Source organism: Cygnus atratus, chromosome 9, assembly GCF_013377495.2.
Source record: "Cygnus atratus isolate AKBS03 ecotype Queensland, Australia chromosome 9, CAtr_DNAZoo_HiC_assembly, whole genome shotgun sequence".
Lineage (NCBI taxonomy): Eukaryota > Metazoa > Chordata > Aves > Anseriformes > Anatidae > Cygnus > Cygnus atratus.
This window is the reverse complement of record NC_066370.1, coordinates 14,922,910-14,987,026: the sequence shown is the minus strand read 5'-3', so window position 1 is coordinate 14,987,026 and position 64,117 is coordinate 14,922,910. Positions and strand designations below refer to the sequence as shown.

The 64,117-nt window shown below is 46.8% G+C and overlaps 1 protein-coding gene across 7 annotated transcripts; it reads left to right on the top strand.

The window, feature by feature from the left end:
* The first annotated feature begins 13,552 nt into the window (after positions 1–13,552).
* On the top strand, positions 13,553–59,451 carry IL1RAP (interleukin 1 receptor accessory protein). 7 transcript variants are annotated; one of them, XM_050712456.1, is made up of 11 exons: positions 13,553–13,831; positions 29,567–29,634; positions 39,337–39,622; positions 40,367–40,559; positions 42,242–42,407; positions 43,359–43,430; positions 44,540–44,669; positions 45,298–45,446; positions 47,795–47,944; positions 48,613–48,756; positions 51,933–55,235. In XM_050712456.1, exons 2-11 carry the CDS (start codon positions 29,568–29,570, stop codon positions 52,283–52,285), a joined length of 1,710 nt encoding a protein of 569 aa, XP_050568413.1. In that variant the 5' UTR covers positions 13,553–13,831; position 29,567; the 3' UTR covers positions 52,286–55,235. The 7 variants fall into 7 exon arrangements, with proteins under 7 accessions (XP_050568413.1, XP_035400400.1, XP_035400412.1 ...); XM_035544507.2 differs by lacking the exon at positions 51,933–55,235 and adding an exon at positions 58,144–59,451 and having other exon boundaries at positions 13,691–13,831; XM_035544515.2 differs by lacking the exon at positions 13,553–13,831 and adding an exon at positions 23,965–24,024.
* The last annotated feature ends 4,666 nt before the right edge of the window (positions 59,452–64,117 follow it).

Here is a 64,117-nt window from a genome sequence, read left to right as displayed (position 1 = left end):
TAAAATCAATGGGTCAGTTGGGCTTCATATACTTTGATTTCCCACAGTCTGGCCTTTTGCAGGCTGTTGAGCAAATAATGCTAGAAAGATAATGTTTTCAAACCAGAAGGAAGGTTTTGGCTGCACAGACTCCAAGGACATCTGTTACACCGCACAGATATCGGAAAATGTAAGTCATTGCCCATAGCAGGCAAAGATCAAAGGACTGTCACGAGAGGCATGAGGTGGCTATCAGGAGCAAATGACTTGTTCGTTAGCCTATGAGTTATGGTTGCAGGATAAGAAGGAATAAATCCTGCTATGAAACCTATTAAGAAGGGGATTGGAGAACATGTTATAAAGTTCAGTTCTGTCTTGTCAGGGAAAGCAGATGGACCAGGTAACCTGAGGATGGACTAGCTAACCTGGACATGGCTGCTTCCATCTCCAATGGTTTTTGGCTCTAGGAGAAAGGCTTACAGCATACCCAAGACTGTGTAGTCCCATGGGAATAGATGTATTGATTTGATGGATGTTGTTTCATTCTTTATCAAAGATGAAGAGCCTGAAGATAACCTTTTGAGAATCACTGCCACTCTCAAGGCAAAATGTTAAATATTCTGTGGCCAAGAATTTACTTTGATAGCAACAACACAAGGAAGAGAAGCTAGAAGGCACTGGCAGCCAACTGGCAGGTAGTTCATGGGTGTCAAATCCTTTAATCCAACATTTAAAAGCTCATCAAAAGATTTCACAGCTATTGTATAGATGTCCTATGAAATACGAGGCTGCTGGAAATTATTGAGAACAAGAGCCAAGCACAACTGTGAAAAGAATTGGACATCAATATGGAAAAGGAGAATTTGCAGAACGATGGAGTGTTATTTGGAAAGCCTGTCCATTTTGATGCATAACCTAGATTCAGATTAACAGAGGGAAAGAAGAAACATAACTTGTAATTTCTCCCTTCACTTTCCTCTAGCCATTGTGGGAGCCAGGACACCAGAACCGTGCTCAACAGAGCAGTCCCTATTTCCAATTTTAGGCTCTTGCTGTTTAGTCAGAGCTCATCCATTGACCCATATTCTTGTCACAAACTGATTAAGTGCACGTGTCAGAAGGACTGCCTGAAATATAAAGCAGTCAGTGAAAAGGAAAAGGGATCTGGAGGGTATGAAACAAGCAGCTTTGCACTAGCGAGTTCACAGTGGGGAGCTTAGCCCAGAGAAAGCACCTGCAGCTTTGCATTGTCCAGAGTACCCATCCTCTTCCCCAGGTATATAAAGAAAGGAGGCTCCCAGGGTGTGCTCCAGAAAAGTAGGCACAGCCCAACCCCATTGTGTGGGAAGGGTGAGCAGGGCTAACTACACTTCATCAGAAAACAGTTTTGCAAAGCTTGTGTATTCAGGTGCTGAAGAATTGCTCTTGGCAGATAGCAAATGCACATCACATCCTGTAAATCTTTTCTAAAAGGGCATCACAAATTAATCTCCCTGCTGGAATTCTTCATTTTTAGAGCATCATTTATCAATTTAATTTAACATTACTTCAGTTGCTAAGGAGCCATGATTGGGAACTTGCACCAAACAGGTTTGAACAGTAATGCCTGGTCACTAATGAGAAAATATTAAAAAAATCTAGCTAAAGTCTGTCCCTTCCAGCCACACTGTGCACAGACACGTAGAAATTCTCCCTGTTATATATAATAACATTTTTTTATTAGTCAAGACTTGTAGTTGTTGGAGAGAATAACAAAATCACAAAAGGTTCAATAAAAGTGACTTGCAAATTAATCTCATTAGGTTTGAAATTGAACTGCTTTCCATGCTCCTGGCAGAGAACTCAAGGATACCATAATTGCCTGTGCCTCTGTGTTGCATTTCATATCATGCTCCTTCTGCCGTACAATATAACGCAGTAAGTCTCCACCATGCCAGTGATGAGAAGGGGGATGTGTATGCAGTGATATGTGAAATGGTGACTAAAACTTCAGGAAGCTTTTTGGGGAAGGGACAGTGGGGAGAGCTTTGTTGCATTATTAGGTCATCACTGACACTAGAAACCTAGAAATTTTGTACATCTTTCAAATAGCGAGCATCAAATGGAGGGAAAAAAGGAACACTCAATGCCGGTTCAAGTTTCTGCACGTCTGAGAATGTATCTGTATTTGAATTAAATCTTGACCTATTTTCAATCAAAAGAGCCCTCTCTTCCTTGCTCCCTCAGAAGACTGGCACTTCCAGCAGGATGCTGAAGTCTCTGGTGCCGGCTCCCTGGGTCTCTCACGGCATTGCGGTGTGCCTCTCATCATGGCCATGGCTGCAGAGCGGAGCTAGAGCAGGCACAAGGGGCGAAACCACCTATCTGGTGTGGTAGAGCAGGTCTTAGAGGTATCAGCAGCTGGACCCTGGAGCAGGAATCAGGCCCTGCAGCTCCCTGTCCCCGCGCGACAGAGGCTGTGGCACTGTGCTGAAGCCCACCATGGGGTCACACACAGAGTCCTGAGCTGTCACTGAAAGGAACAAGGCAGAGACACAGGTCCATGATTTTTCTACATGAGTATTTTCCAAAGAAAAAGATAGAGGGATGTTTTGAATAGGCTCCCACAACATAAATAGTAAACAAAATAATATCAATACACAGACATGCACACATATACACATGCATTATGAAGAGCTCTTCTTTACTCATTAATTCCCTTGAGAGGTAGGATATCACAGCTGAAAACAATCACTTACACGTGGAAATACAGAATTTTCTGCTTTTAACTAAGGAGATACATTTTTGGCAAAAAAAAAGAAAAAAGTAAGTCATAATAGTGTAAAAAAGTGAAAAAAAAATTGAAAAAGGAAGGAATAAAAAAAGATCAATTTTTGTGTTTATAATTCATTTTTATAAATTTTATCTTTATAATGGCATTTATATTTAATCTTTATAATGGTACATTCAGTCCCACGTCTGCCCCAGCCCTTCCACTTGTCGGTTGGATCTTCAAACCACATCCCATGAATCTTCAAGCAATAGCATTTGATCTGATGTTGCATAATCTGCTGAACATATAGAAATCAGGGAGACCAGACTAATTTCTCTCTTGGACCAGCTGAACAAGTTTGATGTTACCTCCTGATAAAATAAAATAAAATAAAATAAATCAAATCAAATAAAATAATAAAATAAAATAAATAATAAAATAAAATAAAATAAAATAAAATAAAATAAAATAAAAAAATAAAATAAAATAGATAATTTCCCTGGGTCTGGGAAGACAATATGCTCCCTAACACTTGAAGTGATTTCCAGTCAATGTTTCCTGCAGCTTTCCTGGCCTTTTGCAGCATCCCACAACTTTATTTCTGATCTTAAACACTCAAGATTTAATCAATCATTAAATGCTCTTGGAAATTTAATTAATCATCCTGTGCTCTTGGAGTAAAGCAGTTCAAAGCACTTGCATTTACTGAATGTCATTAGGTCACGGTGATGAAGTGGCTCTGCTTGTATCCTCAATCCCCAGCTTATTACAGAGGAACACAAGATAGAGCTGTCTCTGCCCGATAGCACTTTACTAAGTTAAGCCACGGACTCCGTACCGAAGCACAGTGATGGGAGGAGGAAAGGACAGATCTTCTATGTTTCTTTAGGCTAATCTTAAAGGTTAATGGAAAGAGGACAACAGATTTCTTGTGAGTTATTGCCTTGCATATTAAACCTTCTTTCCCGTGTTGAATGCAGGGCTGGAGTGTTGTTTGTTTTGTTACAGAAACTCACAGTAGCTGATTTTATCCGTAGTGCCACCAAAATTTATCTACCTCTTGCCTGGAGAGCTGTTTCAGGAAGAGATGACAGATGCTACCAGCAATAAAGAAAGCACATGCCCTTTGGAAATATAAATGAAATGCAAAGGACTCAACGAGCTGCTTCCAGAAGTGCAAGCACACCTGGCTACGGGGAGAAAAACATTCAGAGCTGCTCCCTGGGGCTTTGCAACAGCTCCTTTCCTCTGCAGCCAGGTGGAGGAGGAGGCCTGCGGGATTCACCAGCTCTGTTGTGCTGGGTGCATGCACCGCTGCTTTGGGCACGTCTCTAGCAATCCACCTGGCTTGGCGTTTTACCATCTAAAGCACGATGCAGCAAGGACTTACGTGATGGTTGTTCCACAGACCCCGCACCACTGACCTGCAGAGCTTCAGGGGCCAAACGCTCCCTTCGTGGAGCTCACCAGGAGCTCAGCTAACTACAATATTTGTTATAAATGCTGTCAGGAATGACTAAACTTCACCCCGTGTTGCAGTTCAGTTGTTGGCTGTGCCATGCTGTTCATAAATACAAGCTGAATATTTTGAACAAATCAACCTTAAACTATAGATTCTTCCCTCCAGGATATTCCCCAGTGACAGTTTGTACTTTACATCGAAAGAAACTGCTTCCTCATCCAAAAAATGAAATGTTTTCCGGAACGGCCTAATAAAACCAAACTCTCTTCCCATCTGCCACCAGGCAGAAGCCACTTTTAGCAGCCTGCGAAGGGGACCATGCTGTTTTTTTTACCACCAGCGCATCCTTCAAGATTTCCCCAGAGCCCTCCTTGTGGTGCCCTCCTTGCCTGCACCTCTGGCAAACACCCCCGCAGCCAACGCATTGAAGGTCACCATGGCCCCCGGGGACTGCACAGAACAGAGATATCTGCCCAGAGACACTACTTGCTAAAGCCAAGTACACACAAATTCTTTCACAAGCATGTGCACCATCTCTGAGCTCTTTTGGTCCAAAGATCTGGAACATTTCTTTCCCTTGTACAAGTAATCAAATAGGTATTACCCTTGCAAAGGAGCATTCACGTTTGTGCTATACTTGAAGAATAATATTTAAGGTTAAGATCATGTTTAAGCAACAAGTATTTTTCTTTTAATTATGATTTATACAGGCTCCCATCTGCAGACTAAACGATGAAATCCTAATAAACAATGAGCCTAATTATGGTCATTCTGTAACTGAAATAATGATGTGCCTCAGAACAAGGCTATTACGTTGCCAGATAATGGACTAATGAGCTCCAAAGAAGGACTAACGAAGGTCTGTAAAAGACTTGCAGTTCTTATGAGGACGTGCCTACTTGCAAACACCTCATTGTAGTATTTAAACGTGTATAACGTGATATATAGTATGACATGTCCAAAGCTTTATATCAAGGTGTTGGTAATGGCTGCAGCCCAAGAGCATGCCTAAAAGCAAGGGAATCAATTATTAATGCAAGTCAGAAGAAAACACACCAGAGGAGATTGCATGATGTTATGTAGGAGGCGGATTAAATGTATAAAAAGGGAAGTCAGTGGGAGTCAACACCAGGAGACACAATCAACATCTGCCACAATATTGGCCCCATCAGCTGAAACCAGCTCCTTCCATGCTCTGATTGATGAAATATGCTTGACACCGATATTTTTTTCTTGCCTAAATGACCAGCTCTAATCATGAGCTCCACACATTGCTTCTCTCTTCATCATTCAGCTGGCCAGGAAAGAAAAGATAATTACAGAATGTTTGTTTAGTAATTGTCTGGTTCTATTTTGGAGTTTGCTTCTGGTGCTAACGAATGCGACTCCATTATGTCATTTATCATATGAACAGTCAGGTTGAGGAACATTTTAAATCAGGAACTATTTTGGTTTGCATGAGAAATAACCCCACAGAACGACAGACAGCATGTGTGAGCAGAAAAACTCCATGCCTGTAAATGATAGGTGAGGTGATTTCACAGGATAAAAAGCTTAAGAAGGTCTCTTTTTTTTTCACCAGCAGAACAGAGTGGTCATGGGGAAGGGAAGAGTTGCAGCGCGCCATATTTATCCACACAAGGAAATACAAATTACAAGTTGTTTAATTGGCTTGCTAGGAGACGTCTCCATAGAAAACTGTCACCCATTGCAAGGTAAAGCTTTTATTTAGAATGTGAGCTTGCTAAATATCCTCCAAACCTGACTTAAGTACAGGTGAAATAGGTTGTAATTATATCTCAGATGGGGCAAGAGCAAGAAACTGGAGCACTCATCCAGTAGGGTGGGATCTCAGGTGTATCCCCTGCACTATGGACAGGAGTCATTCGCCAAGCATGGTGACTTGGGCTCAGACCAAAAAAAGGCAGCTGGGAGCACAAGCTGTGTCAGAGCAAACTGAAAAATTACTCTAAGGGTATTTTTGACCTCAAAATAAATTGCTAACTGATTGCACAACTGTGGGTTGAGAAACCTGTTTCAAGTGACTGGTCAAAGCAAAAATATCCATTCAATAGGGTGTCTTCCCAGTAACAGTGGAACAGAAGTTGTTTGACAATACTCTTTGGATAATATCTTGAAGGCTGTAGGTGACTAATAATAGCAGCCTTTTTTTTTTTTTTTTCTAGAAATATGAAAGTCAAAAAATGATGGTTTAGAGGGACCAAAACTATTTATAAACTGAAGAAGAATTCAGTGAAGAGCTTTGACTAAAAAGAAGTGGAGGGGAGAATTTTAATGTGCTGGAAATAGAAGTCAAATCTTAAAGTAAAAAAAATGCAAATTTAAAGTATTTTAAATGGTTTTTAAAAGAGTTGAGTGGCTCATACATGAAAGGACATCTTTTGTTTCAGATTAGATTAAGATTTTATGTTTATTCGGATGAGCGACCTTGCTTTGAAACGTCCTCTAACTTCAGCCTTCTGAGGATGGGCAGAGGCCTTCATTTCACCCAGGACCTGTCATCTGTGCCATGCTCTCAGACATAATAAGACAGGGCAGTGTAACTGAAAAAAAAAATAATAGAAGTTCCCAGGAGTGTTAACTTCGATCATAGGCTTTATCGTTAATTCCATTTCGGACAATTACCCTCCTCAGAAGTTTCCCCAGCATATTATCAGGACTAAGCATTAAACCCACGAGGTCATTTAACCTGCAGCCTGTCGAGCACATCTTCACATCGCTGGTTAACGACTTGTGAACCTCAGTGTCGGAGGCTGCCTTGCGACTCTGCCTCTCCCAGCCGATGGCTTCGTGCCACCAACCGAGCAACTCAAGGTTTGAGGACGCCTCGCGCCCTTGTGAAATTCAAGTTCATTCTTCTTCTGCTCCCCTCGCTTTCTCCCTGCAAATTTATGACTTGCTAACAAATGCATTGCTCTTGATTCCCTCCTCTTCAGTGATCTTTAAGATCTCTCATTTCATAAGGAAGAGGCAGGTGGGTGATCTGCTTCCAAAAAAGAAGAGTTACCATAAGTATGGCTTGTGTCTTAAGGCTGCCTGTATTTCTATCAGTTTTCCCTTGACTTAATTCAGTCTTTTTTTGTCAAATTACATAGCAGTAATTAACTGCCCTAACCAAAGCGTTTTCCTCAAAGGTGCCCACATTCCTGTAAGAGCTGTAGGTTGCTGTACCCACACATGCAGGCAGCTTCCTTTCATCATTCTTCACACAAACTGAATACTTCCTCTGCTGATTTTTAAGGCTGCTCTCTGAATATCATCCACAATTAGTGAAATATTCCTGTGGCTCAGCCAGTCATTCAAAAAACTTTGTCCAACCTTGTTATGCCCTAGGAGGCTAATAATATTTATTGCACCTCGGCAAATTTTGGCTCAATTCCTCTTCATGCTACAGGAAAGAATATAGTATTAAGCACTGCTGATTTTCCCTTGAATACAGAAGAGGAAACCCTGTACTGGAAGTTACTGCAAGCATCCCTGAGTCCTGCCCTGTGTTTTCATGGAGCTCACAATGACATTTATAATCCCACTGATTTCCGTTTAGAAATTGATCGCTCTGTTAGGCTACTTTACTGCCTTTTACCAGGAGGCTGCTCCAGAAACTTTCCTCCCTGGTGCTTCAGGAGGTGAGGATAAATGTGGGGGGTTCAGGGTTCATCTGCACCCCTTGTCGAGCTGCACCAGCATGGTGCTGGCCCTCTGCAGATGCATGGGCTGCATTGCGCTGCTCCAGTGCCCGGGAAATCAATAGCATTTGGGCTGGGAGGAATTAGAGCACATTCCTGGTAATTGTGCAAATGCAAATTTATTACTCTGAAGTCCTGTCTAATGTAAATCCAGTGAAGTCAATGGAGTTAGAGCAAAACTAGCCATTTTGCTTTGTCTGTTATGCTCGTTTTTATAATGATGGATCACTGCTATTGAGAGAAAGGAACTTTCAAGTGCCTGGAAATACACTAACCTGGGAAAGGAGCTGCAAGAATGCCAGGAATCACTCTTTGTGCAGATGTTTATGCTGCCTAACCACAGCACTGGACATTGCCAAAAATCTCCACCAGCATGAGCCGCTACAGCTCCATTAGCAGAGGGTCCTGCCCTTTGTTTAAAACATGCCAGCCTGACGTGGAGGAATTCCCAGTTTTGGGACCTACTGCATCTGTACCTCAAAGCCTTGCTAACCTGCAGCTGCCCTCTCCAGGGACCCTGTAAGGTTTTCTGCAGTTTCTGAGTTTGCTTCGAAAATCTTCTGTTGCTTGTGTAACCTTTCGTAGAGTTACACAAAAGGATTGTTTTCCTTAAGAAATCCTTAACTTATGCACAGATAAACTGAAAGTCTAAAGGTTAATGTTGTTTCATCTGTGCTGAAGTGAAATCAAAGATTTAAAAGGCCATTCTGCAGGATGATCTTGCATTTTTAGGGGGAAAAATAAACTCTTATTGATTATAATAATAAGTCTGTGGAATGTGCTAATGGAATTTTTTTTCATTCCCCAGACATGACGTTCTCTTTCTTCCATAACCATTGCAGTTCATTATGGGACAGAAAAGTTTCTCAGAAAAGCTGGGTTGTGTTCAGAAAAAAAGACTATTGAAAGGACTATTAAAGCATCAAAACATCTACATAGGCATATATCAAAACAGGGGGAGGTTTTACAGTTAGATGAGATAAAACCATGATGTATTAAGGCCTTTCCTTCTTTTCTAAGATCTTTTCAGCGACTCCATTGACTCAGGAGAGACAGTGTGTTACTTCAGCACCTTTTCCCTTTGCAATGGTCAAGCACAGCACTGTCAGCGAACCGTCAGACAGAAGCACAGTGTCTGAAAACAACTCCAGAGACTGCTCTGTGTAGAAATACCCAGCGGTAGGGAATCGTCTAGACAGCTAAGGCTGTATCCAGACTATCTAGCTTTATTAATCTGCTGACAGCCTGCTGCTTCTCGCTGGCACCGGTGAGCAAGCGAGGTGAGCTGCAGCTAATTAATGCCCAGGTTAGAGGCTTTCTTCAAAGGCTGGTTGAGACAGACACTGCTCTTGCCCAATGAAACGCCAACCCAGTTGAAGGGTCCCTACAAACTCCACTGTCAGACAGTTTTTACAAATCATGTATGATTGAATGAGCTGTGCAGAAGGATGTTCAGGCATCCTAAACCCAAACTTTGTCCTATGTGCGTACTGGTGAGTCAGATACCTGCCAAAAGTTGAAACCTTTGGCAGGTTGAGAAGATATTTCTCTCCATCGCTGATTTGAAGTGGTTTTAGTTTGTGTTAAACACAGACTCACAGGACTGGAAAATCTCTCTGGCCTTAGGCAATATCAAACCATTTGTGACAGAGATTTGAATGGACTTAGGTGCAAGTCATGTAAGGTCAAGTTTCCTTTTGCGAACTGCTTGCATTAGCAGTGCTACCACCGTGGTAATGCAAAGGAAGAGACACTAACGATATTTAGCACATGAACATGGACAACAGCTATTTGCTACATCCCCAGGAATAAATGCAGGCAAACCCCTAATGATGCTGTGCTTCCAAGCTCTCCTCACTCGGCAGGGCTTTTTCAGGGGCTCACACAACATGCTTCACTGTGGGGAGAGGCGATTTGAGATCTGGTCTGGACAGTCAACGTGGCAAATAACACATGGTGTGTGTTAGTCAAGATCACCAGTTCTGGGTTCCTCACCAGAAAATGGTCTCAGCAGAAAATAGGCATCCCTACGTGTGTGTGTGGGTAACCTCAGCTTCCTTTACACAAGCAGATGGGAGGCGTGTGTACTGCTGTGTTAGCAATATCTGTCATTCTCTGGTTTCTCCTATGTCCTGTATCTTAGGTTATCAGGCATGCTCTTCTCAATGCCTTTTAAAACGTAGGTGTAAAACACAGAAGGCACGTTCATTTATAACTACACAGACTATAATTATATGTAGTCTAGGGCTTGTTTCCTGAGCTGGGAAGGAGGAAAAATGGGTTAGGTGGGTGTGAGTAAAGTAACAGGCATGAACATGTCTTTTAGAGGTTACAAAACCGCCTTTGTCTCCCAGTATCAGAAATACTGGCTAAGAACAAACAAACCAGAAAACCATGTGCGGGCTGGGAGCTGGGACAAATACAAGAGAATTGGGAACTGACAGGAGAATAGTAACAAGACTCTGATCTAGCCTGGAGACTTACCACTGGAAGTAAAAATGGAGGAGAAATGTGAGGCCACCAGTACGGCTTAGTTACAGAAAGATAAATGCAATTGTGGAATTAACAGGTGAGATATTTCAGTGAGAAATGGGGACCTTAATATCATTGTATAAAGCATCAGTGAGACCTCCTCCCACTTAATGCTATAACTGCTTTGGGTCATCCATATGCACTTTAAGATCAATTTAAATGAGAGCACATTCAGAGAAGAGGTCTGAGGTGAATGGAGAGTCATTTAGGAAAGAAGATTGAAAAGCCAGTCCTGTGGAGGTTGGGGGGAAAAGGAGGTAAGAATGAGCTCTGATCTCTGTAAAATCCCTGAGTAAGGAGCCATGAGCAAAACAGCTTCTGAAATGAGAGCCAGTGCTGGTGCCAGAACGTGAGGAAGCAAACTGGTGATGGAAATGACAAAAAGGTTTCTGTTCATCAGGGACATAGACAGTCAAATTTGCCCAGGAGGAGTAGCAGCCAGAAAACAAAACCTGGTTTTAAGTTGGAACATGGCCCTTTTGTAAAAACACCACACACCACGGTGCCTGATGTGACAGAGAAGTGGGCTTCATGATCCATGCTGCTTGTGTGCTTCTAGCTCTAAATCAGCGAACAGGAATAGCCGAACAGCAGCAAACCACGGCCCAATTTGGCCACTTGTTACCGAAGTTCTGTGGAATATTTTTGTTGCAGTTGCAATGCCAGCAGCTCCAGTGTCCTGGCTAAACACCAACACGTTCCTCTGCTATTTAAGTCCCCCCCTGTGGTTTCACTTAGTAATGCTACTTTTTGCTCTCTGCCCAAAAATTGTGGCATAATGCTGCTTTTTCGTGCTTAAAAAATGTTTTCTATTTACTGAATTGCTCTTCAAATTGTAGTACAATTCACTCTGGGGTGTAACTGTGTTGCATTTTAACCTGCACAGAAATAGCATTCACAAGCATAGAGGAAAGATGGGAGAAAAAATAGCAATACAAAAATAATCCTTATGAAAGCCCTGAGTCCAACTGAGCAATATTACCCTCATTTTACAGTAGGGAATTGCAGATTTTTTTTTTTTTCCCATCTATAAGCAAATAAGAATCTGAAACATTTCCTATGAAAACACAATAAGCAGGTGTGGCCCGGGGCTTTGCTATCAGCTGTCACCTTAAAACTCTGTGGAAACTTGGCCTTGAACCTGAATTCGTGAGCCTTTCAATGACGTCTAATGTTGAATTCTAGCTTTCTGTCAACATCAGGGAAAACTGATGACATTTAGGCAAAGACCCTAATTTGCACTGATGGAGCCAGGCTAGGATTTTGGAATGGAGGGAATTTCTCATGGTATTTGTGTAAATGACTGTTAACCTGCACTGCAACAGTGCATTGCAACAGTGCCTGGATCCTCCCAAAAGCGAATAATGACATGTCCTATCCAAGATCTGTATCTATGGATGGATTATATTGCACAGAACAAGGTAGCATTATTATTATTATTTAATTCTTCTAACAATCACCAGAGCAGCTGAGCTACTCCCACAGCTGCATTAAATATCTCAACTAAAATATGCAATCCTTTTGTTATTTCATCTTCTGTGAGAAAAGTGGACTGTCTTGTTTCAACAGAAGATTTTAAGCTTATATTTCTTCATAAAAATGCTGCAAAATGCAGCTCATGAAATGTGCCTGGCTATTCCAGTTTTGTCCATATTCAGTATTGCAGCTGAGTGTATGGATACCTAAAGTAGTTCCAGACAAGATAGCTTGGATCCTGGAGCACGGGTCAAAACAGATTAATCTGCACCAAGGCGGGTAGATAGTCCACACAGAGCCTTAACAAGTTGCTTGTGGTACTGGGATGGATTTGGGTTAGAGGTGGCTTGAGTAGAGCTGACTCTAAGCAAAAGCCAAGCAGGCAGTTTTTCAAGGGCATTCACTGCTGGGACAAGAAAGATGCTGAGACAAGAAGCTTTCTGCCTAATTTTGCTGTGCCAGAGCCCTGGGAAGGGAATGGGAGGAAGGTGCAAGAGGAAGAGCTGCTCCTGCCTCCCACCACAGCTCCTTCACACCCAGTGGCCCAACCTAGGGGTGGGGGAAATTGTGGTGACGTGCTGGGGTGGGCTGGCGAGGACAAGTCCCCCCTTTCACAGCAGCAGGGTGCGTGCAGTGGTGCCTCCCGTGGCCTGAGGGGGAAGGTGGGGATGGCTGTGCGAGGCTGCTGCAGGCTCCTGGCCAAGCCCTGCTCTCCAGGACAGGTAGGCTGCAGAGGAGCTTCAGCAGGTGGAATGATGTTTGGTCTCCTTGATCTCCTGGAGCCCCATCCTGGGGATACCAACAGAAATCTCGAACTCAGTCCAGGGTGAAAGCAGTGCCGTAGCCAACAGTGCCAAGAAGCGCTGCAGCGCTTTGAAATGATAAAAGTTTCCTCAGCTTTGTGTGCAGACACATCGCTTTGCTGTCTGTCTGCCAAGAGGTGACAAAAGCATGAATTAAGCCGGGCCATTCACTGGCAGGAAGTCTCCTGGTCACCCTGCGAGGGGGGAGAGCTCCGGACCCTGCCCGTGGTAAGGGCACTCCTGCGCTGCAGGCTGCGTTGGTCATCGCTGGCCCCGTTGTCCTGCAGAAGGTGCCAACCCCAATTTCTTCAAATTCTTCTTCCACTCATCAGCCTCGCCGTGCTTCCCCTAGGGGTCTGCTTCAGGCCTTCCCTCCTCACCCACGAGCAAACTCACGGTCATCACCAACCCAGCACCGTGCCTGGGGCAGGGCTGGGGCAAAAAGCGCCGGTGTTGCAGGCGGCGAGCTGGGGGCCAGGTGTGCGGGGCTGCCTCTGGGGATGTGGAAGGGGAGATGCAGGGATGGAAACTGGCGGAGCAGCACCCGCACCATCCCCTGCAAGTGTCCTGGCACAGCATGCGTGTTCCCTTAACACCCGCAGCACGGTGCCACGGCTCCCACCCACGCCCCCTTCCCTCCCCACGCTCTGCGGGGGGCAGAGGGGGCTCGGCACGGAGCCTCTTCGCCCCCAGCCCCTTTTCCTTTCCTCGGGGGCTGCCGCAGCGCTGTGGCCGCGCCTCCTCCTCCCCCCGGAGCAGCTCCAGGCTGGGAGCGCAGCTCGGGCCAGGAGGGGGAGCCCTGGTCCACGCGTGGCCGTGCCACCCGCCTCCTGCCGGCAGGACCCCGCCAGCTGCGGGAGGGACGCGGCGGGGACTTGGCCGGGAGCCCCCTGCCTCCCTCCCGGGGTCCCCCAGCCCGGCTGCTGCCGAGTGCCCCCCGCGGGCCGGGGGTGGGGGGGACCCGGAGCCTCCTCCTCGCCGGTGCAACGAGCGGAGGGGCGGGGCTGGAGAGCGCGGGCCGGGGAAGAGGAGGAGGAGGAGGAGAAGGAGGAGGAAGAGGGAGAAGAAGAAGAAGGAGGGAGCGCGGCGCGCGTGGGGCGCGCGTTCTTCGCGTGCCCAGGTGAGCCACGGTGATCGCGCGTGGGGCTGGGGACGGGGATGGGAATGGGACGGGGATGGGATGGGACGGGGATGGGAAAAGGGATGGGGATGGGAATGGGGACGGGAATGGGGATGGGAATGGGGATAGAGATGAGGATGGGGATAGGGAAGGGGATAGGAAAGTGAATAGGGATGGGGATGGGGATGGGACCCGAGGGTGCGGGCAGCGGGAGGGAGGCGCAGCCCTTCTGCGCGCCGGGACAGGAAGGGTGGCCCGGCACGGCTCGGCTCGGCTCGGCTCGGCTCGGCTCGGGCCGGCCGTGAACTTCCCGTACTCGAAGGGAAAGTTTTGGGCGGAGGAGGCGGCTTCCAGCGTGATGCGGGCGGTCGCGGCGCTCTGCCGGTAGCACCCCTGGCTCGGCCGGCCCGGCGGGGAAAATCACCCCTAAAAAAAAAATGAAAAAAGAAAGAAAAAGAAAAAAAAGAAAAAGGCGGAAACACTCGGCTGCGGTCGGGAAGGCGTCGGGGAGCCCGAGGTCCCCGCACCGTGGGAACCGCCGGGAGGGACCCGCAGCTCTGCGCCCCCGGGCCGGGCTGGGGGACGGGGGCACGGGGACAAGGGGACAAGGGGAAGGGGAAGGTCCCTGCGGCGTGTGCTGCTGCCGGATTTGCACCTCGGCAGAGGACGCAGCCGATGCTGAAGGAGGCGTAAAGCCGAGCTGCGGGAGCCCCGCTGCCCGAAATGCGGAGCGGGTCGCTGGTGGCCCTCCTCTGCGCCAGGGGCGCTTGGATTATCCAGCGATGAGCGCAACTTTAATTTTCGTCTGCATTGCAAACGCACCAGCCTGATACGCGCTCTCTCCGGTTAGAATGGAAGGGGGAGAGGAAAGGGGACAGATTCAAGCTGCGGCAGGAAAATAAAGTGGAAGGGACACGTCCGAGAAAGGCGCCTGCAAGTGACCAGGTGCTGGCGGCAGGTGTGTGCTGGGGTCGGTGTGCCCTTCTGCCAAGCGTTGTGGGAAGGGGTCTGGGTGGGAACAGGTCGGGTGGGGATGCTTTCCTGAAAGGGAAGGGGGGAAAGAAACCATCGGGGCTCCAGTTCTTCAGGTGGCCCTTTTCTGTGCCACTGTCACTTCCCCTCAGTGCAGCGGCAGTGCTTGTTCCTCAGGCTGTTTCCTCGGACTGTGTCTGCACGGTGTTCACGTACCGGGATCCTGTTCGCAGGGCCTTCGGATGCTGCTGAAAACCAGATTATAAATACACTTTCACAGGCACACTCTCTCTTTCCATCCCAGCCTCTGCTTTGTGAATAGCTGGTTATAATGCATGGAAAAAAATAAAATCTGTTTTACAGATCTTCTTTTCTTATTAAGTACGTTTAGTTTTGTTGTCATAGGAAAGGGTTTTTATTCCTGAATTTGGGAGATTGCAGCAAGGTTCTTATCTTTTTTTTTTTTTTTAAATATTTGCTATGTAATTAAAAAGTAGTATTTTCCTGACGCTCCATTTTTAACCGTGTCCTCCCTCGGATAAGCAGAGCTGTCACAGAACTTACAATTCCATACACAGAGAGATCGGAGTATTATTTATGAACCGTGCAGTGGAGAGTCCATATCTCATAACTTAGAGGGCCATTTATAACGGGTTGCTTTTGGCAGCTCCAGAAGATTTACGTGCTGTATTGTGTTCCGTGCAGGAAGAGTCTCTCCTGCTTGCATGGAGAGAGCATCACTCGAGCCCAAGGACTTTCTGGTGGGAGCGCTCGTTGCCCAGATTTCTGCCCCCATTGCCTGCCTGGCCCTGGTGAGCAGGGAAGGGCGAGCTGAGAGGGTTAAGCTCTAAGACCCGATGTCCTCCTTACCTGGATTAAGTGCAGAGTGGTTCAAGTCACTCACAGCACCCTCTCCACAGGAGCCTTCTTTCCGTTTCTGGACGGTTCAAGTTGGAGGATAATGATGGGCTTGGAGAATAAGGCTGTGAGGACCTGGGGTGGTGGAAGCAGTAAGCTGGGAAGGTAGGAGCTGCTGCATGGAGGTGGAGCAGGGAGCTATGGGATGAGAGGTTAAGCTGCTAACACAGTGCCAGTGTGCAAGCAGAGGGCAGGTTTACATACTTGCAGCCCTGTGACTTTCTTTCCGTGTTTCTGGGTATAGCTTGAGTTCAAAATGTCTACATATTGCATGGGAAGAGCTGTGCTTGCTCAAGTCTGTCCATGCCTGGTTCCTCTGAGTGTCGGTGAAGGAAAGTTTGTGTCTGAACGTGTCTGGGCTCTCTCCTTCCAGATCTTTGGGGCTCTGTGCAGGTATCGTGCATCTGAGTGCTGCTGGTGTGCAACGGGGATGAGTGCTGCCAGGTCTGGGCTAGAGCAGGCTCATACCCTGGGCCAGATCACCCTGATGAGCTTGGATCGTGTAGGTGGGAGAGACTTCAGGGGGGTGGGTGAACAGCATGGCAGGAGGTCAGATGATGCCTGGAAATGTGGAGGGATGGGGAATGCCTCCTCCGTGGCCCTGGCGCTGTAATGTTGTGCTCAGAAATATGCGTATGGGAAGGAGGAGGTGGAGGGAGAGCTTGTCCCAGCTCTGTTCCTCCAAGGCCAGCATGTGCCAGATGCCAGCACCAGAAGAAGCATTTTGCTCCTGCAGAATAAGAGGCAAGACCATGCCTTTTTTTTTTTTAAATTATTATTCTTTCTTCTTTCCTCTCACTTATTATGTTTAGATTTTTATGCTGGCTATTTTGGCAGGCACACGATTCATATGTCTTTTCCCATCTGTCCTGGGTTCCCCACTGTTGTCAAATGCCCTCCCTTTTCGGCAAGGCTCTGACTTACAAAAACTTGGCATGGAGATGGCCACTGCAGCTGGCAGCATGGCCAAGGAGTGTCCTGGCTTGTCTCTCAGAGCACAGGTAGCATCAGCAAGGTGCACAGTTAGGAATATTACAGCCAGGATGTGAACGTGTTCAGACAGCTGACAGCATCCATGCTGTCCGATCCTTCTTTTCATCATACAGCAACAGGGAATGCTTCGGGAATAAAAATAGATATATGGAAAAGCCTATATAAGCTGAAAGCTGTGAACAGCGCCACGTTATCTGGGAACTGAAACTCTTTCTACGGCAGAGCTCGCAGTTCAGACGTCGCCTGCTCTCCTCCTTCCTCCCCAGCCTCTCTCTTGCCACAGCGGATGGATTTTGGTGTCCCCACGAGCAGAGCCAGCATCGCTGTGCCCAGCAGGTGAGAGCCGGTGGCCCTCCAGCTGTGCAGGGTGGGCCAGCTGCGGTGCAGGAGGAAAGCAGAGCCCTCAGTTGTGTTTGCCACGCTTGAGCTGACTGCCTCGACGAAACCCTGCGGGTTGGGTGTAGCTCCGGGGCCGGTGGGTTTCCTTCCCCACGCTGTTTGTAACCGCTTCGTTCTGCTCTGCCGGCAGCAGAACGGATGGCTGAGATTTGGTCGCTGTAAAACTAGAACAAAAGAGCTTCGTGTTCTGGGAGGTGTTTTAGGGTTTCTCCTCCCTCCTCTCCAATGCGTTTGCAAAGCAGAAGACTCATCTCACGTTTCTCACTGAAGTTTCGTTACATGTGGGACTTTTGCGTGCGACTGAGCCACGTGTACACAGAGTGCAAAAAGGAAACGGACTTGGGGAAATTAGTTCCAGAGGTGCCTACACCGTTGGGATCTCTGAGGTAGTAAGTGCACAGGCTGAGGTCCAAATTCCCAATGTAAAGCATAGAGAAATCCTGATATTTGTAGATTTAGAGTCTTATTTGATAGAAAATAAAATACAGGAACATGAATGTACGAGCACACGTATTTTGTTATAGGGTTCCTTACTAATAGTTGCTGGTAAAACAGGATTTCTGCTACGAACAAAGAATCATTTCTTCAGTCAGCCCCTTGTTCGTTTATCAGCTCTCAGTTTTATCAAATGGGCTACCTCCCCAGGAATTCCTCTGACAAAGGGTTTCCCTGGGGTCTTGGAGATTATCCAATTACAGTTTTAACGAAATTGCAGCAAGGATAACTGGCTGAAGACAGAAGTCTGAGAGAGCATTAGGAAAAGAATAGGAAAGTGTAAGGGAGCCAGAGCTTCACTTTTGTGTATCAGTAAATTGGGGAGAATTATTCCCATCCTTACCTTTGGTGATGAGCAGAGCCAAGGCCCTGGTGTTGTGTGGACCTGCTTGCTTTCCTTCTTTCTTTCCTCCTGCTTCTTGCACTCCATATTTATAGGAAAACCTTACATTGATTCTCACTGAGTCCTTTTAGATTTACATGTGTTAAGAAAAAGGTGCTGCTAACCTAAAGGCTGTGTGTGTGGCAGTATGGGCAGACAATAAGAGATTGCTGTGGGTCCTGGGCTGAGTCAGAGGGTGGGAGGAGGCTTCTCCTGGGAGCAGAGACCCTTTACCCTGGAAATCCCACCTGGAGCAGGGTCTTCCAGAGCTACCAGCTCTTCTCAGCTCTCTCCAGGTGCTGGTAGGTGCAGAAGGAGAACTGCGTGGTCCTGCACTCCCACCCCACATCCATCATAGCTGTGGGGATCCCCGAGCTGTCACGGGAGGGTGCCCAGTTGGTGCAGAGCTATTTGAGACTGCCTGCCATCGAGCTCCTTTACTCTTCTTTACCACTAACATCTCGCTTACCACGGCTGGGCAAACCTTACTGTTTAACACTGTCAGCTTGGGGCTCTGCCTGGAGATAGCCCACTAAGAGGTGGGTAATTGCCTTGGCAGGCAGCTCCACGGACAGTTTTGTGGTGCAGCTGGGAGGCAGCGAATCACACCCTCGCACAAATAATTTAGAATAGAAGACTCTTCAGCTTGAGTAAGCAGAGGTGTTATCAGAATTAGAAGAGGACTTAAAAAAAAAAAAAAACAAAACTTTTAATGCTTCTGTCTCTAACTAGAACTCTAACTAGAAAAGATGCTGTGTTTTTTTTTTCTTCTTCCTCCCAGTTTTGCTTAATCCCTTTCATTACTGACATAAAAGTGTAATGGAATATCTTGGCTCTCTTAGGCCTGATCCTGTCCACTCATGTGGTATTTTCAGATCTTCAGAGAATGTTTCTTATATATTCAGTGAACTTGTGTGTAAAAGCTTGCAAAGCTGTGACCTAGATGTTTATCCTTAGTGCTGACAGGATGCTGTGGAGCTGTTTAACTCTATATTTATAACAATTATGTTGCTTGGTGAGAAAGACGTGACACTTTCTTCTTAGAGGGAGTTTTTACTTATTTTTTGCCTTTTTCTGCCTGTTATTTGTGGTCGCAATTGCCTTTCTTTATATTTTACCTTTTGTCCTACATGTAAATAATGAGCTAATTACAGTTGATCTCAGAGCAAAGGAATGGGACTTTTAAAGAGTGAAAAATAATTCCCATCTGTTAGATCTGCAGTAGCATTTTGGGGTTTGCCTTCTACTCGGAAGGAAGCCAGAACTTATCTTGCTCAATTTCAAGTTTTCCTTGCAATATTTAAACTGGATTTTTAATCATTTAAAAAACAAACAGAAATGGAAATAGCTTTTCAAATTATGTTTGGCCATGTTCTTAACACATTGGCTGATAAACCTGAACAGCTCTGTTGTACTCCTACTGAAATGAGTTGAAATCTCACTACCAAATTCTATAGAAACAGGTTTGAGGCTTTATTCTGGAAAGGCATTTATTTTTTATAGTCATGTATTGCATTTCTGTGTTTCCTGCCTGCTGGGGCTTCCAGTGCCCAGCCAAAGAGGACTTGTTCCAAGGGAACTGCTGCTTAAGTATTTACTATTTAAGACAGGCTCAAACCCAAGTTTTCTCTGGCGGGTATGTGGTACATTTATCCCCATCAGCTCCAGTGGCTGCTGAGCCTGGGAAATTAATCTATACTTTGCACTCATATGTCATCTTTCATCTCAGCATCTCTAAGCATTTTAGAGACGTTAAGATGCACAGCTGTGGTGCGAGGTGGGGAGAGGCTGTTATAAATGTGGCTAGGGAAACAGAGGCACAGATTTCAGGAGCCTCGACTAATGTCTTCAGTTCAGGGGACAGCCATTTGTACGCTGTTTGGTGCCTGATAATCAGGGAGGCACTACATCTTTTCATACACTACATGTGGTGATGGATGGCTCAGTAGTTTTCATGTAGATTAACCAGATACTCATACTGGTATGCTAAACTAGTGGACTGTTTAAAAACTTCGGCATTAGGAACTAACAGGAGCACAGCACAGGGGTGGGAGCCCAAAATTCTAGTCCCTTTCCTTTTTTCCTCAAGCAAGCCTTACTGCAAAAAGGCAAACTTCACCAAAAACCAGAATTAAAATAACCTCACCTCCATCCCACTGTGGTAACATCCAAGGCCCCCCCTACGCACGTTGATCAGCAGTTTGTTATTTCAAAGCTCCAGGATCTGTAGAAAATACTTATTCCGAACAAGAAGGCTGTACAAATTCACTCTAATACAAGTAATTGGATTTGTTCTGCTGAGATATAGCTGCCTACCCCTCCCCGCCCCTAAGTACAACTGTCTTCCAGCCCATGTTTACAAGGGGGATCCTGATAATGGGAGGAAGAGATACGTGTTGCCACCTAACACGATAATGGTGGCAGGCTGTGAGGGGCTAGTAGGGCACACAACCTTTTCAAACAAGCACAGGTGTGCTGCACAATCCCAGAATGTGTCGCTCTAGCAAATCGTGCCCAGTACAGCTGAGGCCCCATGGGTTGTCTTCCCTCCTCTTCCATCAAGCAAAACCAGTCACAGCCTCAGTGCATTTCTCTTTCACCACCTCCCTGGTTCTGTCTAGCACTGCAGTGGGGACTTTAGGGAGACTCTGGATAATCTGGCTCCCTGGTAGGCTGCGCGCACACAGACACCCTGACCTGATGCTGCAGAGAAGGGAATGCTTTTCTCCAGGCTTGCAGTGCCCTCTTCTTCCATTACACAGAAGAGCTGCACCTTGACAGCAGCCTGGCATGCCAGTCCTATTGAATGGCCCAGACTGTGGCTACCCAGGTGGGCAACGTTTCCCCTCTATGAGCCTTTTTTCCTTGCCTACCAGGTGTGATGACTTTGTAGTTGTTGACAAGAAGTGTCAAAGAGTGAGGGGGAAGCTCAACCCAGCTTTCCAAGGGCACTCAGCAATTGCTTCCTTGTGGCGACAGACCAACCCAGGGCAGGGATCAGTGCAGCTTTGAGAATATTAAAGTACCCATTTCCTGGCATTAAGAGAGCTCAGAAAAGACAGTTTTGGAGGCTTTTCAGTGTTTTAGCCCTTTGCAGCAGGGTTTTTAACACGTAGTGGTATTTCCTCGTGTCGCTGCTCCTTTAGAAATGTCAGCAGTGCTTATATTGCCTTTTGTTTGTCATTCAGCTGGAGAAATGAATTAATTGCCCTCGAGATCAATCATATTCTCCCCAAATAATTAATATTGATGACAATCACAGCTTACTGCTGCCTGCAGCTCCCTCTCGGCCTTCCCACCGTGTAGGTGCTGAGCTCACAGAGCAGACAGGAGAGCCTTGCAAGAGGTTGCTGGACTCGAACATTCAGGGTGCCATGGTTTGAAGGTTGGATGGTTTGAAGGCTGGGGTTGTTAAAGACAGAGCCCAAGCAAGTTCTCTGTGGGGATCGGCCCATCATAAGGCTAAATGCGATTAAATTAACCTGATTAAAAGAAGTGCCAGGTGTGGAAACCCCGTGTGGCCCAAATTTGAGAATGAAAATCTCAGTTGGCTTGCTTTTACCCTTGAATATCTTGCTCATCCCAGATAAATGGAGTCACCTGAGGAAAATCTTTCCTTATGCTGTAGGTAGAGTTAGAGACCAGCTCTTTACCCCTTAGCAGCAGTGTGGGTAAGCCTGTCTGTAGCGTTGGAAATGTTGTAGTCAGCGTTGGGGGGGGCAGGTTGTGGTAATTGCATAGTAAGAAGGTTGCTTAGAAGGGGAAGTGAGATATTGTGTTGTGCCTTGGGGTGCTGGGTGCTTGGGGTTTTTTGCCTGCTGTGGGAAACAAAAGGGGAAAGAGGCTGGAGCTGAGTAGCCATCCTGGGAACGTGGTCTGCAAGCACCTAGGGGTATAAAGGGAAGGAGGCAAAGTGAAAGAGCAGGTATGTACCTGGCAGTAAATGCTTGAACTTAATGAGAGTGTTTTTTTTTTTTTTTTTTTTTTTTGCTGTTGAGCGCTTTTTACAGCTAGTGCTTAGCAGAGCTTGTGCAGTCCCTGTTGTGACGGGTGGGCTGTGCAAAGACACTGCTGTTCCCTGGCATTTGGTGCCAAGCACTTGCTGTTCTTAGAGGGAGACGCTGTTGAGAAAGCTGCTCTGGGTCTGAGAGCCCCAAGCTGCTCCTGTGAAAGACGGTAAGCCCAGCTGAGAGACCTGCCTGGGTCTGCATTGCGTTCTGGGTTTAGAGCCTTGGGCTGAGCAAGCTGGGTGTGCTGCTGGGTGCTCTACTGTGCAGTGTGGATGTGCTGCTGTATCCACGTGGAGCATGGAATAACCTCTCAGGGAAGGCAGTGGCATTGCCTACATCTAAAAGCTATTAAAAAGGTTAAGGGGAAGAATATATAAACTAAATGCTCATTTTCAGTTGTCTGTAGATGTTCCACAGGAGCTCACCAGTGCTCTTGAAGAGAGAGGGGAATCTCTTTCTGGATTCCTTAAGTTTCCCTAGGCCACATTGGTTGCAGATTTTTTTTTTATTTTTATTTTTCCTGTGCAAAGACTAGTTTGTCAGTTTATTTTCTGCTGGGGCAGCACATGGGTGTTTCTTGGAGCTCTTCTCTCACTATAACATTGCCATCCAAAATAGAAGCATTGTCTGGCTTCGCGGAAGGTCTCAGCTCTCTTTGAAGCTCTGTTGGAAGCTTTTCATTCCCTGGCTATTCAGACTTAAAAAATAGAAAATCTTGGCTGGATACCTTTTGCCTGAGCACAGAAGTGCTCTTGTAGATTGGTGTTTGAACTGTTTGGTGGCCAGCATGTATGCATTAATAATCTGTGCCGTTTGATTTCATAGCCATGGCTCAGCCTGTCCCTCTTCAGCCCACTCCACAGATCTCTCTGTAACAGTCACAGCTGTTTATTTGTCCTGTCCAGGTGTGCATACATTTCTGAGAGATGCTGGATTATTGAACTAGTTTATTTTAAATGTATGAAATGCAATGTGCTCTGCCTGCTAAGCAGCTGCTGGAGTATAATCAGTGGCACCCTGGGCTCCAGCAGAGCAGTGTGTAGGATCTGTAGCACTTTTGCTTTGCCAAGCCCTGGGAGGACCCCACAAAAACTGAAAAGGAAAAGTGGCAATGCTGGCTTTCTCCAGATGTATCTTCAAGACCTCTGTTCTCCTCTCTGCCTGTCTGGGTCATTTTCCCTTTTTTTTTTTCTTTGTGTGTGTATAAATGGCCACTTCCTCTGAATTCTGCTTATTAGCTTTAAATATTTTGAGCTGAAAGGACTCCAGGAGATGCTATCTGAATGTCAATAATATATCACAAATTTCCTGCTTGGAAGTCACCTGTGTGACCCAAGCAGATGAGCATTGGTGGGGCCAAACCTTGCACCACCAGAAAGCTCCCAGAAATGACTTGCTATCAGGGAACCTCTTCCCACTTTCCGCTGAGCCTCTGAGCTCAAGGCTGCTCTCTGGAGCTTTTGGCCAGCCTTCGACAGGCACCTCGCTGCTGCAGTTTGCTTTGCTGTGTTGAAGCAGAAATAGCCTGGGAGTTGTTCTGTCCCCACTTCCCTGTGTGACCCCTAGGGTGATGCACCTGTGCATCTTGTTCATCCACAGGATGGTACGTTTACTGTCAAAAAAAAAGCAGAAGAAAAAAATGTTTCTTGAGGTCAATATGTCTTGCCTCAAAGGATGTCCTTAAAACCAAGGTGATGAAAGGATCGTGTCCTTTCAGGACAGCAGGGTTTTAGGATGACGTGCAGGAGGAAATGAAATCCTTCCTTCCTCCTGCTCTGACGCCCTTTGTGTAGGCAGGCTGGCTTTGGGCAGGGCAGTGAGCTCCAGCTTTCCCTTGGGTTGGCTGCCAAACACTGGAGGCAGGCGCGTGGGACTCCTGTGAGGGCTCCCATGGGTCCGGCTTTCCCTTGGTATCTCAGGGGTGGCGTAGGATGCTGATGCCTAGCAGGCTGCAACTCTGCTAGCCTGGGACTGGGAGCTGGCAAGGAGCTTGTTGAGCTACTGACCAAGAAGATCGCTTCCAGGTCAGGTTTCGTTGGCTTGTTTCATTATTATTATTATTATTTTTGGTTGGGTGGGGAGCAGTTGCTCAGTAGACCTGGATGTAAAGCTGAGTGTGAGTGCTGTAGCTCCCAGTGCTTCCAGCGCTGGTGTAACGGAGACCAGCTCTGGCCAGAGAAGACAGAAGATGTTTTGTGCTAGCAGCAGGGGAGCTGTCTCACCAGGGCAGCTTTCCATCTGACTCCTACTAGTTTCCTTTGCTTCCCCTCTCTGCAAAAGCAAGTGTTTAATAGTTGCTATGATTTTAGCTGGTAGAGAAAGTTTGTCCGCCCAAATCTGTTTCCTTTGTTTTTGATGGCATATATTGCCTTTGTAATGGAAATGCTTTCAGCCTGCTCTGCTGTCAGGTGCGTAATTGTCTGGTGAGTTTCTGTGGATGGGAAAACTGGGGGGTGCAAGGGCTACGGGGACAACCACGGGTAATATGCAAAGCTTGTGGCAGAAGTGGGATTTCCGTGTCGGTCTCACAGTCTCCGCACTGGATGCGTCACCCTAGATGTGCTGACTGGGTCACACTTGCTGCTCTCGTGCTCCTCCCTGACTGAGGGATGGGGCACAGCCTGCCAAAATGTGCCTGGCTTATGGAGCTGCTGCAAAACGGGCTCCCTGCACTTAGCAGAGATGCAAATATTTTTTTGAAGGAGAGTGTTTGGGACCCTTTGTTGGTCAGTGGGCCTGTGTTTGAAGTGATGTGACAAGGCTTGTCAGAGAGCAGGGAAAATGTGCTCGGCTGCTTGTGGTGGTCATTATCAAACCACTGTTGGTTTAATGTTGATGAATGTGCTGCTTCATCCTGGAGAGGGAAGGCTGGACTTTCAAAACCTGTCATCTGTCCTTCAACTCATGTCTCCAGGGGCTTCAGTGTAATGTTACATTGCTTGGGAGGGCTTTCTAAAGGGCTGGCAAACTCACTGCAGGAGTGGCTTTGCTTTGGGCAGGGACAAGAGTGGAAACCCTGACTCTATAGCAGAGGCTGGTGCTGCTCAGCACCCCAATGGCCTCGGGAGGAGAGGCAGGGGCAGCATGAGCTGTGCAAGTCCCAGCTAAGTGGCACTAAGGTTTATGCTGCAATAATCCCCCCTATTGTCTGACTTGGTCCTAAACGTACTGAAAAGCAAAAATGTTCCCTGGAGGGCTGAAAAGCCTTTTCCCACTCAGTGTTTTTCTCTTTCCATTACTTGTCTGCAGCTGCCTTTGCAGCCTACCCTTTGTCTACCTTTTAGGTTCTCTAAATTTGTTTTGATTGTACACGTAAGAAACACAGTAAATGTATCGAGCAGCCTTCTCCAGCACTGTGTGAGGATGCAGGGACCCTGGGCTCATGTGCACACAGTGACATGGGAGCAGAGGAGCCCTGCCCCTCTCCTGCATGCTGGCCCCACTATGCAGCACGGCACTGCGCAGCCAACTTAACTGCCAGCAAAGGGAGTGGGGCTCTTGCTGATGCATGCTTTGAAGCCCTGGCAGCATCAGCCCAGAAGTTCGTTCCCTTACTGGTGCCCCAAAGAGCCACAAACCTATTTAGTTTAGAAGCAAAGCAACTCTGAAGCCGGCCTACTCTGTTTTTAGTTTGTCTTCCTTTGTTTTCCTATGTCAGTATCCCACTTCTTAGAGCCAGTTCTGTACTCTCAAATCCTTTTGACTCAGAGGGGCTTGGGACAGAATTACATAATGAAAAATATGTAACACCATTCAAATGACCAGAGCAGTTTTATTTTTTCCCCTCTTCCCAACAACTGTTTTATTTTAAATGCCCTTTCAGCCAAAGCACTTAGTGACGATGTTTTGAAGGGTGCTTTTGTTCTGCGTACAGTAGTGTGACTTCAGTGAAAAGGAAAAAGGCTGTCAGATCTCCCTAGGTGCCTGTAGTTAGAAGGGACAAAGGCAGTTTCTTAAAATGTGGCATTGTTCTTTAGAATTAGCATGGTTGTCTTTAAGAATAAGTGTACAGTAGCTACTTTGAGAGCAGCTCTCTTCATTAATTGTTTGATATGTCTTCGTTTTTACAGTTGTTGGGAAAACGCAAGAGGCTTTGTGGGGTCCGTGCTGCTAAAGGCAATAGTGAACAATCCCTCACTTACGTCTGTTTGGGAAAGGTGTTTTAACAAAATATGTTTTGTATGAAAATACCACGTGTTTTGGTGACATTGTCTGCTTTTAGTGAGTATCAAATACAAAACCAACCCTCTCCACCATCCTGGTTTTGAGAACAGGAGACCCCACCATGACCATGCTCCCCCTGCTCCTTTTCTTTCTTGCCCAGTGAAAGTTTGAAGAAGAAAGCACTCAGAAATGAAAAGAAAATAAATTCCTTAATAGAATTCTTAACGGCGATGATGAATTGTTTTCCCCAACTGCTCTATGAATTATTATTAACATGTTAATTTATGGAGGCATTAAGAACACTTCAGAGTATATTGGTCTCATGAGAAGTTCCTGGAGCGCCGAGGATGTATCTGAGCTCTCCAGCCTTCTTCTGGTTGCTTTGATTACCTGCTATCTAGCTGCTGTGTGATTTCTGAGCTGGTATGCTCCTCTGCTCACTGATTTATTCCTGGCTCCCGTTAGGGTTTGCTTTTTGTGCAATTTGCCTGTGTGCCGGAGGTGAGGTCTGTGACCTCTTTGGGTGAATGCAGCTGGGGGAGCCCCACCAGTGCAGTTTGGGGTTTGCACTCCTTGACCTTTGGCTCCTCGGTTGCAGCCAGTGGTGCTGGTCTTGCAGGCAGTGATGCCAAATTGTGCAAGAAGTTACCCAGTCACTGCTGCAGTTGTCACGTACTGGTAAAATTACAACATGCTTTCTGGTGTCACAAAACAAAGAAGCAGGTTGCTGGAAAAGGCTGAGGAAAAATCCTTCTGTTCTTGGTAAGAGCGGGTGGGTTTTAGCGCTATGGCATTATGTTCTTACAGCATTACAAAACCCATCTTTTCTGTCTGCATGAAAGTGGGTGCAATGCTCTTTTCCCAATGTCATGGGCAGAATCATGTTGTGCTTCTGGGGATAAATGACCACACTGCGTGACCACAGGGCTGTTCTGTGAACACCTTTCTCTTTGGAGTACATCACAGCTTTTTGGGCCATGTAAATAAAGCATCACAGTTCTAGCAGCATTGGGGGGGTGTCTTTCAGCTTTTAAATGCTGGGGTGGTCAGGCCATGGAGGAGCTTGTCTGCTCTCCTCAGACAGCCTGTGGTTCAGTGCCCTGTGGATTTCATAAAGTGTCAGAGCAGCCAGGGCTGAGGCGAAATGATTCCCATTCCAGTAATGGAGAAATTGCTGTAATCTGACAAGCTCTGTGTCTGTCTCCACTGATAAAATCTCTGGAGAGCCTGGAATGAACCAGAGGTAAATCAAGCTGTGCAGAGCTTCTGACTTCATAGCTAGGTAGAAAAAGAAATGAGAATTTCCATCCTAGTAGGCAGGACCTGGGAATTCTAGATACCTTGCTCATGGGAACAGAGACCTAGTGGCTCTGAGACCGCTGAAAGGAGTGTGTTCTTACAGGCAGTTAATGGATGTAAATATTAGCTCACTGCAGAGTTTATGTATCACTGAGCGAAATGTAGTAGTTTATTTTGGCCTTGGGCCACATGAATGGCCTTGCTGTAAAGGAGAGAAACTCATCCAAAGTCAGTAGTTGCTTCTGTTTGCCTGGTCAGGACTGAATTCAGTCTGATTTGTGCAAAACACAGGAGAGAATCAGAGGAAAATAAGGGTGAATTGGGACATGCTGTGCACTTATCTAATGGCAAATGGAGAGGGAGTTGTGGGGAATCTTTATTATGGAAATGATCCCCTGCTGTTTATATGCCCTCTGTTCCAGCATCTGAATCCCCAGAAGCTCTTAAATTCCTGCCAAAGGTGCAACACACTGGTTCTTTCTCATCAAGCTGATGGTGCGAAGATGTTTCAACTGTTCTTGATCATTTCCAAAGGGTGGATGTACTTAATCGTGTTTCTTCCCCATGGAGGCTTCCTGTGGGACATTAGAGGTAGTTATAGATGGTCATAGTGGAGGGTTTGGGTAGTGGCTGCCCTGTCAATTTGGGTGACAGAGGTAGGGGATGACCAGCTGCCTCAGCTGGACCTCAGGGAATAAAACTGAGCAGCTGCCCGCAGGTTTCTGAAGGGCTCCTGGCTTCCAGGGCAGCCAGGTGCATGGGCTGTGCGGGGAAGAGCAGGCTTGCTCCAGATTCCCTTTGTCTCTTAGAGATGAGCCTGATGTAGGGAAAGCATTGTACAAAGGCATTTCAAATCCAAGCATTGAAAAAGAAGGATTAAATATCTGCTGCTGGATTTCAAGTAGTTCACACATCCCATTCTTGTTAATACCTGCAATGTGTGCAATCTTAGCTGCTCTCTGCTTGTGCCTGAAGACCTTCAGCATAATGTGTGTATTATGGAGAGGCTTCTGAGGGACGTGTCGAAGGGAGCCCTGCGGCTTCTCTCCCTGCCCTTGCAGCGCACTCTGATGGAACAGGCTACCGTGTCACCTCAGGAGCATGCTCCTGGCAGTGTCACCATGTTCATTACTGCGTCTGCCTGGCAGGGCTGAGCTGCTTTGAGGTTCATCCTTTTTAACAATCTCTTCTCCCTCTGTGCTCCGATGGCACCCAGGAATCTCATGTGCAACCTTTGCTCCATTAACGAGAGTGCCTGGTAAATGTCAGCTTTCGTGACTAGCAGCTCCTAAGTTGTGTCCTGGAAAACCTAGAAACACAGGGAAATTAAATCTAGTGAGTGAGCAGCTCTCAGAGCAAGCCAAACACCAGAGCACGTGGCAAGTGAAACTGGCAGCATTTGTTCATCTCAAATTACAGGAAACTGTGCTCCGTAGCAGGAGCTGAGAAGCCTGGGATTGTTTTCTGCCTGCCTTAGGAAGTACAAAGGTTTGTTTGGATCACTTCTGAAGTGTGCACGAGTCTGGGACTTGTTGTCCTGTGTGGGGAGGGCTTGGCGGTGTGGCTGGCCTGTAGGGCCACAGCAGTGTGCAGGCCCTGTGGAGTTGCTCTGCATGGGCCTTTGTTGTTCTCAGCTGTCAGGCTTGTGTTTGGTGCAAATGTGCTTCAGCACTCTTTTTTTCTGAAAAACAAGCATGTGCGCTGGCAGAATGACTCCTGAAATATTGAGGTCCTTTGCTGAAACCTCAAAGTTCGGGATTTCTCCCCTGCTGTATGTGACAGGCAAGTAGCTTCCTTATTCCTTGTGCGCATGGATATCGTCTGTTCCAGTGATTGAGTCAGTAAGCTTGGCTGTCCTCTTCTGAGCTGTCACCTCCTAGGCTGGGAGAGCTCCTGCAGGCAGGACAACACTGTCGTGCAGATAGATGCTCTTCTTAGAGTATGTTAATGAAAAACATATATATACAAGAACTAAAGGATCTGTGGGTGGGCAAAGGATCTGTGGGAATAAACACATGCTCAGTTTTCTTAAAAAGTAAAAAATGCCTGCAGCAATGAAATGTTATGGAATAACCAGAACCCCTTGGTGTACTGTGTTGGCAGGATGAAGATGGTCTGTGCCCTGCTGGTGACGCTGTGGCTGTGCATGGTCCCCTTCTGCAGCAGCTCTGGTAAGTGCCTGCTTATCGCAGGAATTACTCAGCTGAGGGTGGCAGAAGAAAACTGACTTTCAGTCATTTTAGGTGTTTGCATGTATCCTGGATGAAATGGACATGTGTAAAATGCTTTGTGCGTTTTGCCAATGCTGGTTGTCTGTAGGGGTTGTGTAGTGCTCACACACAGTGGCTACGAGCATGTTGTGAACGGGTACGTAAGCAACCTGATAGTGGAAACCACCGTCTCTGACTAAAAGCATTTTGCAAATTCAAGCCCCCTGCTTGGTCAGCATTGTTATTCCCCTTCTGCAAGGGATGAAACCAGGGCTCAGCATGTGGCAGCAACTTGTCGTGGAGTTGCAGGCAGGACATGGGCTTGAAATCTATTTCTGCTTGGTTCCGGAAGGGACTGAAATTCTGGCTCTCGGCTTCTGACTCATGCCTCAGCACCGCAAGGGGAGAGGGGAACTTCTCGGGTAAGAGGAGCTCTTGTAGCCATTTCACTGAGTCACTTTCCTGACAGGAAATATGCTGTCATGCTCGCGGCTCCCCTGGCACGCAGTCAGCCAGGCTCTGGTGAAGAGGCAGATTGTGTGCATCTCGGCTCTGGACTTCCTATTTGGGGGTGGAAGGAGACAGCACGATTTGCAGAAGGCAAGGGGGAGGGAGGAAAGAACAGGCAGTGGCTTTGAGGGGACAGCATTCAGAAATGAACCCTGGAGATTTAGCAAGCTTCCCGCCCCCCCCCCCCCCCCAAAGCGCTTGCCTCTCTGCAATGCTGGCAAATAAACAGCAAAGGAGAAGGAATACACGGCCCAGGTCTCTTCTGCTACTTCCCACGTGTTAGGAGTGCCTGGAGAAGAGGGACCCAGCCGTGCAGATCCACTGCTCTCAGGGAAAATCCCTGCTTGCGTGGATTTCTGGACCTGCCATTCTGTTGCCACTGACATGACGTCCTTCTGCTGTCACAGCAGCATGGTGACCTCCCTGGGCAGTCACTGCAGGGTGTTGGGAGCTGGGTTTGACATGGTGGGGACTGCCCAGGAAATGTGGCAGCAGCTCTGAAGGCCCAGAGAGTGAGTCTGGCATTTGGGTTACACAGGCTTGTGCCAAGTGGTCTGACAGGGCCCTCCCTGCTTTTCTGTGAGGTGTTCAGTGCTTTTTAAATATTCCTCCTAAGGTTTTCTGTACAGTATAGTTAGAGCCATTGTAGAGTGTTACAGGAAGATAAATGTCAAAGGGTGATGTATGGGACATATGATCACTTGAAACATTCCTTCAGCAAAGCTGCTATAGTGTATGCATTTAATATTCTGGATGTCTGTGGATGGCAGACCCACTGTTCAGTGCAGAACTCCTTTTTGTTTTGTGTATGCCGTAAGCCAGTTTGGCTGTCAGAACATCTACTGTCCTTGCTAATGGGCTTTCATGGCTGTTTGTATTTGGATGGAGGGGCAGCCGCCTGTGCAACCCTCTGCTATGCTGTGTGGTTTCCTGTGGCTGGCACCGAAAGGCAGCTAAAGCCCGTTTCACCCCAGCAAAGCCATAAATAGTCTAGTGTGGGAGACCGGAAACACTCTGGTAATGGTACAGTGTTTGGGCTGTCTAATTTCTTCCCAAACTGCAGAAGTTGGGGAGGGAACTTGGAAAGGTTGAATGTGGCCTGCAGCTGCCCCAGTGCTCTCCTGACACCAAGCAGGTCCATGCAGGTGTGGGCCTTGCACCATGGCACCCGGCTCCTGGGATATTTAAGGTGCATTCAGCTGAAGGTTTTTCAGATGCCTTGGAGCTCAGTTTCACAGGACATTGTGTGGATGAGAGCTGGCTCTATGTGTGGGTATGAACTGTTTGCCTGGGCACCTCTGCTGGCTCAATTAGCATGGAGATGAGCCCCAGCTAACAAGGTGGATTGGGTTTGTGTCAGGGCATGGTCTGCTGGGGGAGGACAGAAGGGGAGGTGATGAGTGGAAGGAGCAGGCTGGTGAAGGTAGCTACACAGTGTGGGGTAGAAATGGGCCTGGGGAAGGGAAAGGATTTGTCATTTCAGCTGGATGCCTGAGTCTATTACTTGTTCATGCTGTGCACATGGGCGAATATCTTCTGGTCTTGAAAGTATCTATAATCTGCAGTGCCTGGGTTTGAATTCCTAACATGTGACCTCAGGGACATTGTTTGCAATGGTATTCAGGGTCTTCTGCTTTCCCTTGTCTCAGCTAAGCTATCCTTAAGATGGAAATAAGGCTTAGGTCTCTACTAGTGTTGTAGGATGCTTAATGAACCCAAACATTTTGATAGTCAGAAAAAAGACAGCAAAAACCAATCAATCTAGTTTCAGTCTTCTAATGACTTCGTTGACAACACTGGGGTGATGTAGATACGCAGTGGTTTAAGAGATGAAAAACCAGTCTAAGACCATAACAGTCAGTATGAATACAAAATAATGTTATCCCTTTGTCTCCAAACAAAGCTGGCCTATGTTAGATACCGACTTAACAGGTAGCAGCAGTCCATAGATAATCCTTCGGTGCCAGGAGGCACTGTGCTTGTGTAAGAAACTCCTGGAGAGCTGCTCTGGGGGTATTGGACAGGCTGTGTGGTAGGGTGAGCCCAGCATGGGCTCATATCCTGCATGGATTTACGCCTGCAGCTGTGGCTGTAGGGCAGCCAGGAGCCCTGGTCTGGCCTGGGAGGTCAGAGCTGCCTCCTGCACTACCTCTTGAGTGCCAGTCTGCACCCTGTGTCTCCCTGCTCTCTGCAGAGATACAGAGTAGTTGCTTGTGGCCAGGGGAAATCTGCGGATTAATAAATTAGTCTGTAAAACAGTTTGAAGATGGAAAGCCCTGCACAGCTCCTCAGGATTATTACTGTATTGCTCTTATTCTACTGATGGGGTTCCAGTGGCCTTATTTTCCTTATGATTTGTGACAGCCCCGGAAGCTGAGAAGCTTATTTTAGTGTGTAAAGTCAAAAGAAAAATAGATTAAACTGCATTATTGTCTTCTAAAGAGACTAAATCCCTCCCCTACCATCTTCTCCTGGGATTTCCTGACTTCCTCCTACTCTTCCCATCTCAGCTTCTTGCTGTCCTAATTTAGGACATAATTTTATAACCACCCATACCAGTCTGAGTTACTGCAGTTGTAGAAGTTTATGGCACTTGGAGGGCATGAAGTTGAGGGTGTTGAGGGTGTGGCCCTGAAGTAGAGACAAAACCTGCAGGATGGAGCTACCCAGAGTGTCTGCATGTAACTGCAGCCTTCAGCCTCGCTCCATGTCAGCCAGAATCATGCCTGGCAAGGAGAGAGGAACAGTGTTTGCTTCTTCTTGGCCACAGAGGCGCCGAGAGGGGTGAACTTTGTACAGATGTGAATGCAAGGTGACCCTTCTGCACAGAAATGCAGAAACACGTGGAAGAAAGCTCGTTTTGGGAATGTCACTGTTACAGTATTAGATAGTCACTTCTGCAGTCGCAGTGCAGAATCTTTTGCTGTATTTTAAGAAGGATGGGATACAACCAAGATCCTGGCTCAGTGCAGTAATGAGGCTGCACAGGTTTAATTCTGCAAGACCACAGCAGGGCCAGGAGTTCAGCCTGGACCTTGATCTGACCAGATGTCCCGGGTGTGTGGAAGAGTCCCTGCCAGCTTGAGCATGGTTTTATCACGGCATGAATCAGGCAAACCACCTCTGCCTTTCGTACAGATAATATTGCAACAGGCTGTTCTGTTCTCTCCCTCTCTCTCTCTCCCTCTCTCTCTCTCCCTCTCTCTCTCTCCCTCTCTCTCTCTCCCTCTCTCTCTCTCCCTCTCTCTCTCTCCCTCTCTCTCTCTCCCTCTCTCTCTCTCCCTCTCTCTCTCTCCCTCTCTCTCTCTCCCTCTCTCTCTCTGTCCCCCTCCTGTGTTGCTCTACTTTGCTTCATGCGGCAATTTCCTCAATGAAGTGGGATGGAAAGTAGCTATTTGCTCCTTTTCTCCTTCAGGGGCTTTGAAGCAGTTCATACCCCTACCTTTATCATTTTGATCTCATGGTGGTTTTTTAACCTTAAGGAAAACATGTCAAGCTTGCTAGAGAAAACTGAACACTTTTTTGGTGCCTGGTTGCTGGAGGTAACCAAAACACTGTGTCACATTCAGTAAATACAGCTTTAATCACAGATAGCGATTGAAGGCACAGAGCTCACTGTGGAGGAGTCTTAAGACGAACAACAACCACCCCTCTCCTCGTTACAGACTGTGCCTGATCAGTAAGGAGGCTCCGAGCCGAGAGCTATGGGCTCCATTACAGATTGATCATTTTTGGATGTCATGCTCTGGCTGCTTCCTCTGAAGTCCTGGCTTGTGCTGAAGTCAACAGAAGTTCACACAGCTTGTTTTTCATGAAGCTGTTTGAACTAGACTTGCAGGACCTAAGGTTTATCAACTGCATTGTATAAGTGCTTCTGGAAACACTGAATCTCTTTCCGCCTTCCTTTCTTGTCCGTTCCATGTATTGAAATGATAATCATTCAGAGGGAGATGCTGCTCCGTCAGCAGCGTCCCGTGGAGATGCTTTCACAGCAGCACTGCAGCTCAGCGGTGTGGCAGAAGGAGCCCTGGGAGAAGCGTGAAGCCCCATTGCTGGTGCCATCGCAGCAGGATCGCACGCACGGGGCTGGGCTGCACGCTGTGCCTCGCAGCTGATCGCAGGGAGGTTTGTGCCAGCACCACTTTCGCTTATGTTGGAGAGGCTGGGGGAAGGAGGCAGTGAGGTTATAACAAGCTCTTTTTGATGTGTTCACACTGGAAATCAGATTATAAACTCCTGCGGAGTTCATGCAGCTTCTAGGCTGAGCCTCCAAGGTGGTGCTGAGCTCGTTCCAATTTTCAGTCCCTCTGACCAACATCTCTGCTTTGGAGATGGTGGGAACGAATGCTAAAAGCTATCTGATCTTGGCTGGGGCTACCCGAGTCCTCTAATACCCACTGATTTCAGCACGTTTGGATCTGCTGCTTCTCCCAGCACAGGGAGATACTCTCACTCACTCTGCTCGGTGCCACCCTTCCTCTGTTGTGTGCGTGGTCAGATGGGGCACAAGCCAAGTGGGAGATGCTCTCCTGCTATGCTGCCTCATTTCTCAGCTGCTGAACAAAACATGCTGTAGTGGAGCATGCTGTGCCACACTCCTATGCAGGATGCACGTGTGAAAGCAAAACCCCAGACCTAGTGGAAGTGTGGGCGCTCCTGGCATCCGTGTGAATAGAAAGCGCACCCACGTGTGGCAGCTGACCGCAGCTGGTGCCTCCTTTACTCCGAGAGCAGCTCCGCCATTCAGCCTGGCTTCCTCTGCTTCCCACTCGCTGGCAAACTGCTGTGCGCTTGAAAGAGGGTAGGGGGAATTTTTTTAAAGGTGGTAGTGATTAATTCAGTCTTAATTGCTTTCCTGGACCAGCTTTCTGCCTTATTGATGCCTGTATCAAGCTAACCATTGGTTTGACTGCCCTCCACGCAGGGAGATGGACTCAGCTCAGCTTTGCCTTAAGATAATGCAGAAGAAGAAAGTAGGAAGACGGTGCAGCCCCATTTGGTACTACAGGTGGCACGGAGTGGGGAAGAGCATCACCCAAATGTCAGCACAGCCCCTCTCTGCATGTGGGTTGGGCCCCCTCCTAAGGATTAGAGACGACTACGAAGGACACATCAATTTGGCAAGTGGCAGGATGATTTGTGCCGGTGTGATGGATGGCCTGTCACAAGAGTGGCTCTATATTTCTTCGCAGAAATTTTAGCTAGTGGAAGGCTTTTGTTTGTAGTCCCAGGGGAGAGACAGAGAGATGGGGTGGAAGCAGGGTGGAGCTGGTGGTTTAGTGGTGGAGATTTTTTTCTTTAAATTTTCTTTAAATGGAGGTACCATGAGTATACTTAAAATGACTGCATAGAACTGCCAAACAGGAGGGAGAAAAAAGGGCATTGCACTTCTTGATGTGGCCTTGCTCTCTTATTTTTAATCTGTGGGTTCTGCAGTTTGTCTCCCCTTGAAAATCCAAATAATTGCACCAATTTTATCTCATTTTGACTGTGTGGGTGCTTCTAATAGGTGCCGCAGATGCATCTTGAAGGGAGCGTTTCAGTTGGGTGTACTCAGTGTTCAGTTCCCTAGGGGGTAAATCAGTGCGGTAAATTAAAGGTTGGGAAGGGTTTCCAGAAACGTCTGTTTTCACCTCTGCAGCTAAGCAACATCACTATTTTTCTCTCCTTTCATTTTCTGCTTTGCGTCTGGAGAAGCCACTTTCTTCAGCTTTGGCTTCTGAGGAGCAGTCTGCTTTGGGATGCCTGATGTTGAAGGGTGTTGCAGCACCAGATTTTGAAATGGGGCAGATCAGGCTGTTTCTGTAACAGAAGAGCTTGCTGTCCCTAGTACACCAGTAGATATTCCCATGAACGGGGACTGCAACATACAGGCCAAGCAAGGAAAACACTTGGAATTAACTTTGCTGGTTCACCTACGTGTGCAAGCTACTTCTCAGTGTGTTTCAGGGCAGAGCTGTAGTGCAGCAGCCTGCTCATGTATTTATCTCAAGGCACGTGAAGCATCTGTACCACGGCCTTTCTGCCTGCACTTTCTTTCCCTGTGCTGGAGGTGTGTTTTTCTACCATGCAGCCTCCCTCCATTCTACTTCTGGTGCTCTCTGGGACCTGTGAAGCTCTGGGGCCTTTAGGTGGATCAACCCCTGCTGGCAGAGTTTGGTGTCAATGCAGCGAATATATTTAAAAATATACGTCTTCCTTACCTCTTTATCTGTGTTGTCTGTCAGGGAAGGCGTTATGGGTCATAGATTGCTTTGCTGCATGGTTGCAGAGTACTCAGCATAAGGGGGTCAGTTGAACCATGAGTAGTAATAAGAAAAGGGGGGCTGCTTTCATATGTTCTGCAGAGGCATTTCTGGGAAGATGCATTTGTGAGATAGTGGATTTTTCATAGAATTTTCTCTCCATCTGTTACGGGTATAGTGCTGTTTGCTGCAGTGTGGAAGGGACTGTGGTGTTGCATATAGCTCCCCTAGCTTCACTGGGTTTCCATTTGTCAAGGGAAGCCCCAAATTCAGAGTATGAATTCTGATCCCACTTGTCACTGCAGTGGCAAGCACAACCTGCAGGCTCAAGCCACACATCTGCTGCTGTGATCTGTGTAGCAGCTTGCTATTGGCTTGGTTACGTGCTGCACTTGGGGTTGAGCTTGGAGTGTGCAGGACACCTGAACATGACCTGACACGGGCAGCCTTAGGGGTGTGTTGGCATTCCTGAAGTCATGTGAACTGGCCAGCTCCACGACAATCTCCAGGTGCTGCTCTTACAGTGCAGAACAACAGCCTCTCTTCCTCCCCCAGCTAAGAAAGCAAGGCCCATACAATGATGTATTTTTTTCCCCCTCTGGATTACTCAAAAGCAATATATTTATTTTCAATTACCCATTCAGGTAGAACGGGTAAGTAGCTTTACAATGCTAATTTATGAGCTCTTGCAAAATGCAAGACCTGCTCATGATTGCAAAATTCATTGATCTTGACTCCAAGAATTTCAATACAGTAATTTTTTATATAGTTTTCTTCCTCTCCAGTCCTGCTATTTGAAGTAATAAGGATGATTTTCCTTTTCGCAGCCCAAGAGGACACTGCAAAGTCAGGTGCAGGGAAGAGAACCTGGGTGTCCTGATGTACAGGCACAGGTCTGCTTTGAGACCTCGCCCCTTTCAGAGGGGAAGGCTTTCTTTATGAAAACAAATGCCCCTCACGTGAATGGTAATGAGATCTTCATCATGCAATTAGAGCCAGGCACTGGCAGGCTCATTTGTCTTGTTTTTGACTACATGGAAACTTGACCTAATGCAGTAGCCTGACCAGCATGAACCAGCATACTGGTTCCAGTTGGCCTCCACCATGGTGGTGCTGGGTGACTCTGCACCTTCTCATGGTGTGAGGTGCCTGGTAGTGATTTTGGTCTTTCAGAATGAGCCTTGCCACTGGCTGCAATAGCAGTGGTACAGGCTGATGCTGAGTAGTTCTGCAAGAAGTATCTGTATGTCTGAGATGATGAGCTATGGCATTCCCCATGGTTCGGGTTTTGTTTTCCTAAAACTTGGACTCTTGTTAGCCTCACCACCTCCTCCCAGCCCATTTCACTCTGTCCAGAAGTAGCGCTCCATCGCATGGGAGTTTGCCATGCTGTAGCAGCTGTGCAGTTTGTATTTACAGTTACGTATAAAACAGCCAGAAAGCATTTCTATTATTATTGGCCCCAATTCTGCCTCCCCATGACTAAACACTGCTGAGCCACATGAGTTAGCATTGCTGCCTTAAAGCACTGTGGGCCTGTCTTCTCAAAGGTTTCTCTTTGCTTTTTTTAATTAAGTATGAATTTGGGGCCAAGCTACATTCTACTGTCTATTTAAGGAAGACAAAATGCCAGAAAGCCTGCTTTGGGCCTGTGAAGTCAGTTCAGAAGAATTGGGCTCAAAGAGCATATTGTATTCTGTTTTTCCTTTCTGTCCAAGTTCTTCTAATATCTGCAAACTAGAGAAGCTTTGCAGTGCTCTCTCTGGGGTGGCTGTGATGCCTCTCCTGGGGCAGCTGCAGACAGCAACCCCTTTTCTGTAGGACTCATTTAGGGCTCTGAGACATCAGGCTGCCCTAGCTAATGCCTCGCAGCAGCTGCAGGGGTGTGCTGGGAAGTGTGCTGTGCCACCTCTGCCCTGTCAGCATGGGGACTTGGGAAGTGCAGGTTGTTCCCAGGTTAGCTGGCACCCTGCTTTGCTTGCACCCCATCCCTTTGTGATGGGGCATCCTTGTGGGTGGGAGGAGTAGGGTGGGAAGGAGCTCTTAGAAGATAAATGGGTGCTGAGCATGCTGTTTGTCTTGATCCTGTTCACTAGAAGCAATTTTAAAAAAAATAAAAAATCATTGAACAGCTTTTTCTCTTGCTGCCCAGTGTCTGCCAGCCTGAGTCTGCCGTGAGGCGCGCTGATCCTGTTGGACGGTACTTGGGGAAAGCACCAGGGGGCCACTTGTGATCCACAAGCGAACCTGCTGCTGTCTCCTCCATAACGTCTCTCCTGCTACTCAGCCTCCCTTCCCTAATTTTGCTGTAAACAGTTTGCTACGTGTCACTTGTTAGTGTTTGTAGTGTTAGCATGGCTTGCACAGGAGCCTCACAAATGCAGTGCTTGCTCCCAGCTCCACCAGCCCAGCTTCCTCTGGCAGGGGCAATGGCCCAGAGCTCTAAGGGATGGTTGATATTTGCGGTGCTCATTTTTTTCTCTTCTCAAGACACCTCTATTTCCATCTTTCCTGTCACTCTGTGTGGATGGACACACCTCTGGCATTGTTTTCATGCAAATCATATATTCCCACAGCAGTTATTTTTTAGGGTTGAATTATCTTGGAGCTCTCTAGGAAGCCTGGTGTTAGGCAGGAATATCCTATCATATTTACCTCCCATCGTGATGGTACCTTGGAAGAAATATAGCGGGTCTACAAATGAAGGTAGAGGTTTTCAGGTTCTCTGGAGCTCGTCACACTGTTCTGGTTGTGTTTTGTGAAAGCCAAGTTTGTTTTCACTCAAAATGCTAGATTATTGCCTCTGACTTCAATGGAGACGGGACCAAGGGTTGTAGGGAAGAGGGGGCAGAATTGGTTTCCTCCTGCAGATGTGCAAGCTCAGGCACCTTGTTCTTCCTGCTTGCAGAACGCTGTGATGACTGGGGCGTGGACACCATGAAACAGATCCAGATTTATGATGGGGAACCTGCCAAGATCAAATGCCCGCTTTTTGAGACCTTCTTGAAGTATAACTACAGTACAGCCCATTCTGCTGGCTTAACCCTGATCTGGTACAGGATCGGGCAGGACCGGGATCTGGAGGAGCCCATTAACTTCCGTCTCCCGGATAATCGCATCAGTAAGGAGAAAGACACCCTTTGGTTCTGGCCTGCTCTTCTCAATGACACAGGGAATTATACGTGCATGCTCAGGTAGGTTGTGTGGTACGGCTTCTGTAATCAAAGGACCTTCATGGAAGCAGGAAAACAATGCTGTTAACATCATATCTTTCTGTAGGGAGAAGAGCATTTACATAAGCATTAATGGGAAAAGAATGTTACAATTATAAGACCACTCAGCACTGAGCCAATTTACATCGTAATAGTGCTTGGAGCCTTGCAAACATTAATGAACATGACCCTCCTTGCTAACTGCATGTGTCCCTGAAAATATTATTGCTGAGCCCATGGCAAAACCTACAGGCGCTCACCATAAAGAAGTGATCTGTATGTCTAGAGTAAAAATAGCTTCAGATGCAGGGGTGATGTTTTGACTGCATGCTAATTTGGCAAAGATTCATGAGTTTCAGACTTCTAGGAAATTAAGTGTCTCTAAGTGTGGTACAAAATGAGCATAGCATCTGCTATGCACTGAGCACAAGAGCTCTTTCTGATCTTCCTCGTGTTGTCTCTTGCTCATAGTGCCTTTGGCCCTATTATCTGCTTTACCAGCAGGAGAGTGGATGTTGCTTGTTAATCGTGTTTATGGCCTTTTCTGAGCTGGTGCAGCCATCTCTGATGGCGCTTCGTTTCACAAATGTAAATGAGTCAACTAAGGCTGTATATACCACATCAGAGCTACGATGCTCATTATTGCATATGTGATTCCTATTTCATTCCCCTGATACAGAAGTAAGCCACTCTCATTTAATCAACACTATCCTCCTCTGTCCTTAGAAATACAACCTACTGTAGCAAAGTTGCCTTTCCCTTGGAGGTTGTTCCAAAAGACCAAGACTCTTGTGTGAGCCATTCAATAAAACCCACTGAGCAGATGTTCTACCTGGAGCATGCTAATGAGAAGATCATATGTCCAGATATTGATGGGTTTTACCCTGCTAGTGTGACACCAACTGTCAAGTGGTACCAGGTAAGAAGCACTTTTTGTCTTTACCTGGGCAGTGGTGGGATGCAGTATTGTATCTGAAAAGGAATGTGTGGCATGAGAATCATGGAGCTGTATTTCAATCTGCCCAGCAATTAAAGTGTTAAGATGAATAAAGCTACAATAAAAGCTTTGTTTCCATTGAGTTTGAGAGTAAAACTGTCCTTGGATAAGAGAACTAACACTGATTATTTTGGCTGGTGTGCTTAAGTGGAGAGGGCTCAAGTAAGGGGTTTGTATGCTTGACCTATAAGGCAAGCAAATCTCTATCCCTGTGGAGAAAACACTTTTCCATTTTTAGTTAAACAAACAACAACAAAAGAAATCTCTTAAGCAAAGGAAAATAACCCCCTTTCCAAATCCCATGAGATCAGGGAATGAAGCCGTACAACAGGGCTCTGCAAGGACCATGGATGCCCTGTTTGCCATAATTTGGCAAACTTCTTTTCTGAAGATGGAGACATTCCTACTGCACTCTGCTCTGATAATTAGGCTGTTTCCGGCTATCCTCAGGCACTTGCCTACACAACTACTGCTTAATTTTATTAGATTTTGACCTCCAGTGCTTTTTTGTAGATGGATGCCTTTAGTCAAGAGAGAATAAGAAATTCTCAGGGGGTGCACAACCAGAGGGTATGGGAGTGAATTCTCTGGCAGCTTTGTAAAGCACTTTCAGATTTCAAGGTAGAAGGTGCTGTATGAGCAAATTTAATAGTAAAAAAAAAAAAAAAAAGTTGGCAACAAATATCTGCTATTGAAAAGAAAAAAATAAAAAGTTAAAGAATATCAAACTCAAAACCCTTCAGGAAGAACTTAGGTTTGTAGCCAAGAGGAGCAGTTTCACTCTTGTACTTGAAATGCTTTACTTGTACTGTTCATTGAAATTCACATCTCAACCATCAATTAGCAGAATGAAACAAAAAGCCCCATGGAAGTCATTTTTTAGGTAGCAAGTCATCCTATGCCTAATAAAAACCATTAAGAATGGTATATGACCCCTGTCTTAAGCTGCCCCATTAGGATATATCTGATTTGGAAATGTACCATTCAGAAATAATCTTAGAAAATGTGCATATCTTTGAGTTTTATGACAATCAAGATGTCATCTGCATAACCCCTTCCTGAAAAGGGATCTCTAGCTTGGTAGTTGGCCAAGGTTTCCTGCCTTCTCTGACAGAAAGAGAAGAGTTACTAAGGTTTCTGTACTATATATTCTCATTTGCCGGTTGCCAATGCAGGGGCCTCATCCTCAGCTGATGTCAGTCAGGGTAGCGTGATTAGTCCCGAAAGAGTTAGAGATGCTGACATCAACTGGGGCATGTCCTTTAGTGTGAGTATCAATTCGTGAGTACATCATTTTCTTGTCTCTTCCTGCTTTCTCTCTTCACTCTGCTGAGGTGTTCACCTTGATTGCAAATGCACTTCTAGATCAGAGCTACATTTGTCTTTGAAATCCTCTATATTTTGAGGTGGGATAAAACCATTAGGGCCATCTGTTTCATCACCTCATTTTCAAGGTGAATGTACTAGTTTGTGTTCCAGGGTTCATGGCATTTAGGTCTGACCTGTATTATATCAGTAGTCCCAAAACAAATATTCTTAGTGGGATATAAACCGGTATCTCTTTGAATCCCAAAGCACAAATGTTGTTTTCTGCTTGACTCTAGACCTGCAAGTTGGTGGATGGCTTCAACAACCGATACCCCCAAGGGCCGAAGCTTGTCATTAGCATTGTCCGCAGTGCGTATGAAGGGAATTACACTTGCATTGTGACGTTCAAGGACCATGGAAGAACGTATAATCTCACCAGAACTGTAATGATGAAGGTGGTGGGTAAGAATGACTTTTAGAAGTGTAAGCTGCAGGTGGATAACACCAGAAGCGGTGAAAGTGGCTAGAAAAGCCTGTCACTGGATTTGTTTGTGGCTGTGTTCAGTCGGCATTACCCAACTGACCTATTTTTGCTCGCTGGGCTCAGCCTCCTGTGACTGTCCAGGGCATGTCACGCTGGACGTCCTACCTACCATCATGTCCCATGCCCTGAAAAACAGAGGGACAGAGGGTGGCCGGGCTTAGGCTGGTGAGGTACAGCCCATGAGATGGTCAGGGGTACCCTCTGCTGGCGTGTGAGTGCATTGCCCTGGCACTGTTGCTCATTTTTGTCTCCAGTGCCCTCTGTCCATCATTATTCGATGTCCCAAAATAGCTAACTTGCCCCAGTCTTCTTGCAACCTCAAAGCCTTGTGTGCTGAGGTTGAGTGCCAGTCAGTCAGACACGATTCCAGCTACCCAGCCTAGTGCTTGGACAAGTCTGTGCCAGGGTCAAGGGCTCAGCCTGCCTGCAAGTGAATTGTCAATGGAGCTTAACAACCTTGTGAACAGTAGAGCACGTGCTGAATTCCATGCCAACTACTGCTTTAAGAGCAGAACTGAATGCTTAGGACAAGAAATTATGTTTATTTTTTAGGAGCAGAAATAAAAAGAATTTCTGGGATAGGTTGTAATTTATGTGAGATGCTGAGTATTCAGAGGAGCATGGGCTCTTCTGATTTGGGAAGTCCAAACCTTGTGTCTAGACTTACTTGAACTTTGAAGGAAGCCTCAAAATCTGGGTCCGTTTGGGAACTAGGATTAGATCTCTTTTTGTGCAAAACTCTGCAGCAGGATGGTGTTATCATCAAACTTGTGAAGTGCACCAGAGCAGGAGGGCTTCACAAGCAAGGCTGCAAGGACCACACTTCTCACGAAGCTTCTGATGGGGGGCCTATCTGTTCTCTCCCACAGGATCTCCGAACAAGGCCTTGCCACCACAATTCGCATCCCCAAATGAGAAAGTCATCTATGAACTGGAAGCAGGTAAATTGCAACGCCTGCAGGGATGGGAAGGCACGGCCAGCTGGGCACAGAGGCTCTCCTCTTCAGCTGCTTTCCCAGTGCTTCCCCTCGCCAAGCACTCAAGCTGCCACAAGCTGTCTGGCAGATGGTGTGGGATGCCAGTTCTCCATGACTGAATAGGAGAGCACAGCTTTAAAGTTTTTGTGCACACAGATTTTATTTTTTTAAATAATCAGGCATGGAGATAGAGGACTCCAGCAAACTGGTGCAGCTGCAGAAGCAGATGAAATGGAGGACACTCAGTTGCATAGAGAAATTCCTGTAGGACTTTCTGTCAGCCCTGTCTGGGCTGATGGTTTGCTCCAACCCTCCTTTATTCAGCACATAGTGGTTTCAGCCTTCTGGCCACTTCTTTGCTCATCTCTTCTCCCTTTTGGCTGGTTACTTCCTAATTAATGACAGCTCTCTATTTGCTGGCCTTACAGCGTTGTGTAATGGGGTATTACACCACTTCCCCCACCCCATCTGTTTAGACTGACAGCTCTTTGGAGCAATTCCCTACACTGAATGGATCATGTCCTGTTACACTGCTGTAATAAATGCCATGCCGATGATGATTAGCAGTGGAGTCTTCACTTCAAAGCAGTGCTTTTTGGCTGAGAAGATCAGACTCTTCCCACTGTCTCTCTGAGACAAAGCCATGTATGGGCTGATCACAACGATATTCAGGCTCCCAGGCCTGATCTTGGGGGAAAGTGAAGTGCCTGAACAAGTGTTTCCACACCAAAATGCTTCTCTTCAAGGTCTCTGACCCTGTGCGGGGGGGACGATTAGCACTGCCAAGCTTTCCAAGAAGTGGTTGGTGTGGAGCACCTCTCATTGGGTGGATCACTTGATGCAGTCAAGAAGTTCCTGAAGTATTTAGGAAAGCAGAATAATTTTTCCTGTTTGTCTGTCACAAGTCAATGTGTCCAGGATTTTCAACAGTTAGAAGTCTGAAGGGGTGTGCTGGCCTCAATGCCTCCTGAAAGGGAGGCAGAGCTCAAGTTGGTAGGGTCACTGGGAAGCTCAGAAGTCACTGTGGTGCTGTTCCTGCTTTGCAATACTTCACTGTGGTCCTTTCTTCCCAGGAGATGAGCTTGTTCTGTCCTGTGAGGTTTTCTTCACCTTTCTGAAGGACTCCCGGACTGAGGTGTGGTGGACCATAGATGGGAAGAACACAGATGACATCATGGACCCCAAGATAAAAGTCACACAAAGGTAACACTCAGTAACGTCAGCCTTGGTTTGTATCTAACCCCCTCCTGCGTCCCACAGAGGAGTGTGGGTGCAGGTGTGTGACACTACCATACCCCTGCTAGAGCTGCCTTTGTCTACTGGTTCACATCACTTATTCAGGTCCTGGTAGCAGTACAAACAGCTGATGGTACTGTCGGATTTGTAAAACAGGGGCAGACACAATTCTGTTTAGAGGAATACTCTGTAATAGCATAAACGATAATGTTTCAAGAGACAGATGCTGAAAACAAATATATAGTATTATGCGTAGTATTGATTAGGGGGAATAGAGAGAAATGCAATTATGTGAAAAACCCAAATGAGCTTCAGAAACCCATTTGCTGGGTGCTGAATTAGATATGGAAGGCAATCACTGCCTGATCAGCTTGCAAACCTATGCAGAAAAAAAAGCAAAGGGGAAAAACTGTTATCAGGTTAAAAAAAAATCAGATAAAGGAATAGCTGCAGCTGCATTAAAATCTGAAGTATTTTTCAATTTATAAATATCAGTTTAGGTGCCTTTCAAATAAGTTACATCGGGAAAGGAGTATTTGTCAGTAAGAACTCACTGCAGTTTCATGTGTGTAATACTCTAGTTTCTCTCTTGCAGTGAAATTATTGGACGTTTTGAAGACAAAACTATCATAAGGACTCTAACAGTTGCAAAAGCCACACCAGAAGACTTGAAACGAAACTACACTTGTTATGCCAGAAATGCCAGAGGGGAGACCTATAGCCAGGCCATAGTGCGCATGAAAGGTAAAGTACTTGCAGAGTATAGTTGTGAAATGAGGTGTGCTCAGGCTGGGTTGTTGGTCCAGCCTTGAACCTTACCTTGCAAAACAGTAGGGGAACAAATAATTTGCTCAGGCCTTTTTTCCCCAACACACGCTACTCTTTATGCATAAAAGTATTGTTGCTGCTCATGGTGCATTTCTTCTCAGAGGTGGGGAGCAAAGTCTACATGTCACTCCTATGCCATGGTCAAGTGTCTGGGGGGAAAAGGGAGGGGCAGAACTGTTCTCATCCCGTCTGTGTACCTCAAATGATGCAGACCCAAGGGGACAGGCTGTTTGAAATGATTTTAGATTACTTTGTTGTGTGAGGGCTTTGTCTGATGCAACAGCTACCTGTTGACAACCTGCAGAAGGCAAGCTGCACTCTGTGGTATTGCACAGGGATTGAGGTGTTCTGAGCATGATGCTCTGAGGTTTTATTTCTTACTGTGATGATGCTCCAGTCTAGATACAACCATCTCTGCGTGACTGGTATGGATTGATCCAGCTCTGCTCAAGCTTTGTTCAGTGTGTTTTTTTTTCCTACATCTTTCGTCAAAGGCATTTTTCCTGTTTCACAGACCCATCTCTGAGTAATAAGAACCATGCCTTCATCACAGGTATATGAAGTTTCCTGAGTAAGGCGGATATTTGTCTACTTATCAACCTCATCTAGAGATTCAACACCTGCTTGCTGTGGGTCAGACCTCCCCTTTCCCATGAGAGATGCTACTCTGCCTTGTGTAGATCATGCTAAATACCACCTTCCTCCCACTCTTCCCTGTTAGCATGGAAAGGCTCACAGACATGTTTACTCAGGGTTCTTTCTCTTCCTTCTTAGTCCTTGTCCTCTTTACTTTTTAGTCCTCTTTGAGACAGACCTTTTCTGAACCGTTAGGAGGGAACAGTAGTCCCAACACAGAACTGAAAGACTGAAGCAGTCTGCTAGTGCATTCACCCTACATCCCTAATTCTTCTGGGATGAGGATATTGGTACATGTAGTAGAAATGATTCTAGAGCCTTCAAATTCTTTTTCTATACAGCAGTGCCTAAATGCTGTTTCTAGTGGACTGATCTGCACTATCTTCTCTCTTCGTCTTCCATATGCTTCTCCTGCTCCTGCAGCAGTTGAGTGGGTTTGTTCTGAGCAGACCTTGTTACTCACCACACCTCCTTTCTTCTTTGTTCCATAGCAAATTGCGAGGACCAGCTGTGACCATTGTTGGCAGAACAATCTTAAGCTAAGCTCACTGCAGACCATCCACCCCACTGTACATAGGAATGCTGCCAAGCAGGCTAGAACCTAACCCCTCACCACTTGCCTTCCAGTTTCTAGCAAGTTGCTATATATTTTGGCTCCAGCTATTTCATTACATTAGGTTATATATGTTTCCTGATTTTTCTGGATGCTTTCCCTCTCATCTTCATGCACTTTTGCTCATCACCTAACGAAACTTGTTAAATTCCTTGTGTAAATTCCTTGTTGGTAATTAAGTTTCTAATAAAACTTAATCGATCTTGGAATGTGGTGATGTTTGTACTCACTGCTGTTCTTCTATCATCCAGTTTGTCAGTGTGCATGTGAGCTGCCACCTGAAACACCATATAAACCTGAGTTGCCCAGGGATACAGTTTTATTTTATGCCCTTAATACAAAGAAGCAGCAGTGGCATGACAGATGCTGTATGAGTTGGGGGTGGGCGGGGAGGGCTGTGATCATGTGGCTTGATGCCCACAGGTTGTCCTGTTTGTTTGCAAATGTTTAATCTTTTTTGGTGTGAACTCTGATTCTCCTTTTCTGATTGGAAACAATCATTTGTGGCTAGTTATATCCTTGCTATCAGTCAGGGACAAGACACAAGAACTGTGTACGTGTGATGGGGAGGGAAAGTGATGGCCACTGCCTTTATTTTGCTGCAGATAAGCTTTAGCTGGCTCTCCTAGAAGTAAGTGCAGTTCTGTTGCCCTTAGAAGTTGCATATCCTCACGCTCAGAGGATCATGTGCATGAGCTGTATGAGCTGTCTTTGGACTGTACAGGTGATGTCCATGTACAGGTCATTCTACCATCCAGCTGCTTCCAGGGTTGTGCTCAGAGGCAGAAGCTCAGCCTGTGCTTCGACTTGCCCTGCTAGCCCAACCAGACCTGGTAACCCAGAGTGGAGACACCTGGGTGGCCAGCCACCACGTGTCCTGCCAGAAAAGCCTTGGCTTGGCCGTATTCCTCTGAAGGGCCAGTGTTTTGGCTACATGTGATACAAGCTTGTCCCTACTTAGCTGAGGGCCCAGACTGCCTGGTAAATCAGACCTGCTCTTTTGTTTTGAACCCAGTTATAGCACCGAAGTACACCGTGGAGCTGGCCTGTGGACTGGGAGCAACCATCCTGCTCGTTGTTGTGCTGATCGTTGTCTATCACGTCTACTGGCTGGAAATGGTCCTCTTCTATCGGGCTCATTTTGGAACAGATGAAACAGTTCTAGGTAAGAAGTTAAGGGCTTACAAAATAAGTAATTTCCTGATTTTTCTGGTGACCCTTATGTAGGGATTCATGAATCGGGAGCAAATTGCTTTAAAATGTAGGAAGGTATCCAAAAGGATGAGATAATTAAACACCTGAAGTACAGGGTCTGGAAATCACTCATCTGCCTTCAGTTTTTCCACAGCTTCCTTGTGCTACCAGGAATCCATCTTAAGAGACTGAGTTGAGATTCCTTCCCATGTAGGATGAGTAGGGTGTTTGAGGATCCACTGCTTGCTGTGTGAACCTGCCAAGGGGGTGCTGTGGCTCTCAGAGCATAGGCAGGGTGCAAGCCTGCCTGGTGGGATGCCCATATAAGTAGACAGCAACGGGAGGAAGCAGTGTCAGAGGTGAAAGACAAGGATGCTGGACGGAATGGGGTAGTCAGATTGCTGCAGTCTGGTGCCTACAGCAACCCAATGGTGTCTGGATGCCTACGTGCTCAGGGTGAGCAGTCAAAGGCAGCACTGCTGTCTCATAGCTATGGAAATTGATGTGTACCTGCAGTACCTCGGCTCAAAGTGAGCCTTTGCATTTACTTTTCCTCTAAAGCAAGTCAAAGGCTCAGCGTGCACAGTATCACAAGTGTCTCTTCTGCTGTTTGTTTCTCTCTGCATTCCCAATGCTTAGATGGGAAGGAGTATGATGTGTATGTGTCCTATGCACGCAACGCAGAGGAGGAGGAATTTGTGCTGCTGACGCTGCGGGGAGTCTTGGAGAACGAGTTTGGGTACAAGCTGTGTATCTTCGACAGAGACAGCCTCCCTGGGGGAAGTGAGTATTTCACAGGGGGCTGTGCTCCATGCACATCCTCTCTTCCTTATTGGTCTTTGAGGTACTGAAAATTGATAGGAATAGGTCTTTCCATACTAACTTCTATATTTTTTCCCCATCTCCGAGAACAATCTCTTGTTGGTGTCTTCTAATGTTTTTGCTTCACATTACAACATCAGGTGCTCCAAGCCACCAGAAAGGCTTCTGTGTGAAAGTGGTGTATGTTGATTGTTTCAGTTGCTCTCTCCAGAAGTGATGTGCAGGAGCTGTCAGTCTATCAACATGAAGGAACCAGTCCACTGACCTTCACAGAAAACCTCTGAGTTGCCTTAAGAAAGGGGGAACAAAGTCAAGGCTAGAAAGAAAAGAGAGGGGAATGTGATCCTGGGCCAGACTGGTAGCTCACATAGGGTGTTGGTGAGTGCCTGTAAAAACCAGGAGTGTCCGCTTCAGGGAGGCATGGGGAGCACTGTTCCAGCATCAGTGAGAAGATAATGTGCCTTCCCAGGAGGCCTCCCACTCACCCTCGTTAATTAGAAAGTCTGTGTCTAACATAGCGTAAAATTAGTTGCTATGGTTAAGAATACTTTGCATGTAGTGACACTCATCTCTTCATTAAGATAGAGTGTTTTATTTTGTTGTCTCAAGCTAAATCATGCACCAAGGTTTTAGACAGTGTATGCTAAAGGGATACAGGAGTCACCAGGAATGGAAGTTTGTGAAGCTCTCCAGATAAGCATACCGTTAAAACCCCCCAGAGCAAGGGGTTGGATGCCTACTAAGCCCTGATGCCTACTAAGATTTCAAAGACTGAGCTATTGCCAGTGCAGAACCTTTGAATTCATGGGCCTTGGGTTTGGACCCCAATGGTCAGAACCTGTGCAGACCGAGTCTGTTAGAGCCTCTTCTGAAAAGGGCAGGGTGGATTGGCAGAGTCCTAGCCCAGCTGTGAGACAGGGAGCAGAAGCAGTTTGAGGTCCTTTCTTCTTTCTCCTAGATCACTGCCAGGGCACAGCACCTCTAAGTTTGAGGGCAGTTAAGTACAGGTGCCTCAAGGGTAAGAGAGGCAGCTGTAATCCTGAGGGTGCTCACTCTAGAGAGCACCTGGATGAGGTGGCAGGTCACCCCCCAGGCTCTCGATGCTTGTTCCAGGCTCAGAGCAGGTTTGCAAGCTCTCACACCCAAGGCTGGTTAATCTGGCACTGACAGAGCTTATTCTACCTCTCTGCTATGTAAGATTGCTGTATGCCAGAAGTGTATTCACCAGCTGCACAAAGAAACTGTTTAGTTCGCAAGTCTTCTGCGAGTGTTGCAAATGTTGCCTGTTAGCTGTGCTGTCTGTAGCCCTGCTGCCCGCAGCATTGCCCACCAAACTGTGCTCCTTGCTGCTGGCTGCTCACAGCAGAGGCCTGGGGAGCAGCAGTTCTGGCATGACAAAACCCCAGAGCAGGGCTGCTGAAGGGGGGATTGCAAGAAGGACACTTTACCTCATACTGTAAATGATCAATAGTTGAGTAAATGCTGGACGCTACTTGATGTGAAAGGCTTGCCAGATCATTAGGAAGGCAGAATGGACAGATGCTAGTCTGGTGCTTCTTCCCTTGTGCACAGACATGGGATTGTGAAAGGGAGAGACGCTGTACCGGGCAGCCTGATGGTTTCTCTGGGTTTTGCAGATCCACTGCTGGCTGAGCAGACAGACTTATTCCCACTAGTTGTTCCTCAAGACATCCACATCCTTTCTGTTCCACTCTGCCACTTCTTTCCATCCTTTCCCTTTGGACAGTCTCGTTTTCCTCCCAGCACAGCTCTTCTGGGCCACCTTGCCTTCACCATCACCCAGAGGGTGCTGCTGGCCTCAATTCAGTGAGCTCCACGAACCAGCACTCCCCAGCTCGGCAGTGGTGGCTCGTCCTTGCTCTGTTTGCAACACTGCTGGGGCTTCCCTGTTGCTTCTGAGCTGGGATTTGACTAATCTTCTTGAAGAAGCACGGCAGGCCAGGAAATAGTTCTTGGCAGCTGGTGTCATGCCTCTGGAGTGTACATCTGTGTCATAGGTAGAGTTATGTTGTCCTTGATGGAGAAACAGTGGGAGATGGATTATCCTCTGAGTTTGCTGACAGGAATTAATCAAATGTGCTTGACAGCTAAATGAAGTTGCCTGTCAGTATTGTTTTATTCTCCGTTGTATTTTCTGACCAGTCAAGAGCATTCCCTTGTCAATGAAGTGTGGGAGATCCTGCAGCAGAGAGTGTGAGCACCGGAATTCACACTTGCAAAGGATTTTTACATTAATTACAGAAAGGTGTCTAAGGACAATTTACCTGCAGGTTTTAGAAAATCAAAGAGGATACAGTTACCAAGACATGCTCTGAGGCTGTCTTTTTTTTTTTTTTTGGACACTTCATTAAAACTTCATTAAAACTTCATTAAAAGTCCTCTGAATATTTTATTTGTCACTCTTAGAAACACTCAAATCTGGTCTCATCAATGACAACAGCAGGAACAGCTGGATATCACTAGTTGGGATGACAATATTGCCAAAGTAAAGTAACCCTTGAGGCTGCTCAGGGTGAGCGTAGGTACTTATTGTTTGTTTTTTCGGTGTGGGAAACTGAGGCAAGAGGAGCAAAGGGATTACCCCATTACCCTGAGTCATTCTGGATATCTTCCTGATAAGTGCAGGCATGCTGGCTTCCTGGTGCCTGTTCAGGTCGAGTCTTTTACTTGAGGTCCCGTGTTGTCCATCTGGTGATTCTCCTGCTTTCCTCCAGAGAGCCTCTTTTCCCACTGTCCCTAGAACAAAGCTAAATCTGACCCTCCAGAGCAGCTCTCATGCCAGATGGCATCCTTGTAGCATCAGGTGCTGCCAGAACAGCACCTTCCAGATGTAGCTACATCGGGCACTTCCTCTGTAGAACATGGAGGAGAAGAAACACATCTGCAGGCAGCCTGGGGCTGGGAATAGATGTCCCTCTGTGGGCAGGGGGTGCCAGACATAGGGTAGGAGGGACCTACCTGAAATCCCTTGTAGGACTGGGAAACACCAGCATAATCTCTGGAGAGAGCCTCTGAGAGATTTTATTGTCCTCTTCAAGAGAGATCTGCTAGCATGATTCCAGGTCAGCAGTGTGTTCTCAGCTGTCACTAACCACCTTGATGTTTCTTTCTCCCAGTTGTCACAGATGAAACCCTGAGCTTCATCCAGAAAAGCCAACGCCTGCTTGTTGTCCTGAGCCCCAACTACGTCTCACAGGGGACACAGGCCCTGCTGGAGCTCAAGGCTGGCCTAGAGAATATGGCCTCCAAGGGCAACATCAAAGTCATTCTAGTGCAGTACAAAGCCATCAAGAAGAGCACAGTGAAGGAGCTGAAGCAGGCCAAGGCAGCCTTGACTATCATTAAATGGAAAGGCGAGAAATCCAAGTTCCCAAAGGTCAGGTTCTGGAAGCAGCTGCAGGTGGAAATGCCAGTAAAAAAAATTGCTACAAGTTCAAGCTTTCATGGGAAAGACCCCTCATATGTTTGACACCATCAAAAAAGCAAACAAAAAACACAACACAAAAAAAAAAAGTTAGGCTGGGGAGTGGGAAGGAGCTCAGGTTTTGCCATGAAAGGCCTCTGTCCTGGGCATTTCAGAAGATGGTTGTGCTTCTCTGCAGCTTTTCTACTGCCCTGGCAGCAGAAAGACCAGACTGCATACACCACCTCTCTGCAAATGGCACACCTTTGTGTGCAATCCCTGCACAATCCCTGGTCTCAGTCTGAATTTGGGCTCTTGGGGTGGGGTGCAGTTAGCACCTTGTGGTAGCATGGCATTTTTACAGGCCAGTACTCTTCCACCCTGTTCCTCTTGGGCATTCCTTAGCTTCTAGTGCAGGGCTGCTTTGCTCCTTCCTGGTTGTTGGTCCCCGTAGCAGAGCATGGGGCGCAACTTAACTGGTGTCTCCAAAATAGAGCCTTTTACGTCTTTCATGTGTGTCCCTGCCCTCTAGTCCTGATTGTGGTAGGACCACAGATTTCTGCTTTGGTGGGGAAAGCATAAACTCTTAAGGCTCCTCATGTTTTTTCCCCTGCATTTTTATAGGAGCAGATGCATTCAGGTAGTTTGGCAATGTGAAATTGCTGATACAGAAGCAATTTTTTTTTGTAAAAGCTCTGCTAGGTGCTTTTTGTATTGTAGCATTTCTACTAACAAGTGGTCCATCTCTAGGACACTGCAGTCTTCCAAGTATCCTAAATCCTTCAGGGCTGTAATGCTCATAATCCAGGGACAATCTCTCATTAGCACAGGCCATGGAGCATGTCTGAGAGATGCTTCTTTGTAGCGTAAACTCAGGGACTTCACAAGCACTGCAAGGAACCCTGATATACTACTGAACCTGCCTGCTGTCTTTGAGCTGCTGGCTGGGGGAAAGCATTGTGTAGAGTGCTGCTGAGGACTCTGGGATGACACTGGATATATGCCCAACTCCCCAGGGAGCCCTGCAAACTTATTTGAGCTTACTGAAGGCTCTGTCCAGCTGGCTAAGACTTGGCGTGCCCTGCCCAGGTGTGAACAGCGTCACTGTTCATCATTTGGGGCTGAGGTTTAAACTAGCCTTGGTTTTACAGAACCTCCACCTGTCTTGTTTCCAAACCAGAGTTGCAGAACAGAGCACGTATCTCAGTTCCTGCAACCTTTGCACAAAATGGAAACCACTGATTACCAGTCCTTGCTTCAACAGAAGGCAGCAGGCATGGGAAAAGACATGGTGAGTTAACCCCCAGCCAACAGGCCTTTCAAAGCAAGGATGGGGGTGTCCCCTCCCTTGTAGGACAGACCAAAGCACAGTGGGACCCTGGCATTGACTGGTACTGTTGTTCGCAACATATTCACATAATACTACAAGCTCCAGGGGTGCCTGCACTCCTGTAGCTCCCCGTGCAAGGGCCTTCCCACTTAATTGTGGAATTCAGCACTACGCACACTATGTGCATGCTTATCTTTTGTAGCTAATGGTTACTCCTGAGTCACCTCTGACTCATGCTTTCACTCTGCTGGTGTCCAGCAGGTGAAGCGTAGCCATTGTGAATGGCATTAAAAAGCACTATGATGTGGAGTCTATGCACTATTCACTCAGTGAGGTTTGAGGGTGTCCTGGTGAGCAGCCCAGCCTCAGTGGTGTGGGTCTGAGTCCTGACATCAGCAAAGCGCCCTGCTCGTAGCATCTTGTGATTAATAAGTATGCTGGGGCAGCTGGCAGCCCCAGCCACCCATGTCATTGGGGAAGGTACTGTACAAACGTGGAACATGTAGCAATTTCTTCTTTCTCACCTCCCTCTCCATCCCTTACCTACTCTTCTCCTCCACCCCCAAATAAGCTTTGCTTTAAGCAAGTGAAAAATTGCAGTCAGCCTCACTACAAGTTGTGGAGCTCCTCGTCTGCTCAGAGTGCATCAAACCTTTGCTGTCAGTGAGCCTTTTCCTGTGGCTGTCTGTGGAGGGGCAGAGCTGCTTCCCACACTCCAGAAAGTTTCATTTGGATGAAGTACCACCCTAGGGCCATGCTAAGCTTTGAGAAGCCATTGCAACAGCATTATTTTGCCCAGCTTCCCCTTTGCTTCAGTGATTTCAGCATCCTTGTAATCAGCTGCCACATCTGCAGGCAGAGGGAAGGCCCTAAGGCCAAAGCAGGACTGCGTTAGATTCCAGTTTGATTGTTAAAAAATTAACTCAAAGATACGCATAAATTGAATTAACATCCCAGACCTCACCACATCACACCACGCTTTTGGCTGAGGTACCAAGAGATCTGCTGATGTTTCAGAAGGTCTGATTATTTTAGGAAATAAAATCCACTTCATTCATTATGCTGATTTTGTTCAGTTTTCCAAATAAGCAATGGGCTGGGTCTTTTGCTGGCATTCATAGCAGTGGCTTTTGGTGCCACTGCAACCCCAGGAAAGGATTACTGAGAGACGTCAGCGGAGCACCCACCAGGCAGAAGGTGCAGTGGTGGGAAGGGGGCCTGAGGAGCGCTGGTTCTGGTGCTGCTCCCCCGGGAGCATCACCATGGGCTTCACTGGGAGCTGTCAGGCCAGGGATAGACCCCAGTCCCTGTTGTAATGCTGATCTGAAAACTCCCCTCAGGTACACCCAACCATTCCATCCAGTGCCACCTGTGGCGTCCATGTGAGGCTTCTGTCGCAGCCTCTGTCCAGTTTCAGTTGATTCATTTGCTTGCATCTCCCTGCTGTGACCTAACATTTATCAATATGCAGCTCATACAAAGTTCCTCATTGTTATTTCATGAGGGAACAGCATGGCATGAGTTGGAAAGAATATTTATCTCCCCATGCCATTTGATGTCTTACAGCTGTTCCAGAGTTTTCCCTTCTCTTTCCTGTATGTTTTTGCCTTTGTGTTATTTGGTCTGTGAAGTGTCAGTATTATTTTATTTTGCTTTTCAATAAAACATTTTCACTTTTGCATTTCAGTCCTTGTGCATTTCTCATGAGTATCATTCCCTGCCCCCATCACGTCTGCAAATGGGTGTGAAAGAAGGATGACTGTGTGTAGTCCCAGCATCAACACCATTTGGGGATGCTGCCTTAGAGGGGGGATTTTCCTGGCTGTTTCATGAGGTACCTGTACAGATCCTTAGGCATTATCACTGCTGCAAAGGCAGAAATGTGGAGACGTACAGCATTCAAATATCACCCAGCAATCAACATGCACACACACAAAGCCTCTGAACCAAAGAACAATCACAAGATAAGAAAATGGGAAGAAAACATCATCCCTTTGCTTGAGGGACTAAGCCATGAGCCAGAGTTTTGAAAATCTGCCCTGAGTACTGAAATCAAACTGAGTCTTAGGCTTCTTTGCCCGTCACCTTCCAGGTAGTTGGCTAGAAAAGGTGGTGAGCATTTATTTTTATTTTTATTTTTTTGTTATCCAATCGGTTTTTTAGCTTTTTCCCTTGACCGCACGCTACCAGGTAAATTCAGAAAGAGCCCTGAACTTTCAGACCACCAGCAAAACAAATATTTGTAAAGATCTAAGGATTTGGGGTCTATGGGGTGTGGTGTCTGTGACCCCACAGCTTTTATTGGGCTGGGACAAATTTATGGGACTTGAAATTCTCTTTTACATCTTGGGGGTGTGCAGACACAATCCCACAGGAATATGCAAAGTCGTTCATAACTGTGTAGTAAAGATGGAAGTTTTTTAGTGAGAGCAGATAGCCAAGAGTATTGGATTTCCAGCTCTGTTGTTACCCGGAGCCCTGCAGCGTTGTTCCTACCTGTCCCGTGCTGTGCTGAAGGTGGCACTGGCAGGAACTGCCCTGCCTGCATGCTGTGAAACGGCCACCTGATGGTTTTTGTGAGCTGGGATTACACTGTAATCTGAACATCCCAAACTGCCCTGGTCAGCCACATATAAAGGCATCCTATTCTCAGGAATAAAATATATCTTTAGGGATTTGAACCTCTATGCTGCTAGAAAACATTGAGTCTGAAAATGCTGCAAATCTTAAATTGGTAAAAAGGAAAACTTCACTGTCAGCTCAATCAAAACATTTCATTTCAGCAGTTTTGGAGTCATTCACATTAATTGAACCTGTTCTTTATGAGCGGGCGGGTAGAAGAGGTGACCTCCCAGGGGCTGCTCCTGCCTACATCCCTCTGTGATTCTGTGATTCTGGTTTCAAAAAGAAAGACCTTTCAAGCCAGCAAAGGCACTTTTTCTTTCAGAAGATGCTGAAGCTTGGCTGATTTCAAAATAGATCTCAATCAGTTATAGAAAGGTTTGAATGAAGCCTGGACTCAGTAAATTGGGAGATTGCTGCCAATTCTTTGTGCCTTTGAAATATGGTGTTTAGAGTGCTTCACATCTTTCAGTTACAGTTCTGACAGAACTGACTTTATCATCTACTTCTGGTTTCAATGAATCAGTGTTTTCCTGTACTTGTGTGTGTGGAGGGGGAAAATCCCTCAAACCTTTTACACAAGAAAATAATAATCCAAATAGTTTGATTCAAATTCCAGTGTTATATTAAAGAACCAAACAGTGCCCTACTTTCTCCAGAAGGATATTAATTTTTCAATCATTTTTCATAGCCCAAGTCTTTGGTCCCCACATAATCTAGGGACAACGTGTTTTAGAGCTAGTCACGTCTTTGAAAAAGTATTTCTTTGTAGAGTGTTAAAATAAGATGCATTAAGGTGTAATGCAGTGCACCTTCAGCTGTGAGGTAAGGAAGCAGACGGCCAAGGGCTGCAAGAATAAATGCATTGCCACCGCATGGAAGGAGCGGTATTTTTATGTGTATAAATCTCAGCTCGCAGAAGGGAGCTGGGTGCTGCTGAGATTCCTCTGCCTGCCTTTGCCTAGCTCCTCTGCTGCTTTAGCAGCAGTAGCAGTACCAGCTCTCCTCCCTGCTGCATCTCTTCCCGAGGTGCTCTCACCCTGCCCTGCTCAAGCACCGCCTTGTCCTCAGGTGCCCCCATCTCAGGCCCCCACATGCAGTAAGTGGGTGGCCTTTCCACCTGTTATCTTTTAAAGTTTCACCATTCTGTTAATCAGACGGAGTTAATTTGCTAAGTGCCACAGCCCTATTAATTCCCATCCTTTCCGCCGCTCACCCATTAGCCATGACACCTTCAATATGCTCACCGCATCCCAAGCCATAGATAGAAGCCCAAGGACATCCTTTGGGTTTGCTGCTTTTCAATGTTCATAATTAAAGAGATGCTGCCCTTGCCTGGCACCCTTCCAGCCAAGCACCTTGCTGAGCTTTACGTACTGCAACCAGCCCTAAGAAATGTTTTGGAGGACAGTATTTTCACACACCCCCCCATCACACTTGGGGAACTAATGCAGATGTTTAAAGCTGGCATTTTCCTCTTTCTAAATTTGGAGGCTTCTGTTTCTGGATGAGCAGCATGAGAGGGAGGTGGATCTCCACCTCGGCAGCATGAGCTGTGGCACAATGGGGCAATTGCTTCTCTTTGATGCAAAGGGCTGCCTGAGTTGTGGACAGGTGGTCCCCAACCAAGACCTGTCTTTTAGCAAGCTCCTGCCCTTCCCTGGCAGCAGTGGTGCCATGCGGTGCTGAAGTTGGAGTATGGTCCTGGCTTATCCTGCTGTTCCTGGCCTCTCGTTTACCACTTCAGCCTTCTCAAAAGCTAACTGCAAAGCAAAAATGCTGATACTGCTCCTGCAGTCCCGGCTGGCGGGAGTGTGGGCAAGTGGAAATTCACTGGGTTTGTGCCAGGCTCCCCTCAGTGGGAAGGGGAGGGGGTGTCTGTGCAGGTTTGCCGTCAAACAGCTTCCTTTGGCTTTTCTCTCCCCACTCTCCTACCCCTGTGCACCCCAATTCCTCGCCCTTGTGCTCTTAGATACCACTGAAGCAGTGTTTGACTTCATTCAGAGGAGCCGCAGGATGATCGTGGTCCTGAGTCCCGATTACCTGACAGAGAAGAGCATCAGCCTCCTGGAGTTCAAGCTCGGCATCATGTGCCAGAATGCCATCGCCACCAAGCTCATCGTGGTGGAGTACAGGCCGCTGCAGTGCACCCACCCCAGCATCCTCCAGCTGAAAGAGTCTGTCTCCTTCGTCACCTGGAAGGGGGAGAAGTCCAAGCGCTCGGGCTCCCACTTCTGGAAGGCCCTGCGGCTCGCCCTGCCCCTGCGGAGCCTGAGCGCTGGCTCCGGCTGGAACGAGAGCTGCTCCTCACAGTCCGACATCAGCCCGGACCCCGTCCAGAGGAGAAGGAGCCGGTTGAAAGGCCGGCCTGAGCCACCGGGTGCCACAGTCACAGGCCTTGCGCCCCGGGGGACGGCCGCGGCCTCCACGCCGAAGGCCAAGCACCGAGCCAAGCACTTCTTGGCCTGCCGGTGCTGCGGGACCTACTGTGATGGCGGCAGCAGACTGAAGCGCAAGCACCGGGCGGTGGCAGAGCCCTGGTGGGAGACACAGGTCTGCAAGCCTGGGGTACAGGGGGGGCAGGGCAGCAGTCGCCCCGAGCCCCCGCCCACACAGGCTTCTGCTCTCGCCCTCTGCCAGTACAGCGACCTGTCGAACAACAACGACTTCTACGTCCTCTAGCCAAGGGACAGCGCTCGGTGGCACGACAGGTGGTGGGCCCATGGCAGAAATTCACCGTATCAGATGTTTTTGCAGTATTGCAGGCTGACTCGGTGTCTTTCTGCTTCGCCTCACTCACCGCCAGGCACAGGGGACTGCAGCAGCATCCTGGGTGTCTCGCTGCTGCCGATCTGAGCCAGGGACCTGCGACAACGCACAGAGCAGCGGCTGGGTGCTGCCTGTGTTGCTGGGTCCTGCTTAATTCACACGGCAAACATGAGCTGAACACGCCTGAGCATCTCCCCGGTGTTTCTTTTCCCCAGCTGTGGTCTTGTTGGCTGCAGGACTGCTGCTGGGAGGGCAGGGCCCGCCGGTGGGATGGGAGGGATGCAAGGGTACAGGGATGCAGGGATGGACACAGAAGCAGTGCACCTGGTGGGAACATCTGGGAAAGGTGGAGGCTTGCAAAATAAGAATAAAACTTTGCAAATTGAGTTCATCAGGAGCCCCAGCTGCGCAGGAGTGCACCATGCAGCATGGTGCTTTATCCACTGTGGTTTAAAAGAACTTGGTCAAAACCTTTAAGTTCCTTCTCTCTAAATAAAACAGAGTTCTTTAACTTGCTGTTGTTAAGTGTACAGTCTTGGGAACAGGTAAATGCTGGAGTCTTGCTCACCAGACAGTGCCTGGGAGGTGATTTCCCTACTCTGGTTGAGGCCCCCCCTGATCCCAGTGCCTCCGGTCTGCTCCTGGGCTCGGTCCCCTTCTGGCTTCCCCAGTGATGAATTTGTTCTGTCAGCTGCATGGCCAGCTTCTGGTTGCTGCCTCTCCGGTTTGTACTATTTTTTTTCCTACCTTGGAAATATGAGCTGAGCCCTCAGGGTACAGTGTCTGTGGCTCCCAGGACAGACCCTTATTTGACATCCTCAGCTGCAGCCCTTGTAAAATTGCTGGAGCAATTCACTTAGAGCCACGTTTCACCCGTGTTGACAGTGCTGAAGCCCAGGTATAATTCACACATCACTTTCCTTCCTTCAGCCGCGCCTCTTCCCCAGCAGTGCCTCGACTTTTTCTGCCCTTTCTCACTGAGATCAAGCAAAGCTGATGGCTCTCTCATTACAAGTTTCTGTGAGCTGAATCCTAACAGCTCTGCTGCAGCAGACTGAGCAAATGGAAACCAAAAACCTGGTGCTGAGTCAATCTACATAAAATAAAAAAAAAAAAACCACCAAACCCTACCAGCTCAGAAATTCAGACTCCCGCACACGTTCCAGACATGGATTTCTCTGTAAGTTCAGGCAGATGCATTTTAAAAGGCTCAGAAGTTTTGTCCATACACAGCCCTTCTGGGTGATCTAATAGGAGGAGGGGGAATGAGATATTTGGAAGGTGAGCTGATAAGTTGCAGAATGCTTTGTGAGAAGTTATCAAAATCACATTAATTGGTTAAATGTTTCTGGTTGTCCACAACTAGATTGTCAGTGAGTCTGGTAGGGCTGAACACAGAAGCTACAAGATACAAATAATTTGCAATCAGTCAACCTCCAGAGCCAGCACGTTTGTTATTTGTTGGCATTTACACAGCTTTTACTTACAAACCTTGCTCTTATTTCACCATGTTGCTGTCTCAGTCGACTACAGCAATCCAAAACTGCAGGAAACAACAGCTGGAGCTTGTAACAGTTTTCCAACCGGCCTACTCCAGTCTTTTTGGGCTAAATGTCATCCCTTCATGAAAGAAAAAAACACAAACTGGAATGACCATTGCTACTCCTGTTGCTTCAACAGAGCTAGCTTAATTTTATTACCTTTATACTGCCCACCAAAGTGACCCAGGGCATTGGTTGCTCTCATAACAAATGCTGAGAGATGCCAGACTCCAGGGTGTGCAGAACTATGGGCCTTTGCCTCTGAGGCCAGGCTCACAGAACCCAAAAGCATGCTGTGCTGGATGGATTGTCTCTGCAAGGATACAGGGATGAAACCCCAGAACCCATTTCAGTTGTATTTGTTTCTCTTCCCAAGCATGTAGTTTAGAAATACCCCCAGGCACCCAAACAAGGTCCTGATTTAGGATCAGAATAGACTTTTCACATGGTTTGAGTTCTGCTCTGTGAAAATCAGTTAAATCTGATCATATACCATCTGACGCTGACTGGTGCAGATGGACTGTAGTTACCACTCTCCTCGTTGGTACACATGTATTTGTCAACTGCATAAAAAATGTAATTGTCTCTGAAGTTACCAGTCAGCACAACACTGTTATCCCCTTCACCCTTGCCAGTCCTCTTAAGAGATGACTAGAATTAGTACATATGGTGGATTTCCACTATATTCTAATTTAAAAACAAAACATTTATTTAATATTCTTATAACCTGGCATATCCTACCTATGGCATGCAGTGTTACAAGGCTACTAGGTCATAACATGCAGAGCCCATTGTACAATATTTCGGCTGTTACCTAGATGTTTTCAATCTGTGGAAGGCTGGTGTCGTCATGAAGACACGGAACAGAGCTGGCAAGGAAGCTCAGGAACTTAGTCCCTCTGAATATCAATCTATCTACACTTCAGTGACTGCAAAGCTTGGGCACTAAGGAGGTCTCTCCCTGGCAATTTCCACTGGACATGGCAATATTGGGCTGCTCCTCACATCTACAATCCGGATATCAACAACAAGTCTATTCTCGTCTGTTAGAGAGCTGCTGAGCTCGGAGCATCTGATCTAAGCGTATTTATAGCAGATATTATCCCAAATGATAAGACTGTGAAGGAGCTAACACATTCCAGAAACAGGGGAAAAAATACCTCAGATCCTTAATGCTTGCTGCACATAAATACATGCTTCTCCTATTGTTGACCCACCACACAGCTCTGTGAAGGGTGATGCCACTGCTGGGACAGGGTCTGCCCAGTGTGACATCTCAAGCACAAGGTACATCCCAGAGTCACCTCAAGCAGGTGGGGGGATGTCATTGAGAGGGGGGGCACCCATAGGTCCAAGCTGTACCCAGGGGTGTAGGTGTTCCCTGCTCACCACCCAGGCACTCAGCCTCATCTGGCACCCAGGATCGATGAGAAACCACGGTAATGCATGAGTTACAAACGCTTCCAGGAGCAGGGAGACATGCTACTGGGTGAGCCTGTAGTTGCCTACCCTTATCTGTAAGAAGGAGACAAAGTTTGACACTTGATCTCATGGGTGTTCGTGCTACCTACCATTACTGACCATGCTGTGGAGAGGCTGCAGCTCTAAAAAGACAATGTACACTCGGACACCTTCTGTAAAGGTGTTAGCAAGACACATAAATGTTGCAGAATGCTTTGTAGAAGAAGATGACTTTAATTCTCCATAACATCAGGCACAGTGATGGTCAGACACAGGGGAAGAATCGTTTACACTGGCACACCTGTAATCAGTCTAACAATTTGTACTTCACTAAAATATGTCTGCCACAAGTTCATTTGATTGCCATCAAAGGGTTTTCCAACTCATCAACAGTTTGTTCAAGTGAATAATCAGCCGCCTTCTTAAAATCATGACTGGTTTTTGTGTTGCCTGTTTTTTGCTTCCAAACAAGGTTCTTGTTATACTTTCCTCTGCTGCAGCAAAGAAACTTCTCAGGGATTTTTCTGTCTATTAGGGTATTTGCACATTGTTGACAAATCATCTGCCAGTCTATTGCTCATGAGAGGTTTCTTCTCAATTTTTCCTGTTTTTCTTCCTTTTCTTTGCCATTTAATTTTTCAGTGTCATTTTCAGAACATGGGTGACAGAGAGGGGGCTCCTCTTGCCTTGTCTGTGCAAGGAGATGTTTCCCTGTTATTCACTGCTTCCTGCTGACTCCTTCCTTTGTGCCACCACGGCTCAGTGGGAAACCAGACTGCATCGCTCGTCCACTCCAACACCTTTCCCAAGGAGGTGTTATGGCTGAGGTGCCCCCCAGCACTCCGCCGGCATGATCTCAGATGAATTTTCTGTTATGCTGCACTGTATCTGCCTGGGGCCAGTTCATCAGGCAATCCAGATCACGTCGCATGCTTGGTGAAGCGGGAAATAGTGATGACAGGCAATCTTTGTGCCATCTGCCACAATTATTAGCAGCTGATGTTTTATTTATCTCCAAATCAGCCATGAAGACACTGACTTCCATTAGAAACATGTTCGATGACAAGTTTTCATCTTTTGAGATCTGCTGGTTAAAGGATGAAGAACCACAAGCCTGCCATTAATGCACACAGGGTTGCTTACAAAAGACTGCCATGTCTATGTACCTACAGTTACCAGCCAAGCTGGAAATACCATTGATTGGAAAAGGTCATTTGGGAATATCTAATCCCATAAAGCCATGTTCATTGGCTACTAATTAGTTATGCTGACACCGTGAAATTCCATACGTAGGCAACTCCACACTTACCTTCCCAGTACTGAGATCCTGTCTGGGAATGAAGCTGCAATTACTCCTACAGATTCACAAAGTATTTGAGTTTCCTATTCATAGAAAATTCCATTGTTCTGGTTATTTTTCCTCTCCTGTTATCAAAACAGAGCACAAATAGCAGATGACATTTTTGTTTACCATGAAGAAAATGTTTTCTTAGCAATCTGCATCCATAGTGAGAGGAAAGCATTTAATTCCCAATTTAACTTTATTTTTTTTTAACACAAACATTTAAAATGTGCTATACCAAGAGTGTCAAAAACATGTTGGCATTTCATTTCTGTTTTGTGTACAGTATGTTTTGTTGAAACTAGTCCCTTTGAAACACTTCAACTTAAACAAAAACAGCATTTTCCTTTGAAAAACAACTTCATTATAAACATGCAATCAGGTCTGCTTTGGTCATCGCACTGGCCTGTTTCTACATATTGGCCCAGCATACTCAGTTTTCAGTGTTTGCAGTTTCTCAGTATTCTAAGATTTATTAAAGAATTAGGTCAGTGATGCCATGAGCTCCTCAACCAACACTTTAGCAACTGAAAAGCCTCCAACTGTATTCTTATGGCTAGCTGGAATAAATCAACATGTTTGCATATCAGATCATATCAGCTCCTTAAATCGCACTATGTTAGTGAGTCAGGTCCAAGAACTCGGCTGCAGAAAATGTCTTACTACCTCTTTCCTCTTATATATTGCCAACACAAATGGAGATGTCTCTGAAGACAGTAATCCATGCCTTCTGCTTTGCTCACACTCTTTCAATGTATGCTGTTGCCAGTAAATTGCATGCTCCTTTCTGTAGGCAGGCGAAAGTAACATCTATTGTTTTGTTTCCCATCTCT

Bases quoted from the DNA above. Each gene is read 5' to 3' on its own strand.
- IL1RAP (XM_050712455.1), top strand. The intron at 47,945-48,612 runs GTAAGAAGTTAA...CCCAATGCTTAG, and splicing joins AACAGATGAAACAGTTCTAG to ATGGGAAGGAGTATGATGTG. The intron at 48,757-58,143 runs GTGAGTATTTCA...TTGTGCTCTTAG, and splicing joins AGACAGCCTCCCTGGGGGAA to ATACCACTGAAGCAGTGTTT.